The following is a 70145-nucleotide window of genomic DNA, read 5'->3' as shown; positions in this document are numbered from 1 at the left end:
ACGCCCCGTCAAAATGTTCCACATGTATCTCTTTTGTACGGCGGACCGAGGAAAACATAGTCTTCTTTTGAGCTGTTGCATGGACGAGTGAATGGTAAACAGCGCTTTAGAAACAGGACAGGGCATTACAGGCCTTTCATGCATCCCTGAGGACTGACAGCATAACCACAAGTGTCAAAAACCAGCTCCCATTTTTCAATCCATCACAGACACCAGCAGTCAAACAAAGGCTTAAATTCAGCCATAGCTGATGTGTATCTTGTTTTAGTCCATTCTCAGAGGTTTTCAGACTGGCTGGAATTTGATCTGTTGATTTCACTTGTTCTTCTGCTGAGTTCTTGTCTTTTCCTTTCCTCTGTACATGAAGAGTTTCAGTCCAACATGAGATATCCACCAGTTGAAGAAAATGATTGCTGGCATGAAAGTAGAGTATAGTAAGGGTTACTCTTAAAGTTATGAGCTATCCTGAGAGCTTTATTTTAGTTGTTTATGTCTATTGTCATGTTATAGTTATGTTTTAGGATGGATTTATCTGTGTTTTTGAAACACAGACTGATGCATTTCCAGGAGCAAAGGTTTTCCAAAATGGGTGTATAGTGTTTTGGAGTGAAACCCTTGACTTACACTCTTTTTAATTGGAATAACATGCCCAGACAGACTATTAAAAATCATGCTGTGTTTTATAATCCATACTCCACTATCAACGGGTTAAACTCATCACCTTCCCTGATCAGAGCCATACTTCAAGAGGCCTGAAACCTCTACAAACAAATCATATTTTACAAGCCATTTCCTCCTGTGAGCTTGTCGAGCAGAGACAATAAACAGCAGTAATTGCGTCTATCGTTACGGTGGTTAAACTTGGGGGGGTTTCACACCCCGATCCAGGGGAATGTCCCGCCCTCAGCCTCCACACTAACACCGCCTGGAATAGGTAAATAATGATTGTTATTCAGCTGGATCGGCATATGATTGGCTAATCATGGCCCCTTCCTGCCCCTATATCTGATGACATGGATAACTAAGCTATGTGCAAGAGTTTCAGTGTGTTCATGCGTGTGCGTGAATGTGTGTAAGTATTGTGTCTGAGCCGGTGTTATGGTATAAATATTGGCATGGAGTTATAGTCAAATTAACTTCTTCAAAGGTTGCTCTTCCTAAAAAGACCACATAGTGTCTGTCGGCGGAGGTAGTTGGCAGTTGAATGGATGTGGCCCCAGGCTGAGATTTATAGTGGTCTGACAAAGTGTTGGAAGCTCTCACTCGCTGCATAGTGATTTCTCCAGAGAAAGCATCTTACTTACATGATTTGTGAAGTGTTGTCTAGGTAGGGGGCCAACCCTCCTGCCTAAAGAATGTGAACTATTCTTATTCCATTCCATTCTGTTCCATTCTACTCTTTTCTGTTCTGTTAGGTTCTCTTCTCTTCTCTTCTCTTCTCTTCTCTTCTCTTCTCTTCTCTTCTCTTCTCTTCTCTTCTCTTCTCTTCTCTTCTCTTCTCCTGTTCTGTTTGATTCTGTTCTGTTTTGTCCTTTTCTATTTTATTCACCTTTACTGAGCGAACCTCTTCCACTCTGTCGCTTAATTGTCATTTGCCGTTCAGCTCGAACGTATTCCAACTCATTTTATCGGCTGTCTCCCTCTAACCTCCGTCTCCTCCATCCCTCCCCAGAGGTAGCAGCCATCTACCCCCAGGACCCGGCCCTGCCCATTGGCTCCAGCCTGACGGCCACCTGCCGGGTCAACCCCGACCTCGGCCTCCACGCCAGCTCTCTGTTCTGGACGCTGAACGGCCGGCGGCTCCCCAGTTCCTCCTACAGCGTGCTGAGCCCCACCGCCCTCAGCGTCACGTTGGCTAGGCTCCCTGCCTCCCGGCAACGCTCCGGTGACAACCTGGTCTGTCACAACCCCGGGGGACATGTCTTGGCTGGCTCCTGCCTCTATGTCGGCAGTAAGTTGGAGACAGTTTGTCAGTGGTGTATATTACTGTAAACACTAAGGAGAGCTTTCAGCTTGGTTTCATTCATGTCGTGGTCAGGCTTATTTATTTATATATATACATATACAGTATTTTTTATTTTTACTGTATATTCTATTGGCTATTCTCGTTACTGTGGTGCCTCTCAGAGAATAACCTTATTTTCTCAGGGGGGAGTGTGTGGTATCTGCTGTTCCCTCTCCGCTCTGCTATGAGGAAATGGTAAAATAAAAGCATGTTAGAGGAAAAGGACAGGGCAGGAGGAGAGGAGTGAGAGGAACAGAAAACAAGGGAGGTGAGAACAGAAAGGAGACGGCAAGACGGCAAGATCGCGAGAAAACAAGGAAGTGGTGGGCAGGTTTTTAAGTGTCCCTCCACGCTTGTGGCTGTATTTTATATTTAGTATTTCTGCCTTGGCCCTCAGGCCAGCGAGAGGCCTCCATGACTGTGTCACTGTGACGCTTTTACCACCTGTGTGGTCCATTACTCGCACTATCACTCATAGGGCATGGGTCTGACATGTGCCTTTTCACACACACACACACACACACGCACGCACACACACACTTTTTGCGGTCTTTGTTCCTCCTTCACTCGCAATTCAGGGTTTGAGAGCAGAAAAATATGCGGCAGTTTCGAAGACTGTGCAGGGTGATGAGATGAAAAATGACTTCTGAGGAGTAGCAAAAACGTACCCATGAAGTAACACGTGTGTGCATGCTCACGCGTGTGCACATAGGCGCGCACGCACACACACACACGCATACACACACACATACACATACACACACACACACACATACACACACAGCGAGTTAGGATCCTAATCTCTGTGTGACACTGGCGTTCAGCACCCTCTGTTCTGAGAGAGGAGGAATGTTGGCAGGGTTCCTGACTGACCAAATCAGACAGCACACACACACACACACAAAGTCAGAAAAAAACACGCCAATTTCTGAGGAACATCGCTCGTCAGTCAATTACACTCAGTAGGGGGAGGCTAAGCTAATGGCTGAAGGTAACTTTTTGCCCTGACCTAAAAGTTTGAAAGTAAGAGAGAGAAAGCAAGGTGGAGTAATGAATTACTTTCTGACCCCACATGTTCTCCTCTACACTTTCTCTCACCCTCTATCTCCCTTTCCCTCACTCTTACTTTCCCCGATATTCCTATCTCCCTTTCTCCCCCACTTCATACACCTTCCCGCTTCTCTTACTCTTCATCCCTCCATCACTCTCTCTCTCTCTATCACCCAGTGCCTCCAGAGAAGCCGGTCAATCTGACCTGTTGGTCCAGGAACACCAAGGACCTGACTTGCCGCTGGGCTCCAGGAGGACAGGGAGAGACCTTCATCAGGACAAAATACACACTCAAGTACAAACTCAGGTATATATGTTGCTACACTGCAGAACATATCCATCTAGTATGGAGTCTTAAAATCTTTATTTTTTCTTAAGATTAAAGAAAAAAGATGCCAACGTGGGGTGAGATCATTTCAATTGTTTCTGATCCAAATCAACTTGTTTTCAAGTGTCAAGTTTCAAGTTTCAGTCTTGTCTGTGGAAAATTCCTGAAGCAGACTGTAACAGAATTGGAGCTAAGTGGAAATATCTCAATCCATCAGCAGAAATTTTCCCTTGTTTTAAGAAAAATAATAATTTGACTGAATATGAGACCACATGACTTGTTAAGATGAACATTTTTGCAGTGTATACTCTTCAGTCACAGCCATAGGGTGAAAACATTAATGTCACATTTTACAGGAGTTGGTCAAAACACATTTTTAAAAATCTATGATCTATGATGATGAGGTTTTGGATGGGTTGTAATGGGTCATGGAGTACAAAACTATCCACATAATTTTTCCAATTTAAATAAGTAATTGAAAAACACCAAAATATAAAATGACTAGGTTTTCGCATGCATGCCAGCAAACTAGAACCTCAGATCCACTGCCTTCTGCAGCGCCCTCAGGTACACCATCTGCACGGAGATCCTTTATTTCGGTCAGATTTACAGTAATAAAAAATAATCCATGGGTACAAACTTAAGGCTGCTAGTGTTTCTGTAAACTTTCATATACACACAAGTCTCAGATATACTCTTAGCTCGTAACACATTATACAACAAATTCTATCACACAAAATAAATGTGTTTTTATGGGATCACAAATTAGACCTCCATAGGTATGTCAGGATTTTATGTGTCGTGTTCCTCCTAGGTGGTACGGGAAGGAGAGGGAGTGTGAGGACTACAGTCACAACCAGCCGTACTCCTGCTACATCCCGCGGGACCTGGCTCTCTTCACGCCCTACGAGATCTGGGTGGAAGCCTCCAACCAACTGGGCTCGGCAACCTCTGATGTCATCACCCTGGATATCCTAGACGTGGGTGAGTGTATGAGAGAGAGAGAGAGAGAGAGAGAGAGAGAGAGAGAAGGCAAAGGCTTGTGTATGTGTGTGAACTTTGACCCTCTTGCTTTCAGAGCCCCTCTTTTAGAGCTTAGATCCCGCTGTCAATGAACCCTCGGGCTCTGATATAGGATGACTTCACCTTCCCCTCTAATGCCAGCCTCATTTACATGGCGGGAAAAGGTTAGAGAGGGAAACCGCTCGCTGTACAAATTCATTTATTTTATTCCTTCGGTACAGGACAGCGGCTCAAGTTTCAGTTCTCTGGGTTCTGGCTTCGGGAGAGAGTTTAACACTAATAGCAACTGAGTGGTTTTCCCTTTTAAAGTTATGTTACATGGTCTTAACCTTCGGTTTGGTGGGGTTTAGGGAAATGAGAGGGCGAGTGCAGGAAGATAGAATTCTTCCCTTCTCTCATTAGCACGAATACACACACACACACACACACACACACACACACACACACACACATGCATGCACATGCACACACCTGGACAGGCGTAGGTGTGTGACGAATGTCAGGAGACAGGAAACGCCCTTTTCTTTTGATGAGCTCATTTTCTTTTTACTCATGCTCACTGGACACACATACCCACACACACACGCACACACACGCACACACACGCACACATGCTCGCTAACTTCCTTTTATGTAGTGATGGAATGTTCCAGACTGATCCTCTAACCTAATCCTGTCTCCTAGCCTGCTGTAGACCCCTGAGGCCCGAGGAGTTTGGGCTTTGAGGCTTTAAGACTTGGACCTGAAATAATACAAACTGATTAGCTTGGAACTCTTCACCTGGTTCACTCTTAACACGCTCTGGTGTCGGGGAAATGTACTGAGAGAAAACGATATAAAGTTTCAGAGGTGAAAACATCACTGGCAAGCAAACAAGTGTCCATCAAACTGTAATCCCTTCCGTTCCCCAATGTATGCGCGCATGCACGTTCACACACACACACACACACACACACACACACACGCACACCTGCCTACACACCCCGAGGACAGGGCAGGGCATGGCAACAGTATGGAAACTGAGAGGTAGAGTTGTAGTGTAGGCGGTTTCTGTGTGTTTGTTTTCCGTGTTGCACTCAGGTTGCCCTCGCCGTTCTCTCATTCAGCACTTTCCACGGCATTATCACCCACCACTAAGTCATAAAACACAGCAGCCACACCTGCGTCGAGGGCTGTGAGTGACTCATGTCTAGGGTCATGTCCAATCAGTTATGAAGGCGAGGCGGAAACACCTACAGCTCCCTACATTCCACAGTCAAGGGGAATCCTCTGAACCAGGAGACTAGAGGGAACTTGTGTCGGTGTCTTACTCTGATATGTGGATGTGCTGAAGAATTACACAACATATCTTAACAGCGATTCATCCCTAATATGTCATTTTACATCATACGCACATATAGGGATAACGCATCTTATTTCAGAGAGATATCAGAAATATCAGAGCCCAGAAACAAATTTTACTCCTCCTGTACCTCGCATGTAAACCCCTTCACTTAGTCTTTCTCATCTTCCTCTTTCCCTCCCTCTCTCTGTTCTTTCCCCCTTGGGTTATCTTGTTTGTTTATTGGTAAAGGGAGGGATGACATTATGAAATGGAATTGAGATGGATATTGAAATGATCTCAAAAGCCCAAAACAAAACGTGAAGAAAGTTAAAACATGGTCTGCCACCACATGTTTGTATGTCAAAAGGATAATTGTTGTCAGATGAAAAGCCTCCAGCTCCAACAACTCAACTTTTCAGAAACTAGAAAGCACTTGGAGAGTGCTAACCTCCGCCAACGCTGAACATTTCGCCAACTCAAAGACGTCTTTCCTATCACTTAAATTTGAAGTGAAATTGATTTCTAGACCCTGCAAACATACTCTTAGGATTTGGAATCAAGTCTCTATTGCCGTTAGTTTCGTAGACACGGCTAAAAAAAGATTAATTGTCTAATGGCCGAAATCCCAGATCCAGATCACCACCAGAATCAAATCAATTGTTCCTTGGCCTGTCTGTCCACCAAATTTCATGGAAATCCATTAATACGTTTTTGAAATATCCAGCTGGCCGACAGACTAACAAACTAACAGGAGTGAAAAATATCATCTCTGGCGGAGGTATTTAATACAAAAACAACCTTATTTTTGACATCCAGACTCATGAGCATAGTCATTCACTATCTCTAACCCTAACTTTGATGGGATGTGCCCACTTAATAACCTCCTCCTCCTCCTCCTCCTCCTCCTCCAGTGACCACGGACCCCCCGTCAGGTGTGAGTGTGAGTCGTGTCGGGGAGCTGGAGGACCAGCTGAGTGTTCGCTGGGAGGCTCCGCCCGCTCTCAAAGACTTCCTGTTTCAGGCCAAGTACCAGATCCGCTACAGACTGGAGGACAGCCAAGACTGGAAGGTAAAAGACACACAGAGACCCAAAGGCACAGACAGACAGGCGCAAGCTGGCACAGACATATAGACATACAGGCACGCTAGACACACAGCTATACAGACAAAAACACACTCTCTTTGGCGCTCTCTCACACACACAGACATATACACACTCACACACAGATACTTCACTACAGCACCGTCCCAGCTGTTTCTCATCCTTATGCTGTAATCACCTCTAATCTAGTCTGATTGAGGCCCGCTTTGCCAGATGAGTTAATCCTCTGGCCATTCAAAAACTTTCATCAATCAATCAGATGCCTAGAAGTCAGGTTTTCATGGGGCGAACAAGACAGACCAAGGCCGCTCAGACCTGGGTTACCTCTGTTCTAACTTTGGACAGGAGGACTCAAATTTATTGCATGGAAATACAATGTGAGACCTTGAGCCACGCAGATGGTGCTTCCCAGAATTCTTTTGAGTCCTCTGGGTAAGAGTGAAGATTCTTCAGTAATTAAGGGGGAATTACACAGATGTAATATAAGCAAGTCGTTGCTCGCAAATGGAAAAAGAAAAGAAGGGGAGTGGAGAGGGAGCGAAGGGATGAAGGAGGAGAATAGACTTCAATCCAAGTGGCTTTAAGGGCTTCATGGTGAAAACAAATGCCATTTCGCTCTGAACCGGCCCTAATCATGAGGTCATGCTGAGGAATGAAGGAATACATCTCAACTGTTAATGTCTTCAGCATGGCCATAAAGAAGCTCAACAGTAACTTCTGGATTTGGCTTCCCCATGTCAAATCATTAGCCCTCCGATGCCTGTAATTTCCATGCTCTGTTTTCTGTTGTAATCGTTCAGGGCAAGTGTTTACAGACAGAATGCCAGGGTGGTTATGAAAGTGGGGAACTGTGAAACAAGCTTATTAGCTTTGGTGTGTGTGTGTGTGTGTGTGTGTGTGTGTGTCTGTCCGTCCGTCCGTCCGTCTGTCTGTCTGTCTGTCTGTCGTTTGTCTGTCTGTCTGTCTGTCTGCCTGTCTGTGCTATTTATCTATTTGTCTGTGCTTGCCTGCTGTCTCTATCTGTATGTTTGCGTGCATGTGTACCTGCACATGCTTGTGTATGTGCTGTTACCTTGCTGAAATTTTGCTGACTGAAATTTGCTGAAATTTACAGTAAGTAGAAGAAAAATCATCGGTGTAAAAATACACGACTCATACAAGACTCACTCTTTTAATCTGAAAAATCTGAAAGTTACAGAATAAAGTGCACAAAATAAAGCCTGATTACTCTTCTCTTCTTTGCTGACTGATCGTTCACTGTGAATGGTTCCACAACTGGCCAATTTATATTGATTCAGACATTTACATTGCTTCTGATGCTTATAGAGAGAGAAACAAAATCTGTACTCTGTAATGGATGTGATTTAAAATGTAGTAAAGTACAAAAAGTGTAAATAAAATTACTGACTACTGACTAAAAGTAGAAGAGCACAAAAAAGCAACTCAGTTACAGTAATGGGAGTAAATGTAATCAGTTACTTCCACCCTTGGTGTGTGTGTGTGTGTGTGTGTGTGTGTGTGTGTGTGTGTGTGTGTGCGTGTGTGTAACGTGTGTCTCCACAGATCCAGATCTATAATAAGTAATAGACAGCAGATTTTTCCCAGAGGACACACTTATGTCAAAAATTGTTATAAACACGCTGATTAGCAGCTACTAAACAGTGTGGTGCGCCTGCATGTTTAGGTCTGTACATGGTTTGCGGTTGTGTTTCCTACATCTTGCTTCTGGCTCGTACTTTTTGTAGTTTTTGCCCATTGGGATTTAAGACTGTGGTCAGACCTACAGCACTCAACCTACAGTATGTGTGTTTGTGTGCGTGCGTGTCTTTTTTCCATGTAGGTGATGGATGATGTTGGTAACCAGACATCTTGTCGACTGGCTGGACTGAGACCAGGAACGGTGTATTTTGTCCAGGTATGGAATGTGCGTGTGTGTGCGTGTGTGTGTTTGTGTGTGTGTTTGTGTATGGATGTGTTCGTGTGGCTCAAAGTTTCAGTGTTTGTTTCAGTGCTTGCACGGTTTCAGTGTTTAATAGTTATAATGTATATTCTCCAGGTTCGCTGTAACCCTGTAGGCATCTACGGCTCTCGCAAAGCTGGAATCTGGAGCGAGTGGAGCCATCCCACCGCTGCATCCACACCGCTCAGTGGTGAGGACACACACACACACACACACACACACACACACACACACACACACACTCCAAGGTAAAAAAATTAACTCGGAGGGCATTTTTTGCCCAATTTATTTGTTATTTTTTCTTCTTTTGTTCTTTTGGGGTCCTTTTTTGGGGTCCTTTTTTGGGGTCCTTTTTTGGTCAATTTTATTGAACTATGAAATAATACATTTCAATTGCATATTATATTATTGCATATCGCAATGGACTCTCAGTTTTCACCACTAAGGTTTGTTTTATTTTAAATCATTATATACCACATATCCCACACTTATTTCCCACCACTGGAAACTGGCAGCAGGCCTCACAGATGAGGACAGAGGCGTTTTCCCCTCTCTCTGTTCCCAACCAGTCCATCCTCCACCCCCCGACTGTTGAGTTTTTTTTTACAATATTGTTTTATTTTTTGCTGACACAGCGGTTAGTGTGGGGTCGGTATTTTCTTACACTGCTGGCTGCGTTGTGCCTCTGGCTGTGTATACGATTGTTTTCGGATCAAAAACCGCTTCGTTTTCTGTGCCAGAATGCATTGGAAAGAATCCCCTGCTCATAGGTTCCCACGAATCCCCTACGGTGGCCCACGGGGGACAGTAGCTGCTTTCACATGTGAACATTTGGAAACCTTAGAAAATCAATTGTGACGAGGGTGAACCAAAGAAAGGGAATGCCTAATTATTGGAGGCATTTACAGCCTGAACTTTCCACAGCATTTTCGCCCCGAGCCCCTATTAATTTCTAACCTTGACGTAATACATACACACACACACACACACACACACACACACACACACACACACACACACACACACACACACACACACACACTCTCAGTCTCCCTTGTCTCTCTTTCTCCTCTCCTTTTTTTTCCTCTCTGTCCTCTAACTGCTCCGTCCTCTCTCTGTGTTGAGATGTTTCATTACAAAACACCAAAAGTCAAAGTCTCTCTCTCTCTCTCTCTCTCTCTCTCTCTCTCCCTCTCCCTCTCCCTCCCTCCCTCTCCCTCCATGTAGAGCGGTTGATGTCGGGCTCCTGTGACTCCAAGTCCAGCGGAGACTCCAACTCCACCCTGCGGAGGGAGCTGAAGCAGTTCTTCGGCTGGGTGCGGAAACACGCCTACGGCTGCAGCGGCATGTCCATGAAGCTGTACGACCAGTGGAGAGTGTTGATGCAGAAATCGCACAAAGCTCGCAACCAGGTAGGTAAGCATCACTAATGGAGGGATGAAGCAGTAAACATGTATATATCCAAATCATATGTAATCAAATCAAATCAAATAACAGACATGCACACACATATACGACACACACCCACAGCAACAGTCTATTTCCAAAAGCTCATGTCAATGATTTGTAACAGATTTTGTCTTTCATTTAGGTGCTCCAAGGGGATAAATCATAGCACACACTACCTTTTACAAGCAGCAACCAAGTCAAGAAAACAAATGAGTGAGTGTGATTTGTGTGTTTGTTAGTGTGTGTGTGAGAGAGAGAGAGAGAGCCTGCATTCGTATGTGGGAATTATAAAGACAATATGCTCTGGAAGTTTTGCGTGCATACTATTCATGGACATGAGAGGACACCCAAAGACAAACTGTGGGATTTTGGGTCTTCCTCAGTCAGTATGAGCACTATCTTGCCTGACATGGTGCAATCGGCATGGATTGAGAGGGTGTGGTAGTCCTGGACATCCTAGCATCGTGGCATGGGAAAAGAAAGAGAACAAGTGGACTACTCTGCTTTCTAAGAGGACGTTGTGACTTTCTGTCCACATTGGAATAAACAAATACCACCAAACTGTGTTACTACATCAAGGTACGCTTGACTTGCATGTATAAAGACATTGGATGCAGCTACATACCTGCTCTGAATATGCACAAAGACGATCAAGACAACAGTGTCAAACAAACTAGAAGTGTTCCTGAAGCATCTAGAAGTATTCTGTGTTCAAGAGGGACCAAGGCCATTTTGGATCTCGTCTAACCACTCGGAGGATCTCTTTAGGACTGGTGACTCAAAGCTCACCCAGTGGATCCAAAGCACCATCTAGTGGTTGTTCAGTTCACACACTTGGAGAACGTCCATGGACGGTGAATGGGTTCTCCCATCAAAGCCTAAAATTTCACTGTAGTCCTGATAAAACAAACATCATTACAGTATTTCTAATCTAAGCTTTGTTATGTAAGTGGAACATCCAGGTTCCCCGAGGATTCATCTGTTTCTGAGTGACAGTATGTGACTGATGAAATGATGGTGTTTGTGTATGGAGACATTTCACTGCCTTTATTTTTGTACTGAATTGTACCAGCATATTTAAAACTGTATAAAGTTATGTTTTATTTCTTAAGTTATGTTTAGTTAGTAAAAAAAAAAAAATATTGACTGAAGTTGTTATCAATCTCTAATGTTCTATAAAAAAGTTGTCAGAAACGCCAGGTTTGGAAATGAGTTGAACACACACTTGTATACACATTGATAAATGCACCTCTGCTCTTCCTGTGAAGGATATTCTTCTCACATCTATCGTGTTTTTGACTATTTAGGCTTCTGCATGGAGTATGACTTACTGTTTGACACAAGAGAGACATAATGTCACTATTTGATGTGGGACTTTTTATCAGATTGTCAGAATTCATATATTTTTAAATAGCGGCTGATGTGTCCAAAACCAACAATTTTGATGAGGGGGCGTTAAAACAGCATTTTCTCTCCCCCAAATACACAGAATACATGTTGTATAACATGCTGTTATAACAGGACATGTTATAACGGTTTCATAGGAATAGATAAAGCAGGGGCAGAGGGAAAACTTATTACCCACATAACAACATTGGTGTCAATTTCCTATCAAAATATTTCATTCTCTGGTCAGAGCAAATATTTCTTATTTTGCTAGTTCATTTTGGTTATTCCTCTGCGTCTGTGCTGCTCTACATTGTAGTACACACACTTTATTTGTCAAACAGCATCAGCTGGCAAAGTGAGCACAAACAATTTGGGACTAAATTGTCAGTTAACTGACATCCCAGAAGAATTTAGAGATTTCTAATATTGTCATTGCATAATCTTTTCCTTAATGAATCTGGTCATCATCTCCTCCTGGTCCCACAACAGTGAGTTACATCCTTTAACACGTCTCACACTGCTTCCTGCATTGTCTCACTGGGTATCGAGGTAACCTAAGACAGTGGATGTGTTTACAGTCAGTGCCTGTATGTGTAGTCTGTTCATCTCCTGTTGATGACACAGTAGAGTCCTGTTACTAAGCCTGTGACCGTCCAGAGTCACCGGTGCTTAATATTTAACCAGTGTTTTTTTGTTTTGTTTTGGTTATGGCTCTGCCCTAAAGACTTTAGTTACCTCTGTCTTTAGGGATAGAGTTAGTAGAATGGGCAATTAACTAATAATCATTTGGAGATGCTGTTTTGATCTAAAAATGTAGTCAGTAACTAAAATAATGCAAGTAGTTGGTTAATTTTTTAAGATTTATCAGTCCCTGTGGAGTGTGGACAACTTAAGTTTCCTTCCATGGTTGTCATTACAGCAACGCTCTGCTCAGCTTGTCTAATATCCAATAGCGTGGCACAGATGCTATTAGTTACACCATACATACTGTAGTTGAGTAGTTCAGTATGTACACCACACATTCAGCAGTTGAGCAGTAGTAACCCAAAGCCTTGGAATAGAATGACAAATGAGCTGCATTACATGCTACTCTGATGAGATTAATGTTGCAGTGATAATTTGAGAACACTGGTGTGCTTTACCACTGAAGTCCTTATTACTTCAACAAAGCACTTTCCCTCTTAGTCTATTATGCTCAATCCTTGATTAAACTTCATTGTCATCTTCAATACCAATGTCTTTATACAGGTTTGGAGGTTTTGTATCAGTCTAAGATCTCCTCTTAGCCTCAGTGACCCCCGTCTCTCCTCTTTGGAGCCTTTGCATGAAACCCACAGCCCACTTGTTTGCTACAATCTGAAGCCGTGCCTCGGGAGCGATGGTGTGAAAACCTTTTGCCCTGATGGGACCTTTAGAAGAGGAGGCGAAGAGCAGATTTGGCCGTACCCATGGGCCCTGGTCAGGATAAGGTTTCTTCACCTTGTGATCATGTATAATTCAGTCCAGGAGGCTGTGGTTCACCTGGAGAGAGCTGCACAAGAGGAAGATGTGTCTGAAGTGACAGAGGACCTGAAGAGGAAGAGAAGAGGAAGGAAAAGAAGGACGGAAAAGGTTGACAGGTTATGGAAGAGGTGGTCAAGAAACGTCCCATAATCGCTGGTAGAGAGAGAGGTTAGTTTAAGAAATCTGTGTGTGCGTGTGTGTGTGTGTGCGCGTGTGCGTGTGTGTGTGTGTGGACCCTTCCACATGTGCATAAGACTGTATTATGCCTGAATTAGCTTTGCTTCATAATCTCTAACAGCCTTATTCAGTCACGGCTCCATACCTGTTTGAATTTTTCTACTTTGTTTAGAATCCAATTCCAAACAAACAGAAGAAAAATGTTAAAATGCATAACTGTAATAAACAAGTAAGGGAACTGGAAATCATTAGAGGATATGCAGCCAAGCCAAAGAACGATGGGTGCGCTGTACTGCTTGAAACTGAATCTACTGCATCATCTTCATCTTAATCACCGTCCTCCTCCTCTCATCTCTATAGGGCCGGGTCCTGGTCGCTATGCGCTGCCCCCTACAGTTGGCTACATCAACCATGACGTCACCAAGCCCAGTAGCCCCGCCTACACCTTCCACAGCCGCATGAGCAGTGCCAGTGAGTTCAACAACATCGCATTTTATATTACGCCCGCAGGGATTAAACCAAATCAGTTAAATTCTTTCAAGCCAGTAGGTTCTTTGTGTTAGCATGACGAAGACGCTGCATATTTAATCTTCAGTATGTTGTATTTGTTGTATTTTCATGTATATCCTATACTTTGTTGCTGCAGTGGCCCAATTTCCCCACAGGAATGATGAAAGTTTCATCTTATTATCTCATCTTAGCTTAAAATATCTTATCTATTATTTTAAATATATAGGAGACAGACAGATTTGTTAAAATGACACATCCTTTGTAAGAGTGTACAATTCATTGGCTACGAGGTCAAAGTGTGTGTTGGACTGAGCCAATGTGTTTCTGGTGTGTTGTGTTTTCTGCAGTGGTCTCTGTGGACTCCAGCCCAGGACCCAGGTACCACATCGATGCCAAGGTCACCCGGTTTGGCCGGGGGGGAACCCCATCCTACTCCATGCTGGGCAGGGGGAGGCGTGCTGGTGAGACTCATCTCAGCCCAGAAGTGATCACATTCAGTAGAATAGAATAGAAAAAACATCCTTATTTCCCAACCAATGTCTATGTGTGTTCTAAGGGGAGCTGTTCCAGACTCCTGGTCCTGGTGCCTACAGCCCAGAGAAAGCTCCACCTCTCAACTCTCACCGCAGACCGCCGTCCTACACCATCGGCACCCGTACCAGATACCGCTGTGTGGATGCTGTACCAGCACCCAACAGGTGAAGGAAGTGAGGGAAACAGTTTTAGTCAGAGAGAGAGTTCTTGTGGTTTCTAAATTTCCATCAGTCATTTCCTTGAAAGGTGAAATGAAAAAATCACCCTAAATACCGTCTTTTCTCCGTCCCACCAGCTACACCCTCCCTAATCTGCTGGGCACCCAGGTTCCCAACAAGCCCTGCAGTGCCAGCTACAGTTTCTTGGGCCGGAGGAAGGTCGGGGCGCCCTCTGAGGACCTGTCCATGACCCCCGGACCGGGACAATACAACAGCACCAACCCGAACATCTACCTCCAGCGCCAGCCCTCCTTCTCCATGCAGAGCCGGACTAAGAGGCCCAGTTATTCCTCCCGTATTCCCGGGCCGGGCACCCACAGTCCAGAGAAGGTCCAGCTACACCTGCCCAGGCCCCCGTCCTTCACTCTGGGTGTCAGGCACTCTGAGTTTGTCACCCCACTGGTGGTGGATGTGATTGACTGATCGTTCTATGGATTAATATCAAAGGTCTCATTTTGTTAATGACATTTTTATTGGATTTTTCACATGATTGAAGATTGTATCAACTGAACATGTGATAGCTGTCACATAATGTGAGGTAATAAAATGTCTCTCTAAATGGGTCAAAAATGTAATAAAACCTGTTAATGTAATATGTTGATGGATAATGTGGTAACACCTTCAGACTTTAATTACATTTTGACCAGTTTTTACAATATCTGGAAGTTATTACATTATCAGTTGTTACAAGGATCAACGATTCAACCAACAAAGACCAACAGTGTTATGATAAAGAGTAAACAATAAAAAAATATCTTTATGAATGGTTCCATTCAACTTTTCATCTGTGCATTTATTCCTTTATAAATAAAATAAAATATCAATAACTCTTGCTTGCATTGTTTGTGCAGTTAAAATGACGAGAACACAACCAGAGAAAACACGGAGAAGTTGTCTGCAGTTTTTCTTCAGTCTTTCTTCGTTGTCAGTTCAAAAGGAGAGGAGAAAGTCTCTAGGGTTTTGGTAAGGTGGTTTGAACCGGTGAGCTCCAGTTGCTGCACTCTCCTAGGCCCAGCAGCTCCATAGCACACACCTGGACCAGGTAGCTGGTCCCTGGGGTCAGCCCCCGCAGGTCGATCCTGGTGCTTTCAAACGGACCCAGCTGGAGGAGGAAATGTGAAATGAGATTTTAAAAAAGGTGCACAGTAAAATCGTTCACCAGAGTTGATTTAACACACCACAGAGCCACATCAGCTCTATAACTGAACAAACAACTCTCCAATCAACACTGATCAACTGCAAACAATTGTCAACATCCTAAGGTTATGTAAAGTTCTTCAAGGTAGATCCAATCAAACACAAAGATAAAGCCGAAAGGAGGCACAAGCTCCTAATCCTTTACTTTGTCTCTTACAAAAATGTCATCCTACTTTTTTCTTTAAATTAATTTTTTGAAAACATAATTGTCAGTTGAGAAAGGAGGGGTGTCCACAGAGGGAGGGACTTTTTCAAACTTTCAAAAGAGAACCCTTACTGGATTTGGCTGCAGTTTCGATTATTTTGAACTTACACATACAGTATCTGTGTATGTTATGAAGTTTTTAGATAATGATTCTACTATATGATGAACTACGCTGTAATCCTATCTACCAGCAGATTTTATTGAAGTTAAGTTGAAGTTAACGCAGTTTATTCTTACATGGACAGACTGTGGGGTGCCCCTGTTTTCCCACTGGTACTGGATCTGGTATTTTAGGGGGAAGATGTCCAAGTTGGACCAAGTAGGGGGAGGGGACCATTCCACTGACAACTTCCTGAAACCGTTAGGGGAAACCCGCACATCTACAGGAGGATCTGGTTTCACTGCAGAGAGAGAGAGAGAGAGAGAGAGAGAGAGAGAGAGAGGGAGAAAGAGAAAGAGAAAGAAAAAGAGAGTCTTGAGAAATTGTTGTACACTAATTTGGAAAATAATAATAACAATAATAATAATAATAACTTTATTTGTGTAGCACTTTTCTAAAAACAATGTTTATTAAGTGCTTTACATACAATAAAATCCAAAAGCAGCAATAAAAGAAAATAGGCATAAAAGGTAGTATATGAGGTAGACAAGTACAACTAAAAAACACACAAACAAACAGATACAATTAAAAACAGAAGTTTACATAAAAGTGTGTGCCGAAAATAAATTATAAAAAATAGGAATAAAAGGTAATACAAGAGATGAACAGGTGCTACTAAAAATAAACAAACAGAGATACAATTAAAAACAGATCGAACGATCGAAAAGTCAAAAAGTTTACATTTTTTCAACTTTTACCAGTGTTTAGATGTCTGTATTGAATTTGTATCTATGGTTATCGATCTATAACCACTGATTAAATTCATATGATGAGTGAGCAGAGAGATACAGTATGCAGCAATGGCACTGCTGCTCAGATGCTGTGTATACATACAGTAATATCTCTAAATGATTCAAAAACAATGGGGTTCTTACAATATACACCCTATTATTTGATTAAGCCACGTTGTGAATTTGTATTTATATTGATATTCAATCACATCATACATCACTTTATATATATTTTTAGATTAGATTATCTATAATTCTAGTTCTCACCAATATCCTCCAGCATAAAACTTGCTAAATGGGAGCTGCTTCCCCCGGGCTGACTGCTGTGATGTTGATGATGTAGTCGGTGAGAAGCTTCAGGTCCTCCAGGTGGCAGTGCCAGAGCTAAAATTAACATAAGAGGCTATGTAATTCCAGGTAATACAATAATTGTATATATAGTATAACATGTAAACATAATATTTCCAGTGTATTGCAGATAATGTGTGTCTCCAATGAGAAAAACTCTCCAGCAACTGACACAAATTTGTTGATTTTTGCACTGACAACTATGTATTTCTGCAATCTTACTGACTCACATCCCAGACTCATGAAACATTTTTACTTTTAGGCAACAATGTCTGCTGTCGATTGCAGCTATAATGGGAAATTGGAGATAGCCTACAAAACATTGGTGGAAATGTAAATAGTGCTTGTACCTGCCCAGATGAGGATGAGGTTCAGTGCAGAGGATGAAGAGCCAGGAGGGATGAGATGGCATTGCTTGGTGACCAGCGGTCTATGTCTCTCACTGACAAATATGCACACACACATACACACACGTTTACACACATACCTTACACACAAATCTGTGACAGCTTGAGTCTGTATCATTAAAAGTGACCGCTGCTGCAGGTCAGTGTTTTTCCATCTCAAGTTTACCTGTAGGTGGCGATGTACTGTGTTGGTGGGTACTGTGGCGGTTCAGGCCAGGAGCAGAGAGTTTGGTTTGGATAGCCAGCGCACCAACACCGCACTGTAGGTGTCGAGGGAAGACCTGATGGGATAAATAAAACTCAGTCACATATTGTATAAATTCTCACAAACTTTAAAGGTCCCATATTATGCTCTTTTTAGCTGTTTAAAACATTTCTCAGTGCTCTTTAAAATAAGGTTATGAATTCTGTTGCAAAAAGGCATTCACAGGGTTAGGGCATTCACGTTTCACGGTTGAAGGATGACTAAAGTATATGTGCATGGGCAAGGAAAAACATGTTTTTCATAATATGGGACCTTTAACTGTCCACTGCTCTGATTATCATTACTGATTAACATAGAGCATAGAATACAGAAAAAAAGTATGTTGTTACATCAATATTGCATCAAATAATAGTCCTTATACTGATGTATGTTGGAAAAATATGACTCTACCTCCATTCAGGGTAGATAGAAAAAAACATCTAGACAGAGCTGTGAATTTCACTTTGTGAAAGTTACACCACAGGGTTAAATTCATAAATCTCATTCTTGTTTTGTTAATGACAGAACACAATTGCAGGAGAAACTGCAAACACATTTTCATTTAGATTCATACTCACTCCCTGATGCTGCATTCGCCTTCAGCAGGTTCAGTGCGTTGCTTCCAAGGAGACAACTGAGGAGAGTCACAGTGACAAACAGACTGGACCAGGCGCTGTCTGCCATCGCTGCAGTGTGTCAAAGGGTTAGGCTGCAGTCAAACTGTTAAATTATTGCTTTATTGCAGTTTGTAGATACAGCTGCAAGTTGACCCTCACTTGTCCAGTCAAGGCTCTTCTGTTTTCTTCTCTATTCTTTTTTTGTCTTCTCTTCTGTTTTCTTATGTTCTGTGTTCTATTCTTTTCATGCTATTTTTCACTACTCCATTTGTATGTGTCAAAGTTCAGAGATAGCGATCTACAATACAGCTCCTCAGACTGGCGTCTGTGCATGTCTGCGCAATGGCCGATCAACACTTTAAAAGCAATCGTAGTCAAAGTGAAAGAGGAACATGCAGCGCCATAGGAAAACCCATTCAAAAAGAACCCTCTGATTTCCTGAAACGCACATTACCTCATTGTAAATGACATGAAGAAACTTGAATTTCCATGACTCAAACACACCAATCACGACATGAATTCAAAATCCACAGCTGGGATGAAAACCCATTTATTTGTATTTACATTACAAGACACTACACATAAGAAATCAAGCAGATGGATGGATTGAGTGTACAAATGTAAGATGCACTTCATCAACAGTCAACAGTTAGAGTGAACAGAAAGTACCTGATTTCAATACAACTGAAAACAGTTTTGCATTACATTCCCCACTCCACTGTGTGTCTGCCCTCTAGTGCACAAAATAAGGAATAGCAGCTACCATATCAAATACACACAAAAACACAGTGTAAATTTATTCTCAGGCTCAGTTTATACACTCATATTTTTGTAACTTTTTTCAACACAGATCTGATCTTTTTTATAGCTTCCTTAAAAGATTAACAGTCCAGTTTTATGCAATCCCTCACTGTTGAGACAGCCACGAAACCTGTGTAAATTCAGATATCAGACATTTCCTCAACTGTCTTTGTGAGCCCACGATAGCCTCTTGGTGCTCCATCCAGAGAGGGGGCCGCTCTGGAGGGTCCATCCCACCGTGGGAGCTCCATCTCTGGGTATGCTAATACTGTGCAGGCCCCCACTGGATGTCCGCAGGGAAGTGAAGGCCTTGCTGAACCAGCTGTTCTTTGCTTCCTGGAGGTCGTTGGCCAGGATTCCCTTCTGGTGCTCCAGCTCCTGTATGTGGAGAACACGGGCATATGTGAGAAGCACGGCTGAAACAACTGTGAACTTTACTTTTGGATAGTTTAATTTGAACCCATATTTGTGCAACATTACAAATCTTAAAAGAAAATACAGGGTGTCTAGTGGTGCTCTGGGGCAGTTTCACTAAAATGATTTCTGATTTCAAAGCATTCATTCCATGACTGACCCATAATAAATTGTGATAGTTATATTTTTGTACTTGTACAATTAGTTTTGGGTGCTATGATCTGACCTGGATCTGTATGCTTGGCTTCAAAAGCGTTTGTGTGTGTATTCTTGTATTCCTATACTTTGGTGAGTACCAAATGATGAAAATAAATGATCCAAAGTGAGGACATTTTGCTAGTCCTCACTTTTTCAAAGGGCTAATTTAGGGTTGGGGTTTGGGGTTCAGGGCTAAGGTTAGAATTAGGATTAGGTTTAGGTTAGATCATGGTTAAGGTTAGGCATGCACTGAGAGAGTTAAGGTTAGAGCTAGGGGTTAGGCAATGAATATAGTCAGTTGGAAGTCTTCACAAGTATAGTAATACAAATCTGTGTGTGTGTGTGTGTGTGTGTGTGTGTGTGTGTGTGTGTGTGTGTGTGTGGTTGCTTCTATGCCTGTAGACATCCAAGAGTGTGACAAAGCAGTATTAGATGCTGGGATTTGAACTGGATATTGAACACTTGGGTTCCAAAAGTGTGTGAGTACATGTGTGTATGCTCCTGTACATGACTGAGTGTATATGTATGTGTGTGTGTGTGTGTGTGTGTGTGTGTGTGTGTGTGTGTGTGTGTGTGTGTCTGTATGTGTGATGGTCTGACCTGGATCTTGCACTTGGCCTCCACCATCTGGAGTTTGGTCTGGGCGAGTTCCCGCTCCAGTGTCCTGACCTGGGCGCCGAGGGACTCCCTCTCCTGCTCCCTCCGCCGCTCTTCCCTCCTCTGCTCCTCCTTCCGCCGCTCCTCACTCCTCTGCTCCTCCCTCCGCCGCTCCTCGCTCCTCTGCTCCTCCCTCCGCTGCTCCTCCGCCTCTCTGGGGCCTGTGGTGTCCTCATCCTGGCCTGGTTCAGCGGTCCCACAACCCTCAGTCGGTGCTGTTGCAGAGGACTGATCCACTTGACCTGAGCTGGATCGCTCCGTCGATTCCACAACGTGTCGACAGCGGGAGCAAGCCTTCACTGCACTCTGCCAGATGGAAAGAGAGAGGAATAAACAGAACATGAGGAAGAGAGACTGAATCAAGACTTTTCTGCCCAAAATAAAGAAAGGCATCACTTGAAAAACATTAACTGACACCTAGTCTAACAAATGATTACTGATGAAAAAGTAAAACTCATAGTATAATATTTGACTGACTGGCATTCAGAGGACTTTTCCTTACAAAATAGTAAAAAAAAAATTCATTCTTTTACTCTTTTCTCATTCTTTTACTCTTCTTTTACTAAATAACGTGTTTTATTCTTTTATTTTGCATCAACTATTTTACTGCTTGAATGTTAAGTATTTATCTTTAACTTTAGTTTATTACCTTTATGTGAAATACTTTGGGCTACAATTTTGTATGAAAGGTGCTATACAAATAAAGTATATTATTATTAGTATTATATATTATAGTAGACGTGAATTGTCTGTGTTTTGGTAATACAGATCAATTTCAGGTAACCTTTTCTATTTCAAATAAATATAACATAAATAGATTTTCAGAATGCGCTTTAAAATGAAACCCTGCCAAATGGTGTTTAAGATGAGGTGAAAAAGAAGTGAGAGGAAGGATGACAACAGGAGGGATGACAGGAGTGCTCCGCAGGAAGAGTGCCATTCTCACCTTGAGTGCATCCAGCTCCTCTCTGTGTGCGACCTGCTGCCTCTCCAGACGGCTCGTCAGCTGAGAGCAGATCTGGGAGAAAGAGCAATAGACTTTAACATCATTAAGCAAAAGATCACGGGAATCATTTATAAAAAGGCTCTTTGACTTTATCATAGATTCCATACATGTTTTTCATCAATACATTCAAATACGATAAAAAATGGATGAAAATAATGGCAAATGGTAATGATAGACATTATTTTTAGCTTTTATATCACATAAATTGGGGGAAATGAATGCAACCTGCTGATTTGGCATCAATTTTTCATAAATATCAACTTTGGCTTTTACTTGGTTATAAGCACAAAATTTGTACATTGGAATCTTTTATGAATGAGACCCACAAGAGAGAGTATGTTGGTGAATAACATGCAATCAAAAATATCAACAAGTATTTGGACAGTCACCTTAACTAAGGGTCTCTCTTGCTAATGCCATTACATTTCATGCGTATGCTAATAAAGACTCATGATCAAAAGCTGTTTGCTGTTTCATCTCATGTTCATCCACATTATACTATAGTTAGTGTCAACAGTGAAAAATAACAATCTTCACAATCACACAACAATCCCAACACTTATGCTTTTGACTGGACATGCAAATTGTGTTAATGAGCCATTCAACATTCAATGGCTTATATGGATTTCATTTTAAATTCTTATCTTATACACCAATAATTGTATATTTTCATTTGTAATTAATCAGTGTAACTCCTAATTTTTACAGTAAACAGTCCATTTTTCATTTGTCTGATTTCCATCACATTGTTTTTGTGGCTGAATGTGTTTGTACCTGTTTGTAGTCTGCAATGATACCTGACGACCTCTTGACGTCCTGCTCAGCTTTCTCCAACTCCCTCCGAAACACCTCCTTCAACTGCAGGACGAATAGAATAGAATAGATTAGATCCATTACTCATACCTGCTTACAATTACATGTTCACACCTATAATACAGTGATGGTGAATATCCATATTACGTTCTTACCATCGCAGCCTCCTCCTCCTTCCCGCTCTTCTCGTCCTCTGTGGCCTGTAGACGGTGTTTGGTCTGCAGAAGGTCTTTGGTCAGTTCGTCCACTCTGTCCTCTGCCTGTCAACAAACCAGCAATAACCTCAGGACAGGCAGAGCAGCAGGTGTTGGTGCATTCAGGTAATGTGCTGCAGTGTTTTGTCTTAGTGAGGTGGAAAGGCCTCTGAAACTGTTTGGATTGAGTGCCGCTAAAACTTTCCATTGAAAAGAACAGAAATGGTGTTCTTTTATGTGGCATGGCCCATTTAGGGTAGAGTACTATTTATCCAATGGTCAAAGAAAGACTGGCGTACATTTTGAGGGCGGCTTTGGGATCAAAAAATGTCAATGTGAAAATGTCTCTTAACATAATGATATCAGCATCTACTGGAAAACGATTGGGTTTATTAAGAGTTTCCATCCAACTACTGTTATAAAATGGTTGTACAAAAAAACCAAAACATTTTTAATGGATTGGATGTAACAGTCTATGGTTGTCAAAATACTTAAACCTTCTACAGATTGGATCCTCTAGATTTTAGAGGCACTGAATGATGAGCTTAAACTGATGATGCTTCGTTTTGGAAGAGAACTCCTCCCTCTTTCTGACAGGACAGTAGCTGATGATAGTACCTGGTCCAGGGCGTTCCTCAAGGCAATCTTGCTGGTGACCAGTCTGTGGGCCAGGTTGTCATTCTCCTGCTCCAGACGCAGGCTGGCCTGCTGGAGCTGATGGTTCTCCCTCTATACAGAACAAGAACAGTCTGTCAGGTTCTGCAGAACACGGCAGAACACAAACTACAGCATTCAGAAAGCTAAAGCTGGGTGCGGCAGTAGCCCAAAAGTTAAAGAAGTTGGCTTGTGAAGTTGCTGGTTTGAATTCCCTGAATGTCTTCAAAAACCTGAGTGGGGGAAGAGAACGAGAAACATTCCTTCCCTCCTCTCACAACAACCACCGCTCCAGTTGAGCTGCTCTGTGTCCATCAGTACAAGACAGCGGTTGTACTGGGCAGCTTCCAGATGTGAATATGTGTAACAGAATAATTGTGAAGTGGGATGCTGCTGAAAAAAGTGAATGTACTCAATCAACCCTCCCTACATAAATAAAGGCAAAAAAAACGCCAGTTAAACTTGGAAAGGGAGAGGATTGTGGTTAAGATAGGAGAGGAATAGATATTTGGATTGACATACAAAGAGAGAGAGTGAGCTCTGTTTTTTATCTTCTTCGTCTTAAAGGTATCAAATGTTTTTGGAGGAAGTTAAATATTTCTGACCTGGTATTTGTCTAGGGGATCCTCTTCTTCTGCCAGTACTTTAGGTTGGCTTTCCCTCAGTTTAGCTTTCTTTGTTGGAACCTGTAGGGAGAGAGTCAGGGCCAATCAATTACAGTAATATCAACAACTGTCATATTTGACTGAGCTGAAGAGAGTTATCTCCTCCCAACAGATATGGTGCCAGATATAATGTGAGCGAGACAAATCAAGAACAGACCTGGAAAGAGATCAAAATCGGGATAAGAACAAGATAAGAGAGTAGTATGAACACATGGAGAAATGCTACTTTGTGGTGCATAAAATAATGTTATTTTTTGGGCATAAAGAAATGTTTTTTAAAGCCTGAAAGAAAGACAATTCTCACAATCCAAAAATCTAAACTGAATTATCAGACTCCATTTCCCTCTATCTCATGCACAGAAATCTGTTTTGCGTTACAGTGTAAGCTCTGTTATGCTTATGCTCGTCACTGCTAAATCAGTATTGAAAATACTGTACATTGAGAATACTTCTCACATGTAAAATGACCCTGCCGCTGTTAGACTATGCCAGTCATAGCCAAGTTTATGAACCTTTGAGTCTAGTCTTATATTTCATTTCACTTGTGCTGAGCTGTCCAAGTCTCACAGTGTCGTAAGTCACTAGCAACTCCAGGGTTGATGTGCATATTTTGTTTTACATGCAATGAGAAAATGCTTGAGCTTTTGAAAGCCATGAAGCCTTGAAAGCTCAAAAATGCCAAAATGAAAATTAGTCTTTTTTTTTTTATCTATTCATGCAAATTCAAGATTGCTTTTTGGAGAAAATGTTTTTCATCTGACAGCTACTGTTGTTTTTTCTTGCTTGTTAAGGATCCCATTAGCTGACTTGTACTTTCCCCCTACTCTATGTCAGATCCCGTTGTCCCTGTATCATAGAGTATGTGTCAGTAATACTGTGGTACTGTAATACTGTCTAAGTTGTTGATATGTTTCAACACCAATGGCACCAAATCAGATAAGATAGATAAGAGATAAGATAACCTGATTCTGTTTCTGATTGTAATTCTGCAAACCTTCAAAGTACCAGAACCTTGGTGTGGATCTAGTTAATGTTTAGTTTATGTTGTAATTGTGGTTCAGCTGTTGATATTAGCTGCAGTTCTGTCATAGCAGTGGAATGTTGTATACTTAAACAAATCCATACAACAATTAGTCTTACTGTGGATTTTGGTCGTGACTCAGCCACCAGACAGGCCAGGATCTCCTCCTCGCTCATCTGGTCCACAATGTGGGCGTCATACACCATCGTGATGGACACCTCCTCCATCATCTTGCCCAGCTACACAGCCACGGGGGTTACCACTCACACACACACTCACACACACACACACACACTCACACACAGACACGCTCACACTTAAAAGCAACCTTGGTTGGTTTCCAAGTTTCCAAAGGTGAATTCCAGCCAGTTAGAGAGAATCCCTGGTAGCAGATGTGTTGACCAAATCCAATAGTCCTTCATAAAAATCCCTCAGGTATCTACTATCAGCTCTGGATGAAGACGGCTTAACTCCAGGAAGTGCAGCTGATGAAAACAAAATCTCATGAGCGGATCAGAGATGGTGAATTCAAAAAGATGGAGCAGATTTGTTTTTACTACGCAGTGATGCAGGTGAAGCTCGTAGAAACAGGAAATCCAGTATGTGAGTATAGCAGGATAAAGTCCAGTCGTCCAGACACAAGGGACCTCCGTTAAGACACAGTTATGGTCCAAAGGTAGACAGGTAAATAACACAGAGAGATACTCCAGCAGGTCCTTACACTCTCTTAACACGTAATAAGCAGCAGGCAGAGCCACATACACACACTGTCTGGGAAAGAGAGTGTGTTGCAGGTGTTTATAACCTGTAACAACAGGTTTAACAGGGTTTATATGAGACCCAAGTGTGTGCTAGAATGACAGCGACCTAGACACACCCACCATAGTGCTCGCCTTTCTTATTGTGTCACTTAATTGTCTACTTTCTATTTTCCCCCCCAACCCCTCTCTCTCTCTCACACACACAGACACACACCTCTGAAACCACATGAACAACTTAAATCATTGTTTGTGATCCCCATCTTTCAAACAAAGAGTGCAGTTTCCAAACTAGAGTGTAAAATGTTGTGTTTATATGCAACAACCTGTTCAATGACATAGTTTTGTGTCACACACTTGGATTTTCTTCCTCTCTTATCTCTTCCCGTCGCTCACCATCATACATTTACAGTAAATGATGCCCTAGTTTTCCACAGACACTGAGTAAACTTTGTAAATCTGCTGTGCAAGGCTGAGGTACACACAGTACATATTGTTGATAAGAGCTGAAAGGGGTAGAAGGATGTGGTATTTGTGATATTTCACCCTGGGGTGCTGGTGCGACAGTGTGGTGTCGGTCTATTATTGTCGCTGGCAGCGGGCGGGGCTGAGCTGCCTGACCAGAGGGCAAACCGGTCCTGCAGGTACAGCTGCAATACCTCAGCATGAATGCGGAATAACAAAGAGGGTTCAGTCGGTCTGGTAACTAACACCCTCTTTATGCCCATATTCTCACTCTCAGTACCCCAACACACACACACACACACACACACACACACACACAGTTTCTCTTTATTCTCTCTGTTTCATTCATTTTGTCCCCCAGTCTTCTTTATCCCGATGACGCTGTATCAGTTTCACGGTGTCCTTTCCTAGTTTCAGTTCCCTTGCTTTGAGTTTTCACGTCTGGCTAGTTTTCACTTCTGACTTAATTTTCATAATTTCCCAAAGTTTTTACTGGTGCACCCATGAGTCAACACTTCAACGTGTCACGTGTTTTTTTTATTTTTTATTATTAGGGATTCCTTACGAGAAAATGTGATTTCTACATCCCGTGTATTTAGCCTCTGAGTCATCATGCATTCAAGTGAAGAGAGACAAAAAAAAAATATCCAGGCAGATAGAAACGTTTATTCCTCCTCAAAAAGGAACATTTTGTGAAACATGGTGGATATTTCTCATTTGTTTAAAATACACTGCATCAGGGTATTTGAAACATATTCTATTTCAGTACAGGCTCTGAAAAATACAACTTTCAACAATCAAAAAATAGATAAATAAATAAGATGAACCTAAAACCAAAAAGGGCAAAGGTCAATTCTGATACATCTAGGTGCTCTTTGTGGTGACTTGCAAAAGACTGGTCGTCACAGAACTAGTGAGCACTAAACTAAATCCCTGCCACCAAACTATGGGGAACATATTTGATGAGTGAGAGTATATTGGCTATGTTGCAGTGAACACCAATGCTGAGTGGACATCTAAATAAACATAGGAGTAGATATACATATATGTAATTTATCACATACTTCTTAACAAAGAACCCCAGAACAAGGGGATGTGAGGTGAGGAGGATGAGATGTGAGGACGATGCTGAGTGGAAACAGTGGTGTGTGAAAATATACTGAATAAATCTCTATATAATCTTTTATCTGTCTTTTATCTATACTCTTTTATCATTAATACTCAATATCATTGTGTTAAAAACCCTTTTTCACATTTTTAGCTGAATTTAAGGACAGTGTAAGGTAATTCTTAAGTGAATTTCTAGTACCAAAGTACCATTTCCATGCTCTTCTAACTGTGTTTCTCTGTTGCACTACAGCTGGCAGAAACACACACAGGAACACAGAGAGAAATTAAGATGGAGGAAGATTGAAGAGTATGGAAAACTCACAGGCAGAAACTTTGGCAGAAACTCGCCAAAAACACACCTAAAACCCTGACGTCCCTCACTATAAACTACAATATACTCCTTAAAGATAAATAGAGTCAGGCATATACTGTGGAATAACACTGCATCATCGTAACTACACTGTACCAGATATCATGGCTTATAGATACAAAACTTGGCCTACAAGATCAATAAAGTATGGTACATGATCCCAGTTTCTTCATTTCTACCTAAGACTTATCCAAGACCAAGGCTACCCGTAGTCTGAGGATGCTTCCTTTCTTTCCATCCATCTGAATGTGTAAACATTAGAAAGTTAAGTAAATCAGACAACTTATATGGAAGACACTTAACTGCTGAACAAAACTGCTTTCAGTGGCCTAGTTCCATTCAGGTTAACCAGAAGTGAGGAGACAAGGAAACAAAATTCACACTAAATTATCGTCTAGGAGACTGAAACTAGAGTCTTTCCAGTGGTTTGCTGTAAAGCAATGCTGTTTTCTCAAGACACACATAAAATGCTTAAAAATCGGTAATTTCTCCTTCACTCTTTATCTCATTCCTCTGAAAGAGACCAATTAAGTTTGATTCAGTAGTTTCTGTAATTGGCGAACGACAACACCTAATAGAAAAACTGTTAGCCCTCATGTACAGTAAGCTGGGAGTCCCAGGCTAGCATTCAACCCTTTTCACTTCATGCTAGCAGGGAGAGAGGGGTGAACAATGCAGGAGAGAATAACAGAAACTAAAGGGGTGGGGGGATGGTGGGGGTGTGTGAGTGAAACTGAGGTTGCATACCATATCCCTGCCTGATCTAACACTGCTCTACCCCCTTCTGACTACAGCTCCCAAGGGGCAGGTCCATGGATTTGTTCCCCACATGGAGGCTCTATCAGTGGGCTCGATTTCTGGGTCACTCCCTTGGATGTGCGGGTCTGGATAACTGTGCAGCATCATAACGCACCAACTGAATGCAAATAATGTTCATGTTCAAAATTCAGTCACAAGCAAAAGGGCATGTGCCAGATGTGTATATATGTCAGGTGTGTGTAACTATAGGTCAGGTGTGTTCATGTATGTATCGTCACTATGCATCGAGGGGCGGGGGGGTCAGACCTGGGTGCTGTAGGGGCGCGGCGGGGGAGGGAACATGTCCGTGGGACTGTAGTAACTCAGAGGGGAGGGGCCCGGTGGGTTGACAGACAGGGGGAGGGACACAGACGGGTTCTCGTAGTAGGTGTGGAAGCCCAGCCGCTCCCCTCCGTTACGCATGTCGTCTGTGAGTCCAGAGCGGAGGTAGTACGGCGAGCAGGTGGGGCAGTGGTTGTGAAGGGGAGCCGCGTCCAGCTGGTCCAGGGAGACGGGCGTGACGGGCGCGCCGTCCATGGCGAGGGCGCTGCACGCATTGCAGGCGAAGTGAGAGTGGGAGTCCCCTCCCACCACGGAGCCCACGTCCACCTCAGAGTCATTCTTCTTACAGCAGTAGTACTGAGGAATGAGGAAGAGACACGGGGAGAGAAAGCGAGAGAGAGGTTGGGGTTTCAGGTTTTGATCGTGTCTTCAGGTTTCTGAAGTCTTGACAAAAGATCTTGTGTAAATGACTTAGATTGAAAGTGATGAGATTTGTTCCACCAGACGACTTAATTTAAATTCTGTTTTCTGAATTTTGATGGAATTATTATAATATTAATTTACTGAAGTTAAAACTGATTATAGAAATCAAACTCATGAGGCACTTATCAAGTTTTTGTCCTATTACAATTATATTGCATTGAAAGTCCTAGATATTTTGTTTTCTTTAAGATATTAAATTGATACTGGTCTGTTGATTTGTTCTAACTTGACGCATTAATCTACATGGGACTTGACTTGAGACTTGTGCCTCAAGACTTAAGACCAACTTGGGACTCAAGCAAAGTTGACCTGGTCACACCTCTGGTGCCCATCCAAGTTGTTAAACTAAAATTAAAACTAAGATGAAAACAAGCAAATAGTAAACATGTTGTCCCCCACCAGTGATGTAGTTCCACCCTTGGGTCAGTCAGTGATTGCTGAGTGTATTTGAAATATGAGTGAAATTGTATAAGCATTTTCGTATGGGACAATGAAAGGACAGATTGACCATATATTTCTGTTGCCTACTCTCCTCAGAATTAGGCTTACAAGTTATATCTTGAAATGCAGTAACTGTAATTGTCCTGTTTTTACTCAATACAGTACAAAATATAAGAACTGCAATACCCAATAAATACAATCCGTACATTACACAATGTACACTACAATACAATTTATAATACAATATAACGTACAACACCAGGAGCGTGAGTGTTATGAATAATATAAATGCTAAATGATAAGTGATATATGGTATTGCACAGTAGGTACGTGGTAATATGATATAAGTAGTCAACACTGACGGCACAGTGGTAGTGCAGTGATGAGTGCAATAACAGTACAACAGTCCACAACAACTGTACAATAACTACAGTGTTTTGTGGTTAGAGGTTTGCCCAAAATTTCTCCATTGACTCTCACTTCAACACATCAACCCAGTCTGATGTCTCCAAGTGTGTAGCGTGTGTAGACTATTATGTTACCTATGATAACTTTAACTGTATTGCTTTACCACTGAGTCCCCATTCATTGTCCCCCACATTGTATGATAACTTTAACTGTATGACCTGCTTTACCACTGAGTCCCCATTCATTGTCAATGCCGCCCCCTAGCGGCACAAAGTCAACGTTACAGTGTGACTAACGAACAAACGAACGAACGAATGGAAACTGATCCATAGTCCCCCCTTTGGTGGGGGACAATTAGAAGTTAAAAAACATTGTTGGAAACTGAAATAAAAAGAAAACAGAAGAAATTGAGAAAAAACTAAAACTGTCCTGTCTACTTGTAAAACTACTTCCTGTCTACTTGTAAAACTAACTAACTTTTTTTTTTTTAGTTTTACCTGGAGTCTACAGTAACAGAGCACTGCTACAATGCACAGCAGTATCACCCCGGCGAGAATTCCTCCGGTTATAACAACAGTTCCCGCTGACATTCGACCAGCTCTCCATCAAACCCTTCAGAGGGAGCAAGAGAGAGAGGGAAAGATGGAAGAAGACAGAGAGAGAGAGAGAGAGAGAGAGAGAGAGAGAGAGAGAGAGAGAGAGAGAGAGAGAGAGAGAAGAAGAAGAAGAAGAGGGAGAAAAGGGGAGAATATTTGTTTGACTGACAGACTGACAGACATCTAGCTCATGGCAGCAATGGAGATGAAGGTAAAATTTGTTATAGATCATTCAGTGTACTTACGTTCAACAAAGGTTTCTATGATACCTGCAAAGATAACCGATTTGACCTGAATTAGTTGGATTATTTGCCATTGTGATGCATGATACAGAAAGACATAGAAAGACAGAGTTTTTTTTCAGTTTTGGGTGTAGGAGTATGAAAGATTATAGCCTCTGAAGGCTATGAGGCACTAAATGGGTCATATGTGCCTGTCAAGTAAGTTGAAGTATTTTCTTGATGCTCATTGTCTCTGTCCATTAACAGAGACAAGAGACAAGAGGACATGTGTGAAATAGAAATCACCAGTTCTCCAAAGTTGTGCTTTTGTACAGCTCAATATATTAAAAAGTTATCAATGACTTTTGGTCATTAAGGATTCAACTCTTGTCTTGAAACAGGTTTTAGTGATAAAACCCTAATAATTGAGCTAGTAACTGATTGCTGCAATAATATACATTATTATGCAGCTGTTTTACAGTGTCAGAGAACTGGAGGGGATTTATGTCTCACAGTTAAATTCTTGTGGCGAATGTTATGTTATTGCCAGATGCTATGAGCTTAGAGAAAATACTTCCATAACCTAAGGGGGCAGCAACATCTGAGATCTACAGCAGAGACGAAGACTTACGTTAGAAGACAGCGGGAGATGGAGAGATGGAGGAGTGTGACAAGGTGGAGGATCATGACAGTCTGTGGGGCGCTGCTCTCAAAACCTCCGCTCACTGGAACTCCTGCAGGAAGAGAAACGGGACAGGACTTATGTCAAGAGGAAAGGCTTAGCATGAAAGAAATATTATCAGCTGATCGCACCTGCTCACTCACATGTAATGGAATCTGTAATGGAATCTGCTCTGAACGATGAGGAGTCACTTTACACATTTAGAATAAGATGTGCTGTGATTTTAGAAGGGACAATTGTGGAGTAGCACTGAATTCCAACAAGCCCACTCTGAATGGGAAACAGGATGCCTCACTGACAGGATGTAGTTGGTGATGAATTAGCATGCTGAACACAGCAATACCTGCTGTGTGCACTAACCATATGGTCAGTATGCTATGCATATATATGCAGAAGGCCTACAATTTCAGCATACTAAATTCAATGCGTACGTGCATCTAGTGTCATATTGCTTTTCAATGACTGATTTAGAGCTGCAACGATTAATCGATTAATCAATTAGTTGTCAACTATTAAATTAATCGCCAACTATTTTGATAATTGATTAATCGGTTTGAGTAATTTTTTAAGAAAAATAAGTCAAAATTCTCTGATTCCAGCTTCTTAAATGTGAATATTTTCTGGTTTCTTTACTCCTCTATGACAGTAAACTGAATATCTTTGGGTTGTGGACAAAACAAGACATTTGAGGATGTCATCTTGGGCTTTGGGAAACACTGATCGACATTTTTCACCATTTTCTGACATTTTATAGACCAAACAACTAATCGATTAATCGAGAAAATAATCGACAGATTAATCAACAATGAAAATAATTGTTAGTTGCAGCCCTAGACTGATTAATTTTATCATCACTCAGTGTTGCATGGATAATTTATCATCATATGAACTCCTGGATAGCATTTTGCTGTTTACTGACAATTCAGCAACATAAGCAAAGATTTGTTTACTAAACCAACAAAAATCCATGCACCTTAATGTACTGATGGTGTAATGGGAACTGGACAATCACACATAGACACATGAGACATCCAATATAGATTCTCTGCCAGGAAATCAAGAAATTCTCTGAAATCACTGCCTGCCTTTTCCTTGAAGGCAGATTACAGTGTGCAGTGCAAATCCTGTCAGCATTTGCACTGCACTGCAGGTACATGATGTGGATGAGGTTAAGGCCTGGATAAAACAGTGTTTGCAAAACATTTTCTGCGTTTGGTTTAACTTAGTTGCAGTTGGTGAGGTTTACATAATCAGGTCAATTCAGATAGTGTCTGATAATTTGTCAGTCACAGAAAAGTAATTTATATTCTTAAACAAATAGTTCTGGGCACCTGATTGGTCACATTCAAATACCCAATAAACACACACCTGTGAACACATAACAGTTGATTTAAATATTAATGAAAACTGAAAATTACCACTCATACAAGTATAGAAAATGGATGATTTTGACATAAATTTTGGACTTAATTAGGGTTGACAATGGAGGTTCAGTCTACGGCAGAATAATTCATTTTAGGCCAAATATTAATATTGTAGTAATTAGCTATAACTGTTTATCTGTTAACTGACCTATTGTTTAATTAAATGGTTTAAACTTTCTGGCACTCATTGCATTACCATATGTGGCAAATTCCAGCCATCTGGTGCACCAAGAAGGTTAAAAGTAATGCTAAGAAACACACACATTAGCAAACACATGCCCAGAGATAGTTGAGTGATTAAGTCCGCTGGAGTCCAATGTTTTTGCAAATACTCTTTGACGCAGGTATGCCAAGCACTATACTAGCCATGACCACAAGGGCCAAGAACTGACCCTAATTCATGGTTAAGTAAGTAGTACTACTATACCACCTACTCACATAGGATGAGAAAACTAGACAGCTGAATGCACCTGAATCTCTGCCGATTCTAAATCTGTACCACAATCGCCAAGGAGAGAGAGAGAGTAAAGGAGGGAGAGTGAGAGAGTGAGGTAGAAAGAGAAAGATGTGTGTGTGTGTGTGTGTGTGTGCAAGAGTGTGTGTGTTCAGATGTGCATGTGAGCCTCCCTACCAGGCGGCTCCCTCTGTGCAGTATCTCCATTGCGTCATGGCACTAAATTATATACACCACGGGCCAGGATAATGCCGTTAAAAGCAATGTGAAGTCTCTCTCGCTCCATCTCTTCTCTATCTCTCTCTCTCTCTTCTCTGTTCTCTACTCCTGTTCTCCCTCTCTACTCCTCCTTATGCTTCGTGCCTCTGCCATCCTCCCTTTGTCTCCCATTCACTCTTTCCCTGTCCTACTCCCTCGCCACACAAAGCATCTTTCCCCTCTTCCCTTCTACTCTCGGTCTATCAATTCAATTCTTTAAACGCTTGCACATTTGCTCAGAAATGCTGAAATCATGACCTGGACTGAAGTATGTCAACATAGGCAAAGAAATACAATCTGTCTGGAACTAAAAATAAACGTGACTTTGAGTAAAGTGTGACCAAATTATACAAGGAAGTTGGGGTGAGGTAATACATCAGGTTAGGGAGTTTCCAACAGACCAGAGAGACAAAGACGCCAAGTGACAGAAGCTGGGAGACTCAACCCTAATGTTGTCAGAATACCTTAACAAACACAGTTCATGTATGACTCTCAGTGGTTCAGAGCTGTCTGATTCAACTGGGAAACACACAAACCCATGCATGCACAGGCACACACACATACACAAGGAGGGATGCAAGCAGGCACAAACACACACACACACACACATCAACCCTTAGATTTAACTGTGGCCTAAAAGGAACCTTTATTCCTACACAAGGGATCTGCCAAAAATCCCATCAATTATTTACTTGGAGAAGTGACGGAGACCAAGAGGGATGAGTCAGTCTCGGGGGAGCCAACAGGCATCTGATTTACACATTAGAAAACCTCCTTCAAGGCATTAAGCGTTGAATTCCCAGCTGACTAGTTGACTCCAGTGTGTCAGGTGAGCTTCAGTGATCGTAAGCCAAGGATCCAGTTCTTCACTTTACAAGAGATGATGGGCTAAAGAAAAATGTCTATCCCTAAGATTTGCAGGATTTTTTAAGGTAGCACAAAGACATTTTGATGGGGGTTGCACGCGTGTGCGTGCGTGTGCGTGTGCGTGCGTGTGCGTGTGTGTGTGTGAGTGTGTGTGTGTGTGTCCTAAGCTTATAAAAGAAAGCTGGCTTTAGCTGGGCTCTGTCAGCAACACTGTCTATCACTCTCACTTACAGCACTGAGTGTGCAGATCAATGCATGTGTTCTCTCTCTCTCTCTCTCTCTCTCACACACACACACACACACACACACACACACACACACACACATAACGTTGTGCAGCCACTAAATTAACGCTGGTAGTTACAAGACGTGCCTGAGTTTAAAGAAACTGTGCTCAGGCTTTCTCGCTGCAAGCTGCCAGCTGCCGTGACACACACACAAACACACACACTCACAAACAAACACACACACACACAAACAAACAGGCAGAGTGGTCGGGCAGTAAACCTCCATTCGGACATCTTCATGCTACCACAAGAGCATCTTTTTTGACCTTCATAAAGTCTGTGAGGAATGTTCGCAGAAAGCTTTATTGGCTCTACTTGGAGAACTATATTTAGTAGTTTGTCTTCTCTTCACCCAGTGAAAAGCAGGGGATGAGAAGCAGCTGAGAGAGAGGTGTCACATTTTAATTTGCTTTCTCTGTGGGAAATGAAACAAACCTAACACTTGGGTACACATGTGACTGCACACAAACGTGCACGTGCAACTTGCGTGGGCATGTGCACCCAGCGCATAGACGCATACATATACACACATTCACCATGCATACAGTGTACATCCACACACCCACACACCCATTCCCATAAATTGAAAGGAAAAATGGGGAAAATGTTGTTTTCTGAATAAGTCCTTCCTACACCCTAAAATACACCATAAAACCATAAAGCCCATGACTACATGGTAAACATCAAGTCTGAATGATATATAACACAAAATATCATGGTGGTGGTGAAGCAATTTGGCTCAAATTAAATGGTTGTGTGTGGGTTTTGCAAATGGGATTTTTTTCTATCATTTCAAATAACTAATAATTGGTGGTGTCTACCAATGTGTCTTCATATTTTTAAACAGTTTTATAGGTTTTTTTTGTTGTTTTTTTTATATTTCTCCATGTGTCATTGTTGAGTGAATGTGTGGCCTGTGTGTATTGAAATGTGTTTCCTTCTATGTTGGTCTGCACAAAGCAAAGTTCCATTCGTAGACAGTACAATCTTTTGTTCTATTCTATCTATTCAATTTTATTCTATTCCACATATCCAGAACTTATTTTAGAATTTCTCCTAGACCTTGGGAGAAATATTCTCATCATTTTTCGAATCTATTCTCATCATCCGGTGTCATCACAGATGCTGGACAGACTCTCTCTCTCTCATTTGTGGTTAAAAACACAATTTTAGCTAGCTTTCCATTCCATTAGCATTCCATTTTAAGTTCTTCTTCTAAAATATGATATTGATAAAATAAGTTATTACTGGTATAAAGTGGAATTCCTCTGAAGAGAAGTGAAGTGAAAAAAACAAGCGAAAAGAAGAGAAAAGTAAAGAAATCAAATGAAAAGAGAAAAGATGAGATGAGAGAATATTACATAATAGGATAGTCGATGGAAAAACGAGATAAAGGAGGATGTTATAGGGAAAGAGAGAGAGAGAGAGAAAGAGAGAGGGAGAGAGAGAGAGGGAGAGAGAGAGAGGGAGAGAGAGAGAGAGGGTGGCAGTACCTGAGTGGCTCCCTCCATTCTTAAATAATGATATGAATATTTCGGTGAGGTGGCCTCTAACTTTGCACTGGAAATCACGGTGAGCCCTGCAATTTTAAAGCCCAGGGGCTTCAATTATTCAAATATCATTCCTTTAACAATATTTTTCCATCACGGGGCAATTTAGCCAGGTAGTAAAATCGGGACTTTCTCCCTCCTCCGCCTCTGAAAGCACTCATCTCGGCGTGTGAGAAGAGGAACACATCCACATCTAGGACAGAGACGCTGCCGGAGCAGGAGGGAACAATGGCAGCGAGGAGCAGAAAAGGGAGGAAAAGTGGATGATTTCATTTTCAAATCGTTAAACGGAATTCAGTCAAGCCTTTTTTCCATATGACTGACATCGCGTATACTTACTCCAGTCACTTTTGTGTTGTTTGGAGTGGGTACCATGTGTAATAATTACCTCAATTACTTTTCTTTTTTCTTTTTGGATCATTTATAGTTGAACACAGGAGATGGAGGGATGTTAAATGAAAGACCGAAAAAAGAATTACTTCTTTCTGGATAATGGCAAAAGGAAATCAATAAAATCCAAATAACTTGTAAAGAACCCAATTGAAGACATGAGCGATAAAACTGAATTTAACGCTCTCAGTTGTGTCGGTTCTTTCCACCAATGCAATTCGCCTTGAGCAGGATCCCTAAGGTGCAGAACAGAGATCAGCTATACCACATAAACAACATGTCCTCACCTTTTGTACAACAATGGTTTATAGTTGACACCCTTCTGACCTGTACTGGGGCAAAAAGATGTGTGTATATGAGAGAGAGAGAGAGAGAGAGAGAGAGAGAGAGAGAGAGAGAGAGAGAGAGCACAAGCATTGATCTGCACACTCAGTGCTGTAAGAGAGAGAGAGAGGTGGAAGATGTGTGTGTGTGTGTGTGTGTGTGTGTGTATTTGTGTGTGTATTTGTGTGGTAGGGCAGTGGGACCACCACACACACACAAAAACCTGCCCACAGATATTGTGAATAAAGGCACACACAGCCTACACACACATACACAAGCACACATACACACACACCTTACCTGTGGAAGTCACCATCTGGGGGTTAGCATCCTGGACCGCGCTGCAAAGCCCCCTGGGAAGGAAGACAGGACATCAATTATTGCCATGATGTCAGGAGAAGCCTCAGGGCCGAGTGTGATGTGGTCAGCACAACAGCTGCAGTGAATGAGTCTGTTTGTCTGCCAGGACAGAGGCAGAAAGTGGGCAGAAACTCACCAAATGAGTCAGATCCATTTTCATTCACATCACACGTTCATTCACTCATTCATTCATTCATTCACTGACCTATTCACTCAGTCACTCATACATTTGTTCACCCCCTCACTTACTCACTTGCAGAGAGAATGAGTTAGGCTATTACAAACATGTCTACATATTTTTTAGGATCTCTTCTCTTGTGAATTAATAAATCATCTCGTTCTCATTTCCTTTCTCAGCATATTGCAAAATATATTGAACCTTCATAAAATCAAAAAATCATCTATGTTATAAATTCAGTGTATAGGCTAAATTATAGTAAGTAATATACAACTACTTCGTACGAGGATATCTTTGAAGTAACAAAAAAAGTAAATACTTGTCTGAAAATATAGATATTTTGGTTTGTAGTAGTGGTTGCCTTATGAGGATCACTGGAGGTCACAGTTTCCCCACCTTTTTAATTCACGACTACATCACTATCAGTCCCTCATAGGCGCGTTTTTACTCAATTAAGCGGCTAAATTGACGAGGTGAAGTGGCGGATGCGCACACGAAAGCTTAAACCCATGATGCCTGAAAATGATTAAATTCCCTAAAATGAAGCTTACCTCTTGGACTGAAGGAAATCTCGACAGCCTGTTTGAGAAACCGTGTTTGTAACTGTGGTCAGTCCGGTAGCGTACGTGGCTCCACTATAAAGCGTAAAGTCCGGTGCGGAAATAATTTCTTCCCCCCCTGGTCATTAAAGACGCCCGGAGCCCCGCTCTGCTCGCGCTACAACGGGAACCATCATGTCATTATCCGCTGTCGGTTACCCCCTCTTTCCCCCCGTTCACTTACAACCAGGTGCCAAAGGCCTATGGGAAATCTCATGGCATCGTCCTCTGTGAAGCGCTGGAGACGGAGAGGCGGCGGTCCGGCTGAGAGTCATCGCTCGGCATGGCTCCGTCCTCAGTGCGGCTCCTGGAGGGGGTTTGGCTGCCGCTTCTGCTGGTCCCGGCGGGGCGGGGACGGGGTTGGGGTGGGTGGGTGATATCACCTACCTGGAGGATGGGAGGTGGTAGAGGAGAGGGAGGGGAGGGCGTTACCGTTCAGACATGAAAGCGTTAAGCCGGTGGCATAACGTCACTGAGTTAGGTGTAAAACACTTTTGAACAGTTTTTTACTAAAAGGACAAATGCTCCGACAGGGTAGAGGGCGGGAAGCGCAAACCTCCGCCAACGCTTAACACTTCTCCAACTTGCTGTTTCACCCAAAGACCTCTTTCCTATCACTTCACTTAAAGTTGAAGTTAAACTAATTTAATTAAACATGCCCTCAGGATCTGGAGTGATTTCTGTTAGTGTCATAGCCTAATTATGGCAGAAAAACGATAATCGCCTAAAGGTGGGAATCTCCCGGATCACCACCAACATTTAATCAATTGTTCCTTGGCTCAAGGCATAGGCTATTTGTCCGCCGAGTTTTAGAAATATGTCCATAGGTTTTTTTCTAACAAACTAACGGAGGCGAAATCATAACCTCCTTGGTGGAGGAAAAAAATACTAGTCTTTGCTTCAGTAGAAATAAGGAATACTTACTGTACTTAAAAGTATTAAAAGGCAGCTGTAGAACAAAAAGTAGGCTACACCCATCTCTTTAAATAATTAAATCCTTGGTCCTACTGTAAATCGAGGGTGCTGGCCTCATGGGGATAATCATGGACACCTGGTGAGGAATCCTAAATCAGCAATCATGCGTCCTTCAGGGGGATCCAGGGGGTCCACAGCAAAATAAGAAATAGTTTAATTTCACTAGAAGCTAGAGAATGAACAATAAGAATGAGAGAATGAATAAAACTGTACGCTCTGATCAGAGCTTTCACTCTGCCCACCTGCAGTCTAGACAGAAAACAACGGGGGTCTGTGATCTAGACTGTCTCAGCTTAGGGGTCCTTGACATAAAAAAAGAAAAGTTTGGGACCCCCTGGTGTATTAAGGAAACGAGGCCAGCAGAGTTTTGGATGTTTCGAGTTTTGGATTGCTGTAACTGACCATGAGTGAAAGCCGCTGTCCTTGGTGCTGAAGCTCAGTGTGGCATTACAGTAATTGGGGTCCCTCCTCTGGAAAAAAAATAAACAAGCTGCTTTAGCCACAAAAGAAATAATCTTTTTACCTCATATAAATGTGACAAAAGGATTTTACATAAAATTTTGTTATAGGTCTACTATATTCCCCCTTTCAATCAGCAAACAAGGTCCATCTTGACCCTAATACCATTATAATGATGAGATTTAGCCTGGTTATGGTTCTTTAAGTATTATCTTGATCCAAAAAAATGACGTTTCTCTAGCTTTATGGCGGGGGGCTGATGAAGACGGGCCAGCGGGGAGCAGTAAGATTACTGCTCAAATTGAATAAAGGAGTCGACACTTTACAGCGGCTTAGACGATACACTCCGCTGCACTGATTAATTTAAAACCAGCACAATGCTTTACACTGCACTGAACACACATATAATCACACATACTCACACAGATACACACACAAGCACACAAACCACCGGCGTAAACATGCCCAACCCCTCCATTTAACACCGTCTTTACCTCTCCTTCTCTGTCTCTCCTATGCACACACATACACACAGACACATAGACACACACACACACACACAACACACACACACACACACACGTATACATGTACAAGGATGCACAGCCACCCAGCATGGCCCCTGCCTCATGACTTGAGTTCATTATTGTCTTGGCAGGGTTCCTGAGATGAAATTAGAATGACAACAGGAATGACACAGAGTGTAGGAGTGGAAAGTTTACACAGGGTGAAGTCAAGTGTGTGTGTGTGTGTGCGTGTGTGCGCGTTGAACAAATCTAATCTTCTCTGATTCATGGGCAAGCTTGTCTGTATGCATTTGTGATGCACTTTCTCTTTGCGTATGTACTTGTTCTAAGAAATGGAGATAGAGAACGAATGAGACAGAATGGCTCTGACAGTAGAACACAACATGGCCACAACTGTCTGGGACAAAGTCACAAAGCCTTTTTTACAAGAACCACCAGTTGGTGTTGACAGTGCGGGGAGGCGTCCTATGAGAACTCACATACTGGCAATTTCGACACCAGCTACGCACCCCTAAGGCAGAATTATGAACCGCTAGGCTCCCTGGTCCAAAGAGGTGCTGAGATACTGAATTCTATTGTAGAGACAGGCAGTGGGTGATTAGTTCAAAGTACAAGAGCACATTTTCATTTTCCCTAAAAATACAGATAGCAAAATTAATGTATGGCCTAGATGAGCCATGAAGGGATTCTGTTGTGTTGTGATTTAAAGTGGCTTTGCTCTAAGACCATGTGGTTTGTTGCGTCATCTTTGCATCTTTTTTTAACTGCACTTCACTTTTTTATACTTATTACTGTCCATTTTCAATACAGCAAAAAAATATGTATATATCTCTATGTTGAGAGCAGTTGAGGTCAGTGAAAGTATCATGTCCATTAGTGCTAATCAAAATAAGAGAAAAAGAACATTTCATGTGTAATAAAAAAAAAAAATCAGAATACAGAAAAAGAAAACAGAGGCAGCACAGTTTTTGGCAGCAAAAACTGCAACTGCACTTTGTTTTAATCTTGTATAAAATAAATTAAACTAATTAATGCAAAAAAAAGTACAGGATGCATTATCTGCACACTTTCTCTTCTCTAATTTTACTATTCAAGTCAATGAAGAAATTGGAAAGAAAAAGCTATTAAAAAGTACATTCTCTGTACTTTACAGTGATGGAGGGATTTTGCCAGTGACTGACAAAAATGGACTGCTGCGATACAGTGATGTATAGCACGGTATGGTGCCACACATGGTGGTATGGTGTATATAGCTACAGTAAATCTTGTATGCTTGTAAGGCAATACATACATTTTATAATAAGTCACTTTTATAAACAGTGCTTCTACAGAGGGTGGAAAAAATAATGGAAACACCACATGAAAAAGGACTGTAAATTTGACGTAACCGAATCAAAGGCAGCTACACAAGCACTCCTATTCACTTGAATGCCAATTATCAGTATGTGTTGTCAGGTTTAAAAAAGGTGTGACAGTCACCACTTTTATATGGAAGTTTTCAAAGCAAAAAGGGGAAACTAATACTGTTCCAAAGAGGCAAAATAATGAGTCATTCTTCACCATTTTTCATTTATCTGGACAGGTTTACATTTGGAGAAAGCCCAAGGATGCCTTACACCTAAATGTCTATTGTCAACTGTTAAAAACTGTGTTGGTTCTGCAATGTATGAGCAGCCATCATGTGGGAGTCATTCTGTCCGATAATTACGCTCTATTGTCGTATAACAGCCAAGGAATATGAGGCGATTTTACAGGGCCAGGTGCACCCTAAGGTGCAAACACTGCTCCTTCATGATGTTTGCATATTATAGGGTAATAATCTGCCCCCCCCACCCAGAGTGCAGAGTGTGAAGCAGATTTCCAACTCCTTCATCCTTCAAAGAACTGGCGGCTTTCCTTCTTGAAGAATGGTCCAATATCCCACAACACAGTTCAGGATTTGTATGATAGAACTTCAAGGAGGATTGAATTTGTTCTGAAGGCGAATGGTGACTTTACTCTTTAGTAGGTGCTTGATATTCATATATTGTTAGGTGTCTTTTATTTTGTATGTATGTATGTATTTATCTATGTAATATCTGCATAAGATATGTTTGCTTAGAGTTTAGTTGCTTTTGATGTTTTTTTTCTCTGTAGAAGAGATTAAGGCAGCTGAGAGACCCAGAGAGCTGAGATCACATTAAAATAAACTGAAAGTTAATTAGGTCTGTTTGTCATCACCATGAATGCACCGTGGGATTGTATGGTAGGTGTACTTTTATGGCCTCTGTATACCCAAAACATGTCAAGTAAATTCCAGATTGTATCTTTAAGGAGGGTAGCATGCCAGCTCTCCTTTTATAAAGAGAGGACAAGCTATTTTGCAGTCCATCCCACAGGCAACAGAGGTATCATTATGTGTGAGAGTTAAGCTACTGCAGGTGAACAGTTTGCTATGAGACTTCCCTGCGGGCATGTTAGTCAATTCTGTTAACACGCTCTGCTGTGCAGGGCTCTGGATTAGTTTTTAATTACATTCAATAGTGCGGGGTGTCACCAGCCCTGAGCCCAGTGTAATACTGCCTCCAAAAACACTCACTCACTCACTCACACACACACACACATACACAACTTACTTTACTGTTTCCTCAGGAATGGTGTAAGCACAAGTAGTGATAATGTTTTTGAGTATGCGAGTAATGCACAAAATTGCACATAAATTAAACCTGTATAAATTTTGGGGAAACGCATTCGCTCTCCAATGACGCCACAGTCTGAGTCAACAGCATGATAACAGTTCCGACTTGGAAGTGACTTAGTTTATAAGTCTCAGTACTCTGTGCATCCTAGTGACACTTTGGACTCTATGCTATGTTACTCTTGTTTAATGTGATTTGTACATTGTTTGCACATTGTCTGTTTGATGCTTGTACAAAACAGACCAATAAATGGACATATATTAGCAAGCCTGGGTCAGGTAGTATTGGCAAATAATCACTGCTGTTTGTTTTAATCTGCTTGGAGTGCCATGTGGGTGGGGTTTACTGTAACAAGAAAATTCAGATCATGTCAGTTAAGTTGCCAATCTCAGAAAAGTATCCTGAAAAGTAAACCTTCTGCCACTGATTGCGTCTCCCTATGTGCAAAACCCATCCATTCATCTATTACTACGAGCAGTTAAAACAAATGCTAAAAATAACTTTCAAAACTTTCAAAAAAAGTTTTGGCCCCAGTATTTCAATGCATTTCAGTCTTCATTTCACTAGTTCGAATGAATTCCATCTCCAAGGGATTTGGATCAGAGATTTTACTGTACTGAGAACCTAGAACTTCACCTGTGTGTTTTCTAGTTAGTATATTCATTCATTGACTCATCACTCATTGATTTATTTCTTTGCACAGTTTCATACCACGGCATGATCGAGTCAGCTAGTAACAACACTGCACAGTAGAGCTTGAAATCCTGCACACAAACACACACACTTCTGGAGTTTAAAGGACTCAGCTGAGAGGAGGGAGGGCGTTTCCACAGCTTATTTTCACAGTAGTTTTGTGTTATTGAAAGCTACTAAAAGTCAGGCTCCAATGCACATATTGGAATAGACAATTAATTATTTGAGTTTTACTTAGTAACAGTGGCACATCTCATAGAACCAAATGAATCTGAGTTTGATTCAAATATTCCATTCAATTTGGGATATAAGAAAAACGCTCCCACACTCCCAGTGTCCGAGGATATAAAAGAAGTGAGTGTGAGAAAGTAGAATAGATATCAATTAGCCATAAGTACACTACGAGTCAAAAGTCTGGACACACCTGATTATGTTTTTCTATGTTTTTCATAATCTTTTCATTTTGATCTAAAGGCTTAAGCTTGAATGCTTGAAATTTGTTGCTTAGTTTCTTAAATAGTGAAGTTAATGCCTATGTATGAATTTCTTTCCAAAGCCTTTGCCTTCCCATCAAGGCAAGTGGCGGCTACTTTAAAGAATCTAAAATATAAGATAGTTTTGATTTGGTTTTTTTGGTCACTGCATAATTCATTTGTGTTATCTTATAGTTTTGATGTTATTTTTCTAAAATGTGGAAAATAGTAAAAATAAAGAAAAATGTGTCCAAACATTTGACTGGTAGTGTATGCTTTATCAATTCTAGGCTGCCCAGTCCTTTTTGCTTACTTCACATTGTATTGGTAAGATCTACAGTAGGGCCCCAGGGACAAAATACAGGGCCAGACAGGAGCTGAAGCCATTCCAACCATCTTTCATCACCACTTAATGTGCTGGAGTCCCCAAACATGCCTCAATAAAAGAGGCAAAGCACTGCCGTGTGCCTGTCTCTCAGTCTGAGCATGGGTTTATTTGAGTATCTTATGGAAGGGGAAGAGGGGCAGGCCTTGGGTGAAAGCAGGAATGGCCATGATGGCTGTGGCGTCCGCTATCTTGGGTGAGGCAGGGAGGAAGGTGAGCTTGGACACCTCGCCGTAGGCAGAGCTGCTGCAATCTTCCTCTTTGCCCTCCTCTCCTTCTCTTTTTTTACCACCGCCCTCCTCATCATTCTCCTCAGCACCGAATCCCACCACCTTAGGGAGACAGAGAAAAATATTTTTAGAAGTTCAAGGCATAATATCCCTCTCTGTCAAACACACACATATATACACACTTGATAACATGAAGGGATAACTTACGTGGACGCTGAGTTTGCGGCTGTTCTGTCCTCGATGTTCTTGGAACCAAGTGACCAGCTCAGCCTTGGTCATCTGCTTCAGAGCCTCGATCTAAACACACATATCCACAGAGGCCATTTAATGAAAGTTTAGCTCTCATTCAAGGCAAAGTTTAGTTCTGTAGCAGTGTGAGGAGCGAGATTTGGTGTAAGCCGTTGTCAAGAAGGGGGTTTGTATGTATTCAACCAGTCAGAATAAACCGGTCAAACCACTTAAAACTAGGGGTGATGTTTGTTTTGTTGTTGTTTTGTCTGATGTTCCACATGAGTGGAACGCAGAAAGTTGTGGATGTGGCAAATGGATGGTGTACAGAATATCCCCATATACAATATCCCCATATGAAAGTTGCAGTTAGCCTGTGGTAAGGTCAATGGTGAGGATTGAGGTTAGGGTTGGGTGAGTGAATTGTAAGTCAAGAGAATGTCCCCAAAAGCAAAAAGAGGATATGTGTGTGTATGTGTGTTTCTATGTGCCTGTAGACATCCAAGTATGTTTGTATTTACTTGTTGTAGACATCCCAGAGTTTGTGTGTGTGTGTGTGTGTGTGTGTGTGTGTGTGTGTGTGTGTGTGTGTATGTGCGTGTGTGTTGTGCTCACCTCTCTGTTGAGCCGGTCAAAGACATACTGCTGTGTAACCACCTCTTCCCAGTTCCTGTCCACCTCCTCTCCAAGGTGTGTGTCCTCGCACTCCTTCAGCTTCACTAGGGCATTCACCTGCAGGAGAGACAGACAATGGATCGGTCATACAAAACACACACATACACAGGGTTCCTACACATTCAAAACCCTACCACTATCATTTTGGACTTATGTAGTTTGTTATTTTGTTATTAATCCTCCAAAGTAACCCGACTGGTTTGACATTAACACTGGACCAGTGGAAAAGAAGAGCAAGATTCCAAGACGTTTCCAAAACCTTTTGGATATGTATGATGGGGAAATCATACACAAACACACACATACATATACAGTATAAAAACATATACAACACTTTAACAGACCTGTGTATTAAAGGCCTCCACAGTAAACGAACTGAGCTTCTCCCCGAAAGAAACCAAGAACTCTTCAATCTTCAACTCTACCAGCTCCGTACTGAGAGAGAGAGAGGAGAGATATATTATACAAGACAACTTTGATTCCTTTAGTCATTTATCAGTTCTGTTTCCAAGAAGAGATGGACAAATTGTAGCTTGGGTTTGGGTGAACAGTAAGATAAATTATACCTTGGTTTTGGGTGAGCAGTTAGACAAATTGTTCCTTGGTTTTGGGCAAATGAAAGGTTAAGATGGTGTTTCAGACTCACTTGAACTTGGTGGCCTGCGTTTCCACGGTGACAGAGAAGCCCAGAACTCCTGAGGTGTTTCTGCAGGTGGGGTAGACATGGTACCTGCAGAGGCAGACAGAGAGAGACAGACAGACAGACAGACAGACAGACAGACAGACAAAAAGACAGAGAGGTAGAGAAAAGATAGTCAGAAAAGATAGTCAGTCAGAGTCTTACAGCGTTCTGTAGACTAAAGTACATGACATTTGTTGCTTAGCATCTGGTACATGTCATTTAATGTCACTGTCCCACCCTGTCCTGACTTTCTTTACTTTGCGCCATCTAATAAAAACAGATATCCCCAAAAAAACAGGTGAAAACTAGACTACAACTTCACTACCATTACTGCTAACATCTGTGGTTTTGGCTTCTCTCTGGGGCGGGAGAGTGAGCAGGGGCTCTGATGGCACTGGGGCACAGCTGCAAGGAGTTAGTAATCAACTCTAACCTCTATTTTACATCTCTTGCAGTGAGGCTGGGACGGAAGGCCCTGGAAAGCACACCGGCCACGTCTGAGCTGAAAAGCCTGTGTTATTGAGTTAGTTGATCTGAGCTTACGAGCCTTTTGAGTTGTTCTTTTGTTACTGGTGGCCTGCAATCAGGAAATAAAAGAGCCAGTGTGCTACACCTTCCCATCCCTGTGTGTGTGTGTGTGTCTCTACAGCCACTCAGCAACTTACCCGTGTTACAACATCAATTTAGCAAGACCTACTACGGTGACATTGCATCCTCAAGAAACGATCAAGGCCACTTAGAATGAAGGAGTCCAACAGACAGTATGCAAAATCTAAATCAAACAATCTAATGATGTAAAATGACACGACATACCTTCTCAGGAACCAGGGAAGTGGAAGTGATTCATCTACTAGCTAGCAAAATGCATCCAGTGGCCAATTTAAATTGTAGATAAATGGAAATGGAAAAAGCAAATTTTCAATAGCTGCAGCTGGCCTATAAAGGTTACTACAACAGGCATTTTAACAAGAACATAATGAAAATACTACAGTCTTTTAGGGACATTAGCACATTTAGATGCTTGTCCTTCTGGCAAGTGAAATAGAATTTAACATAAAGAAAGACTGACACAGAGACAGAGACAGATGGACAGAGACTCTCACCCCAGAGTCTCTTTGGTCCTGAGGAAGTCAAAGCACGGCTCCTCCATGTGCATCTGTAAGACAACAACGCTTCAGTCAGGGATGGAGGGATGACCGACTGGACTGACAGGATGAACGGAAAGACGGGTGGAGGAGACGAAGGCGCGAATTTCAGTACTCACCACCAGCAGCTCCATCAGTGTGTGTTCCCTCACGTTCTTGGGACCAGACTAGAAAAAGAAGCAGAGAGAGAAAGAAAAACAGGGTTTGAGACAATTGGAGATAAATAGTTTGTAAAGAAAGAAAGGATGCTGCTAAATAAGTAGATGTTAAATCATTTTCTCAAAGATTTCAAAGATTTTATGTTATTTCAGAGATCTGACATTGTAATAGACTTATGTGTGTGTGTTTGTGTACCTGGTAGTAAACTGTGACCTCGGAGTTGGCGTCTCCCTTATTGAGTGACTTGACCTTACAGATGTGGTGTTTCGCAGGGAGCTCCACCACTCTGAACATCACCGGCACCTCTGCTGGCAGCTTGGAGAACTGCAACTTACTGCCAGAGGAGTGGAGAAAAAAGGAAGGAAGGAGGGAAGGGAGGAAGGAAGGGTGGAAGGAAGGAAAGACGGAAGGAAGGAAGGAAGGACACAAGGAAGGAAGGAAAGAAAGAGTCGAGGAGGTGAGGAGGGAAGGTGGACAGGAAGAAGAAAGGGAGGTATCAAAAGGAAAATGAAGCATTAGAAAGGGAGATGGTGGGAGGGGAATAATGGCTCGAATAATTGAGGCTAATTCTAATTAGTTCAACAATTCCAGCTGATTGTATATCTAGGACTGGAGTTCTCATTAGGGAGCGCAGAGTACATTCAGAGGGACTGTTGACTTACTCTGTGACATACTGCAGGAACTGCTCCGACTCCTGTGGAGAAAATACAGGAAAGGATAATGAACAGGCAGAGATAAAGGGGTGTGTGTGTGTGTGTGTGTGTGTGTGGGAGGGTGTGTGTGTGTGTGTGTGTGTGTGTGTGGGAGGGTGTGTGTGTGTGTGTGGGAGTGTGTAAGACAGGGAGATAAAGAATAAAAGAGAAAGAGAAAGAGAGAGAGGAGAGGGAATCAGTAACAGAGAGGGACAATCTATAGTACACTCAATAAAACGACGCAAGTACAGACCTGAACATTAATTGATTCATTAACTAATTGACTAATTCATTGTTCATTCATCCGTTTGTCCATGTATGAGTGCCATCCACTCACAGCGCTGGTGAAGTTGCCCTGCACCAGTCCCTCGGCGTACAGCTGGGCCTTGAAGGTCCTGCTGAACTCCATCAGTTCATCCACGGTCAGACCTGCTGTCAGAGTCTGGTACTTCTCCACCATGGACCAGCGAGAGTGCTCCAGGATCAACAGACGCACGTCCCTGAGAGACAAGCAGGGAGGGGGGGGGGGAAGGAGAAGGGGGGAGAAAAACAAGTGTAGGAGCCATTTATTATGTCTGTTTGTATTCTGGGCTGTCACACGTTTCACCACTAGAAGGCATTGTGCTCTTGGTGATGGGTGAGATGATCAGGTGTTTTAAGGTCACAGATGATGGGAAGTTTATCAGTCAGGGTTGGCTGGAGGGAAGAGACAGTTTGTACCGTATACTCGACAAAAACATAACTAGAGGGCTACCAAGCAAGTTTCAATACACTGGGATCACACTTCACCTCTTTCACTTTCACCTCACCACAGTAATCAATTCCATTGTAAATACTGCAAATAATCAAACGCTGCAATAAATGGGAACATCAAGAACATTTTTTCACCTAGGCAAGTAGCTAATTAGAATATTGTTTTTAATTGCGAACATCACTACAACAGGCACGTCACTTTGATCACATTTGCCGCACATTACTAAACGTCAAAACAAAACATTTAAGAAGACAAACGACTCACTTGCCAAGTTTCTCGGGTTTAATGAGGATGTTGTAGTAGGTTTTCTTCAGCTGCTCTGAGAACATGCTAAAGACATCGGGGGAGGCAGAGAACTCCGCCAGGTAGTCAACGATCAGGTGGAGCAGCAACTAGAGAAGGATAAGCGAGATAGATAGAGACACACCATCGTCATCATCTCTGCAATCAATGCAAACACATCTGAGTGTGTATTTGTGTCTACAGTATATTATGTGACTTATCATATGCATGTATCTGTATCTGCAGGCGACTTTAAAGACGCATGCCTGTATTAATACGTGTGCGATTGTGTGTATGCAGTTGTATCCATATCTGTGTGTTAGGGCTGAACAATTAATCAAAATTTTATTGAAATCGCATATTTTCAAATTGCAGGAGGCACAATATTTGTTAAAGGCGAAATGTGTGTCAAAATACCATTTTAAATTAAATATTGTCGTGCTGCAGAGATGTCCTGGCCTACACATCATATTCTACAGACTTAAGAAAACATCTTTGTTTGGTACAGATCCCCGCAAAAATCACACCATAATCATTTTAATACGTTTTTCAATGAAAATTAGAATAATGATGTAAAAAATATAATTCCCACTAATATTGCAAATCATATCGCAATTGCAATATCAGTCAAAATAATCGCAATTAGATATTTTTTCAAAATCGTTCAGCCCTACTGAGTGTGTGTCTGTGGTTTGAGCCCAATTTCACTCACAGGTAGCTTGTGGTTGAATCCTTTAATCTTGATGACCAGGCCATGCTCGCCGGCCACCAGTTTATAGTCCAGCTGGGCCACGTCGGCCTCGTAGGCCGGCTCTGCTAGGTTGTGGCCCAGGATGTTCACCAGCAGGTCAAACAGCACCACACTAGAGGGGAGAGAGAGAGAGAGAGAGAGAGAGAGAGAGAGAGAGAGAGAGAGAGAGAGAGAGAGAGAGAGAGAGAGAGAGAGAGAGAGAGGGAGGGAGGGAGGGAAGGAAGGAAGTAGGGAGAGAGGAGTGGGGTAAAGAAAGGGGAGAGAGAAGAGGGGAAGGGGTAGAGGCAGAGGAATGAGCGAGAGTGGGAGGGGAGCAGGGAAGGAGAAAGGATGAGAAGGAAAGACAAGGAAAGATGGGAGGTGAAAAGGAGTAAGAGAGGCCAGGAGGAAGGGAGAGAGAGGAAAGAGTAGGGGAGGCAGAAAAGGAGAGAGGGACCGAAAGGGAGAGAGAAGACAGAAAGGGAAGGAGAGGGGGATGGATCGGAGCAAGAGGGAGAAGGAGAGAAGGACGGTAGGGAGGGGGAAGGAGAAATGGAAGCAGGGAGGGAAAGAGGGAGGGTGAGAGGAGAGAGGGAGGAGTGGAGCGATGAGAGGGAAAGGGGGGATGGGATGGGAGAGGGTCGACAAGCAGACAAGAGTGAGCGATGGCAGAATGATGAGTGTCACAGCGGAAAATAAATGCTTTTTCACAAAGTAATGCTCGAGCCTGGACTTACTTCTTGGCAGACTGCTGGATTACCGGAGAGATTATGTGGAATCTGACGTAGGCTGCCGCAGGGAGGAGCACAAACAGGTGTCAACACCTCGCTAATGAAGGTGAGTGTCTGTTTTAGAAACATCTTGCATGCAGAAATGATGCACACAGTACAAGCGCGCGCACACACACACACACACACACACAAATCCCACCTTTAGGGATTTTGAACTTGTTGTCCTTTCTGTACCAGAGGCAGCCCCTGTCGCTGGTGGCTATCCTGACAGGGAACTCAGTGTCTGGGCAGTCAGAAGGCTTCAGGGTGAAGTCAGTAGCTGAATAAATGCACAGGAATAACAGGAAAACCTCATCACTCTATTTGGTACATTCTTATAAATAATGTGCCATTTTCAGCACCTCTGTATGTCTAGTTTTGAACAACATGTAGTTACTTCAACTAGAGCTGAACAACAATTACAACAACAACAATTAATCGAAAAAACTTGTATATGGACTAATGCAATTTCCAAATGGTGTTTTAGTGCTGCAGGTAATCTTTGGTCCATGAATCAAGTACAATAGTGGTAAAAACCTTTCATCATACTCAAACATAGTAATTTAAAATTTTAAAGTTCTAAAAAATGTTTAAGTTCTAAAGAAAATGTATGACAAGAAAAACTTTAAATCACATTTCAATATTCTGTCAAATAAGCAATTACATTTGTTGTCAATATCATTCAGCCCTATTGTCAACACAGTATGTTAACAAGTGACACATGTCCCCACCTCCACTAATGATGCTGGCACCCTTTGGGCCAATAAGTACCAACAAGCATCATCCCTCCAAGCTTCATCAAAATCGGACTAGTGTTGAAGCAGTTATGGCTTTTAAAAGTTTTAATTGTTGAACTTAAATTATAGCGCCCTCATCAGGCCAAACGTGTACTCTGTAAGGACAGCTGGATTTGTGTAGCATTAAGGAAGTTTTGTGTCTATGGTTTTGTGTCAATCAGACTTATGCTAGGAGAATTTAAACTAATTACAGCACCTCCATCAGGCCAATCAGTGTAACGTTTTAAACGTGGTGCCAAAATATGTCATCCCTGTTTTAAACACTGTGCCAAAATGCAGCATCCCTCCAAATTTAATCAACATCGCACCAGTGGTGTCTGAGATATCACATATGAGTTTCAAATTTTGATCTTTAATTACGCCGAACGCAGCATGCCAATCATTGTAATTGTTTAAATGCTGGAACACAGTGCGAAGACGCATCATCCCTCCAAGTTTCAAAAAGCAGACTCCACTAGTCTAATTTTAATTTGTGATATCAAGTTTGACGTTTAGACAAACAAATGTGTTGAAGACGCTATCAGCCATTTTTCATATACACGAGCACCTGCAGCAGTTTAGGCCCAAGCAACACAGTTTACACCCACAGCAGATAAGGACGGTTATTCACTCACCGATGAACTTGTTCTCAGCAGGGAGGTGCAGGTCATTGTTGGGCTCCAGATTCCCTGTCCAGCGCTCCCTCCACTCCTGCTCAATGTCTGTGTGAGGAGGAAAACAACTCTCACCACACACCAGTGTTTCTCCTAGTTATGAACAGGTAGAGGAGCTGCTACACCACTAGACTGGCCAATAGACTTCACAATAAAATGGTAAATATGTTTCCATGACAAGGTTCTAATATCCAGTGTGAAAGAAAAAAGTGGTTGAGAATGATTGATTTATCATTATTATGTGATTTGGTTTTCTATTTTGAACTGAGTGAATGGAAGGTGAATTGACCCAATCCCTGCACCCTACTAAAATAATTATATTCTACTCTATTCTATTCTATTCTATTGGTTTGAATGCTGTTCTGCCCCATCTAAAATACAGGAATAAATGCTGGTATCTCTACAGCTGGATGTCTGCATTATAGGAGGATAACTATCAGCACACAAGGAGAAAAAGACAATGTATTCATTGAATGTCTGCACTGGGGGAGGGACACTGCTGTTACACACACACACACACACACAAAACAAACACACACAGACACACACACACACACCCTCCATGCTGTATTGTGTGCCAAACCACTTCTCCCGGAGGGGACAGTGGCCCTCATGTTCTGGTGACAGCAGCATCAGGTTGGCTTTCTCCGGGGTGAGGAGGGACAGAGCTGCACTGATCACCTGCGCATACACACACACACACACACACACACACACAGGGAGAAGAGACAAGGTTACTGCACACACACACACACAAACACACTTATATGCAAACAAACATGCCAAATAAAGTCACATTTTCAGCAGCTGAGAAAAGGCCCATGCAGTTTTAGCATTGTACATTGCATTTTCCAGAATTATGAATTTCTTGCACATGTGAGTGCAATGTTAGCCGGTCAGCTCCCTGAGCTCCTTTACCTCTGGTCTGAACTCAAACATCAGCTGATCTCCTGTCAGGAAGTCTTCTTTAGGGAACAGCTGCATGTTCTCACAAATGTCCTCTACGTACTCTATAGGGTCAGTCTGACAGGGAGGAACACACACACACACACACACAGACACACACACACAGACAGACAGAGGTTATCTCCACAGTTTCACTTGCAATAATACAACATTATAATCATCTAACTGAAACACAGCTGCATATAAATGTATGGATTCTCACCTGCTCCTGATAATGAAACTCGTTGGCCTCAATCTTCTGAATCTCTTCATATATTCTGGATGGATAGATAGATAGATTGACAGATAAATAGACAGACACACTGTTAAAATCTGCCTGCTTATGCCAGAGGGAAGCTCAGTTGTCACAGCAGCAACACCCACTTGTCACAACATGACAAAACTCATATGACACAATGACAAAAATCATAAAGCTAACTTTTGCTATATCAACACAAATCTCCATCAGAGGGTTTTCTTGTTGATCCTAGGATGGAGAGGAATTATCAATTTGAGTGCTATATTTTAATTTTAAAAAAATCAAGGACTTTGAAGGCCATCCACTCATTTTCAAAAACCTTTAAGGCCTTATTTTATTTTTCTCAAACCCACAAGCTTTCAAGGATTTTCAAGGCCCATGGGAAATTTGCCACCGCCGTCCCTCACACAATCAACCAATGTATAACCATATCAACATATGACAAAGTAGTTACTACCAGTACCGTGCCCATTCAAAATCAACATTTAACACAGAAGGCGGTAAATGACAGAAATTCCATGTCCTGCCCTGTATACAACATATACTAGAATTATACAGACAGAATATGGAGGTTGGATTTAGTTATGAACGGATTATGTCTTTGTGACTAAATCTGCCTCTGATGTGTTGTGCGACTGTGTGTGTGTGTGTGTGTGTGTGTGTGTGTGACAGTGCCTTTGATCTGGTCCCAGGGTCTGCAGCATCTTGAGGTACTGGAACACCAGGTGAGCCACCTGTAGAGGGCAACAAACACACAGAGATCAGACCTCAAAACTTAAAAGGGGCTATATATCGCATTTTATCATCAATAAATGACATCATTACCACACTCATTTTTTGACATTATCGTTATTACCGTAAATACATGAGACTATCGCCAAGAAGATTGTCAGCCTCTATCTTCCTCTACACTGCATTTTACATTGTGTGCGATCGGGTCGGATTTCAAGGGAAATCTGCTGGATTGTTTTACAGCACAAAACAGGAAGAAGGTGCTGTTCTTCCAGTGCAAACTGAACAAGTAGCAACATCTTCATTGTGACAGGAAGTTACAGGGTTTATTGGAAGTGTGGTCTTAATTTTGAGAAACATGAGCATTAACAATACCACTGGCGTGAGACAGAGGCACAACAATTGTCTTGACCATGGTAATTTGTTTACAGTAACTATACCAAAGTATCACAATTAATTTGGCAATGATATTGTTTAAATTGTGACACATTGAACCTTTAGAGACTTGAAAAAGGGAGTGTGTGTGTGTGTGTGTGTGTGTGTGTTTGGGGGGAGGTGTGTTGGTAAGATAGAGAATACCCGAACAGAGCAAAGGAAAAAGTTAAAGGCCTTTAAATCAGAGTACAAGCAACCTGTATGGGGTCTGGTCTGATTCATTCAACTCCAGGTTCATCCTCTCTCAGCATATACAAAATGGATATGCCTTAGTACAGTAAAGTCTAATCACAGTAAAGAATGGCCTCAAGGTTATTATGGCATTTATGCAACAGCTACCAGTGCATGTGTCTTGACTGAACAGTTTTCTACAAAGTAGTATAGATACATACATACAAGAATAAAAAACAGTTCTGCTGTTGAATGATCGCTAACTTTATCCCTGGTTAACACAAGAGTTGTCATAGCAACCGATAATCCATGGCTAGCTGTGATTTATTGGATTTATCAGCATGGATAGAACTCGTCATTGACCAAACAGATTGCTTGCATAGACCTGTTGTATAATGGAAAATAGATACACACAGGCCATCTGGGTACTTGTGGGGTACAGCTAACTCGCAATGCTACCAAGTGATGAATTCTTATCATTTCACAAGCAGCCAAGAATGTAAATATTGACATGGCTATACCATCACAGACTAAGAAAATACAAAATAGATGTGGCTCTGCATGATCTGTAACAACAAATGGTTTGGATGCTAAACTGTGAACTGGAGATGGATATGTAACCAACTGGCACATTTTTCTCCACTCGGCCCGCCTCCCAGTGTTTATCTGTGCCCGGAATAAGATAGAATGAAAGAAAGAGTAACAGGCAAAAGTAAAAAGTGTTTTCTCTACCTGGTAGAAGTTCTGGAAACCTTCACCAGTGAGAGTGATGGAGATGGAGAAGATGGAGTAGGTGGTGTTCTGGTCAAAGCCGGTCTCACTGTTCCCTCCAAACAGAGCCAGGGCCCAGCACCTTCAGACACACACATACAAAAACACACACACACACACCAATTAACACCGCTTTAAAAGCTGGACTGCTGGTAAAGGTTCACTTATTGCCAGCATGAAAGTGTTGAAATATACACAAACAAAGGTTGAATCTCAAACCAGCGCCATGGCCCTTAACTCATACTCATTACAAACCAGCCACTCAACCGCAGTTCAAATGAGAATTGAGACTGCACACACTCAAATTTGACTGTTGTCATTCATCAATGATCGAAAACAGCACGCACAGTAAATGGGAATAGTCTACCAAACGTCCAAGTGGAGTTGCTGGGAGGTAAGGGGACTATCTAATGGGCTCTTGGTATTGTGGGAATGTAGAGGGTTTGGCAAATCACTTTGCCACTTAGCAACAAGAGGCTGAAATGGTCTTGTAAATTCATATCCAGAGACGAGAATGTGCGAATCACACCATCGAGTGGGCAGACAAAGTGTATGGGTTTGAAGATTGGGCCAAACACTCAGGGCTTATAAAAGCTCATGTATAACCAGCAAAATGAAGACCTTTTAATTGGGTTTTGGAGTGCCCTCTCGAATCATAAAAACAAAATAGACAGAGCCGAGAACACTCACTTCTTCCTGAGCATTGAGAGGATGCTTCCTGTGCCTTCATGGCCAATCAACCACGAGATGTAGTGGAGAGGCTTCACTCTGAAAGGAGGAGAGAGAGAGGCATGCAAAGAGAGTGACAGAAAAAAAACATGATGCAATTTCTCTACAGTCGGGAGGGAAAGCACGGCCTGTTCTGTTATGGGTGGTCTAATTCTGCGTTTATGTGGAGAGGCTTCACTCTGAAAAGAGGAGAGAGGGACGTGAAAAAAAGAGAAACAAAAGAAAATTGATGCAATCCCTCTACAGTCAGGGGAAAGCATGGTGTGTGATGGGTGGTCTGATTCTGCATTTATATGAAGAGGCTTCACTCTGAAAAGAGGAGACAGGGACGGGGAAAAAGAGAAACAAATAAACTTGATGCAATTCCTCTACTGTCAGGGGAAAGCATGGTGTGTGATGGGTGGACTGATTCTGTGTTTATGTGCTCTCTACCATCTGTATCTATGCAGTTCACCTGTAGTGTTTCTCCTGAGGGGGAAGGGCCCAGGTGATGGTCAAGGCATGAACTTTCCTCACCGGGATGACTGCAAACACACACACAGATGGAGAGAGACAGAGACACAGAGATAGATAGAAAGACAGATAGATAACTGAACCGCTGCTTATGGATGGCATCATCTCAACTTAACCAGAGTATACCAGATCCTGCTAAGAAGCAACAGGGTGTGTACAGTATTTTCAGAGACAGGCAGACAGCGAGAATGGAGCCGTACCTCTGTACAGCTTGTTGAAGGCTGCTGTGTCAAAGGGATCCGGCATGTCAGAGAAGTCCGGCTTGGGCTGCGCACTGCAACCACAGAGAGGGAGGATTACAAGAAGCTACCGATCCCAGTGATGACATCATATGATAATAGCATTGATAAAATGTACTAACATTTTATCAGTGTATTTGCAGTGCCCATTAGGGCTGTAACTAACAATTGTTTTCATTGTCGATTAAATGAATCATTTAGTCTAGAAAAAGTAAAAAATAATGACAAATGCCCAAAGTGATTCTTAAAATTGCTTAATTAGTCTGAACAGCAGCCGAAAACCCCCCAAAGTATTCATTTTATAATGATATGAAATGGAGAAAAGCAGCAAATCCTAACATTTGTGAAGCTGTAACTAGCAAATATTTGGTATTTTTACTTGATAAATGACTAAAATGATTAATTATCAAAATTATATATAAAAATCTAATTTCCCATGTTTCTGTGTTTACAACAGAGATACAACAGAGAAAAAATTCTGCTGTGATCGCACTGGAGAGCACATTGACTATTTTTCAACAAGGGATGGTTATAAAGTTGCTAGTAGAAAGTTGAGGATGACCATCTTTTTGTTTACATTTCACAGAAGTAACATATTTGTGCTGGCTGGTAAAACCTTGTATGTTTGAAAAGTTTTTTATAAATCCAAGGATAATACAATTTTCTCAAGGGGTTACAAGGTTTTGTTGAAGGTTTTCACATGACAGCGATATGCAAGTTCATTCTGTGTAAAACCTAGTGGAATGATTCATGAGCCAATGTAATGGAGCTCATTAAGGAAACACTAATGGGAATTTGACTACGGGAGAAATTAGCCATTTCAGGTGTATGGCGTTGAGCCAAAGGAGTTAAGATGACAAGAGGCACAACGATGGAAGAAAGTGGGAGACTGAGGAAGGTTTGACATTTACATTAGAGCAAAATCTCAAGCATATTCAGACTCATCGTATAACACACCAGTGTGCCTAATCACACAGACTGAGGAGCGCTCTTCTCCACTACTCACTTGTTGGGCACCTTACTGAAGATCTCTCTCACCCACTCCTCCAGAGTGTCCAGCTTTTCTAAAGGGCAGAGGGAGTGAAGGGTGAAAAATTAGTATTCCAGTGTGACTCATTAATCCTGAGTGAAAAGTCATAATTCTGGGTTATTCTGTGCAATGCAGAATTCTTGCTTTAAAACTCTAGTGTGGACTACGACTGTAGCTTTGACTACATTTAGCCCTTAAGGGGAGTTTCCATAAAAATGTAGAAGATCAAGGTAAAATCCCATGTCTGAAGACTTCTTCAAAACTCGATCAATTTCCACCTTTGCTCTTTCATCAATGTTTACACGGCATCTCATCTTTCCACAATGTGTTCAGCGATTACCATGACATTTGAACAATCAATACATTTGCTTTACTTCACTGTTTTTCCAAGTGAAGACAGTCTGTTATACTAGGTAAAAAGATGGGTAGCCGCAGGGAAAATGAGGAGACTTTTTGGAAGGCTCATAATCATTCAACAGAAATTTCAGCAGTATCATATGCACATTTCTCAGTGTGAGTTGATTACTAGTTGTCTATCTGCAGTCTACGCATGCATTAGCTGAACATGGATGCAGTGAATAAGGCACAGACTGAGGGGCCTTGTTGTACAATACATGAGATTGATTTCTCTGACCTTTGGATTGCACAGCCAGAGTCATGTAGTGGGCAGAGTAGTGTCTCTTCCAGAAGGCGCGTAGCCGCTTGTAGACATTGATCTTCTTCTTCCTTGGCTCCTGCTTCAGTGTCTGGGCATTCCCTGGTGTTGTCACAAGTGTGCAATCAATTTAGCAGAGCCAAAAAAAGACTGTAGAAAAACTGTTTACAAATGTAAGGATATCAACAAGAAACGAAACTTGGCTTCGGCCTCAGTGCTACGATTTGTTGCTGCTGAACATACCCCAAGGAGGCCCTGCGTGTGTTGTCTGTCCCAGTGCTAGTGTTTACCCACTCACCCCAGCAGAACTTGCCCATAGGGTGTCCAGGTTTGGCCAGACTGCCAAACAGCATCTCCTTCCTGTGGGAGTCTGACGGCTTAGCCAGCTGGTACTCTGACAGAGAGAAGGAGAAACAGAGGAAAGTATAAAAGTATAGAGAAATACAGCAAGCGATGCCTTGTTAAAAAAACAAAAAAACAAAAGCTGTGTGAGGCAAACATAGCAATGTGGCTGATAAAGTCTGAGTCTGAGTCCAAGTACAGGTCAAGGGGTTCAACTTGAACTTCTCAGGGGAGAGGACTGATGCACAGACACGATTTATCCCCCCTGTAACGCCCGGCCAAAACTCACCGCTGTCAACGGCCTCCACCTCCCTATCGATGGCGTCTCGGATCATCAGGGGGCAGATGAAGAACTGAGCCCACCTGGGAAGGGAAACAGCAGCAGAAGGGCCATAATCAGGGGCCACATACCAGCCGGATAGACAGGAGAGGTCAGACAGAACCAAACGGCGTCAAAATCAGATGCAGACTGGCGCACAGCACAGACAGCGGGAGACCGGTGACTGATTCAGCCTGTACTGTCCGTATATTGTATATCTATGCCCGTGTGTACAAATCCGACCTGCCGATCTCCCACAGAGTAACGGCTAATGAGAGGCTAGTTTGTGATTAGTGTGTCCTCTGTGTGATTGGTGTTAAGCCTCACAAAGCGACTTTCAGCGACCAACACAAGAGCGGGATGCGACAGAAGAATACTTCAGTGGATGGGACTTTAAGTGCCACAGGTATTCAAAAGAGCCATCAGTAGAAACTGTTGCTTGGTGTGTAATGACTGTTTAAGCGTATGGGTCGAGCAGGGAACAAGCGAGTACACAGCCGGAGTGTTCTTTGCTGTTTTTTCTCCCCCCGCTGTCTCTCTGTGTGTATCTAGTGAGTCTCTAAAGCCTAAGCACACTCCTTGAGAATGACTGCTTCTGAAACAAAAATCTCTGATCCTTCCTCACCTGTCAAGAGCCGCTTTGAAGCATTTCCTCAGGACGTCAAACTGGAAGATGGTCCTCTCGCAGTCTGTGGAGGCATTGTCACTCCCTCCGTGCTTCTTTAGGAAAGCATCAAAGCCATTCTCTGAGGGGTACTTCTCACTGCCCATGAATACCACTGGGAAACAACAAAACAACAGCAGTGAGAAAAAAGGAGGAGGAAAGCAAAGCAAAGCGAAGTGAAGTGAAGCGAAAAGAAAGAGGAGAGGAGAGGAGAGGAGAGGAGAGGAGAGGAGAGAAGAGAAGAGAAGAGAAGAGAAGAGAAGAGAAGAGAAGAGAAGAGAAGAGAAGAGAAGAGAAGAGAAGAGAAGAGAAAGGGAGGGGACCAGTTGTAAATGGAGCATTAAAGGAAATTAAAGGAAAAGTCCACCCTAAAACACTTTAATACTGTAATGTACCTTGCATTTGTTGGGTTGGTGACAGCACATCAGAATGCATTTTAACATCACAAATGAATGATATATAATATTGTATCTGAGGGTGGATTGTTCCTTAAACAAAAAAAAACATGTGCCATATGAGAAAAGAATGACTTGGTTCTTGTGGGTTCAGGCTCCTACTCACTGTGTTCCAGGAAGTGTGCGAGGCCGGGGAGGTCGCTGGGGTCACTGAAGCTGCCCACCCCAACACACAGCGCTGCTGCAGACTGGCACACAGAGAGGATATCAAGTCAAGTCTCAGACAAGCTATGCACCTGGGTAGCTCAAGTTCAAGTATGCATGAAGTTTTTAGGAACAGGAGCACGGGTCAAGGATCATGGATCGAAGAGTTCAATTCCAAAAAGCTATACATCCATTTTTAAAAAGGAAAATCATTACCTGAAGTTTATCAATCAATATCTCTAAAATATACATGCTCCATTCTATTCATATTTAGTCAACAAAGGAATTCCGTTATGTCCTATAATTTTAAAAGTACCATGAATTGTTTCCGATTTCTGCTATCAATCATGTTTTAAGAGTAGTAGTGTCTCGTTTTGCAAATGGTGGACATCTGACTTCAGCACAAATTTCTTCAGTTTTCATACAACTCACGTGTCTGACCGGACTGAGATCTGCTTTCCTTTTCTGAGACACTTACACAGACGCTGGTTTCCTTTCGGTTAGCAAAATGAATGGACCTCTGCATCAAGACTTATCAAGCGTACCTGTTTTTCAGCATTTCCTTTCTTCTTCTTCCCCTCGTCCTCATCGTCGTCTTCAAAGTCACTGTCCTTTCCGTCCTCGTCCTCCTCAGACTCCTCCTCCGATCCTCCCTCAGAATCGACGTCCTCTTCCTCTTCTTCGCCCTCCTCACACTCATCTTCTCCGTCTGAATCCTCATCCTCTGATGCTGCTGGACCACTGTAGTCTGAGATGAGCAGAGCTCGCAGTCCGTTGTCCAGCTCAATGTACCTGAGGGAGAAAGTCCCAGGTGAGACAGAGAGACGGCACAGAGAGCTCCGGGCAAAAGTGTCAACATAATGTGCTGTATCATAACGTCTTGTTGCTTTCGGATTTTTAACCTGTTTTGAAAAGATTGTGGGGTCAAACTAGGGCTGGCTGATATAGACAAAATCAAATATCACAATACTGTAGACCGAATATCTTGATATCGATAATGTGACGATATTTTGGGGATGAGTATTCGTGCTTTCATAAGATATTTACACAGAAAGATTTTTACATTAGTAATGATCATTAGTAATCAGTAATGTGTAATCAGTAATAAGTAATATGGATATGATGAGCAGGTAAAGCCAATCATTGTTCATTTTACTCAGCTAGAACAGGCTAATAAGTTCAGAAAATTGTATCAGCCTTTAAGACCAGGAAGAAGTAACCTTTAAGTTATTTCACAATATTACAATAACATAACGATATCTAGTCTCATATCACAATATCGATATTATACGATATATTACAATATATCGCCCAGCTCCAGACTAGTTTGTTCTATGTTTCTTCACAACAAATGTCCAGTGCATGCCCTGGAAGAGGCCTGATGCATCAGTGGTGCTTAAAACATTAAATCCTCTCCTCCTGCAACACTGAACTGATCAAGGAGAGGTTCATTTTTTTTTGGTGCAGCCGAGGGCATCAGGGGCCAAATTCAGGTCAGGCAGTCAGACACATCTGTCGCTTCATGAGATGATGCACTTCGTCAGATGGCCTCTAGTCTATGACTGTGAGATGCCCAAGTTGATCAGTGTATAGAAATGGATCTAAATCGATCTCTGATGCGCGCATGACGTCATTCTGTCATGTACAGACAGCAGACCAGCAGCAATGCACTCATCCAACAGTCTCCGCCTTCAAAACAAATGTGAAACTTAACATTCCACAATCTGGTCCAACTCGCCTGGGATTTGTAGACCGTCTTTTGCTGCCCTACAAAATTTAACGGTAGGTAATGTTATTATATGGTATTTAAGTAACTTAGTGGAATTAGGTAATTTAAGAGTGCTGCAGTGTTTCAGTTGAGCACACTCGCCGTGGGCCTGTACAGGATCTGAGCTTGTTGGATCTGGGTTACCCCTTTTCCCCAGCAAAATTGTCCTCCTAACCTCTATACTCTTGCAAAGTAAATTATATATATATATAACAATGATTGAAAAGAAACTACAGAACAGAAAAATACATGATGTAATTGGGCTACAGCCCATAATTCAGTAGCCTAGAAATGTCTTGTCTGAAAACTTGAGTATGGATGTTAAGTTTATAACTGTAACAAAAGTTTGTGGAGTGGAAGTGCCCTTTACCTGTACTGTTTGGGGTCACTGGGGGACTTGATGATCTCGCTGTCTCCAACATTGCCCTCTCCTGCTGCTGCTCCGTCCCCTACCGCCTGGCTCTCCCCCAAGGCCGCCGGGTCGGGATCTTCTGACGCCCCTCCTGAACAATTAGACGCCAGGGCGGGTCTGGATTTGTTCGTTTGCGGCATCCTCAGCAGAGACGAGGCTTTGGCACTGCGGGTTGACAGCAAGGCGCGACCATAAACAACAGGACAGCTCGCTGTCACCGGTAATTTACTCCTCAGCACGGTAACACACCGTGTCAGGCTGAGCAGAGCTATGATGATGACCCTCTCTGACAGACGGTTATGGCAAAATGAAAGCCCAGAAACTTGCGATTAGTGTGACCAAAACAACACGGCACAGATGAAGCGGATCTCTTACAGCAGAGGCCTATAGCTGATCAGTCTGATCATGAACTGTCATAGCAGCCAGCGCCCACAATGACAGACCAGTCTAGGCGGCGAGAGCTGCGATGGACCGACAATACAGCTATTCATACAGGCTGTCTGGTGGTTTCGCCCTATTCAGCTGCATGTCAGCTAAAATCCGACCCGTCCACTGCACCCCAACCAAACATGCGCCTTTTATCTCCACAATACGGCTGTAGCACAGCAAGACAGATTGTCAAGAATCAATATGAAAACAGCAACAATAAATGAAATGGTTGCAGCCTTTTGCGTAGACAGAATAAAGAGAAAAGGCTGCTAGGTGCTACCACAAGGATTCACTGTCAACATGTTAAACTATTCTTATAGGCTACATCGGTTTTATTTAGGGGTCTGTTTGAAGGCAAAGCTAAAACTGTCGACGTTTTAAATATGTAGCTCTTGAAGCCGGTACGGCAACAATGTATCCATACCTTCTCCTTCCTGACACAAGGGCCTCAACATATGGTAAGACGGCTGTATGCCAAGAAGCGGCGCTGTGATTCGCTGAGAAGTTGCAGCGTCTCAATATAGCAGCCTCTGATTGGTTTGCTAGACGAGAGGGCGTGATTTGTGTTTTAAACACGTGTGCACTGTAGTAACTGCGGGAGTTGGACGGCAGCGCTAAATTGCCACCTGTTTATGAATGCGTTATGACTGCCGGACACCGGCTCGTGATGTGCCACAGCCGATGAAAGACAAAATTGCTCGTTTTGCATCTTCCAGATTCAATGTGTGAAATAACCAATCACAGCTCAGAGAAAGCGTGCACCTGCTGAAAGGTATATAGCCTAGTATATAAATATAATATATATATAATATTGCCTTTTTGTTGATTTGAAAGATATGAATTGTGTCTTGTAGGCTACTGTTAGCCACATTGCAAACATCATGAAAATCTTCTACCCCTCTGCATCTGTCAGTTCACCTGTACAAGCCTCCAAAGCGGATGATTGGCTGGCTGCCGCTAGGTGGCAGGAATAAGCCACGAAACACACGGATGTTGGGTAAATTTTACACTTGATTTTTGAGGGTGGTGTAACTTCACGAAGTTATTTATACTCCCATAGCGGAGTTATTTAAAGGCTACAGATTTGCATGTAGGCTACATAGAAACGTTAAACGTTTACAAATAATTATAAGAACAACAATAATAATTATAATAATACTTGATTCTGAGTAATAATAATATTTTAATTTCTGTAGCACTGTAGAACAAAACAATTTTACCAAGTGCTTCACAGAGAAGGAAGTAAAACAGTGAATAAAATCAGACAAAAGCACAGGGCAGAAAATAATAATTATAAATGAATAAAACATAACAATAAAAGCCAAAGAATGTTATAACAAGGCATGATAAAAGGAGAGCCAAAACCAGTGAAATAAGAGCAATGAAAACCACAACAGGTGAATGAAATAAACCAATTATAAAATAGTGCTTTCTAGGGGAATGTTGACTCACTGATGACAATGATGACACTCTCTCAAAGCAATAATGTGGGCCCAAATATACCTCAAAGCCTACTGTGAAAAGTCTAATCACAGGCAAATGGTTAAAAACAAAATTCTTATCATGAATAAGCCACGTTGACATTTGTCCAGTGCCCTTCCTCAGCCTCCCCTCTGCAGCGTGTTGGCATTTCACCCCTCCTCTATGCCAATATGTCCTCCCCCTCACTCACCAACTCTCTCTCTCTCTGTCTCTCTTCTCTGAAGCCAATCTGATTTGCCCCTGGGCTTCTGTCGGCAGAAAGAGGTGATAAACACTGCAACCATGACAACCAGCGAGGCAGACACATGCCTGAGTTGCCGTATCCTAATGGCTTTACTTGGCATCCTCGCCCCCCTTCATCAAGTCTATTCTTCCACCTGCACTGATATTAAGACACTCCGGATAGATGAAAGCAGTGTGATTCCACCACAGTATAAGAGCTACGCTTCGCCCATCCAGGTCTTATATAAGACAAGCTGGCAGTAGGTCTATCACCATGTGAGTCGAAACAGTGTTAACACTAAGATCTCCACATTGTTTAATTGATATGATGTGGATGATACAGCTCCATAAATCTGTCACTGATGAATAAATATCGATTGATAGTAAAGTTAAGCATATTGATGTTAGGGTTGCCCTTCGCTCTCAAGCAACCAGGTTTAGAAGAAAGCACTTTACTATGGGATTTTTACAAGCATGTCCTATTGATCACTAACCAAGCCCTTTTGCAAACAGCATGAAATATGTTTTCATATCAAAGTTTTGGTTGCAGAGACAGAGGCACCAGGCTTCTGTTAGCAGTGCCAGAGGAAGTACAAACCCATTGCTCTCAAAATTGCATGTGAGCAATTGCAGGGCTGCGGTGATACTGACAGTAAGTAGCTGAACTGTGTGAAAGGGCTTTTATGTGATTCGTGATGTGAAAACTTTTTTTGAATGAAATAACAGGGAGCTTGTGTAGTGATCAATTGGATGGGGCTCTAAAAACCCTGAACATTTCCTTTAATGCCAGCTTTTATAGCCTTTCATGGTAAGGCATTGTATTAGCACAGCTGCAATGTGAGTGGTAATAATTTCAGATTTTTACAGTTACGTGCCCCTCTATAACTGAGTCCAAATTGAAGTTCAGATCGGGCACCTCAGGCCTCCCCAGAAAAATGTGTCTGTGTGAAAATGCAATGTAGAATGCAGCCAGCTGAATCATTGTAGGTATTATGAATTTGTCCCCCTCGGTCAGCTTCCTGTAGAGACATCGGAGGCAGCAGCAGCTAGGAAACTCTGTCTTTACCTTAAGATTCCAAGGGGGCAAGGTTCCCATAGCAACTGATTTAAATCCTAATTAAAGCAGGAGATTTGATTAATTAGCTCAACGATGTGTGTGTATGTGTGTGTTGCGTGTCTCTCTGTGTATGTGGCATGTGTGTGGGAGTCTGCAGCATGTTCTCGTGAGTCACTGTGTATCTTGTGGAGCTTGTGCATTTGTGTGTAGATATGTTGAATGAGTAGGGGGAGTTATATGCCTGTGTGTGTGTGTGTGTGTGTGTGTGTGTGTTTGTGTGTTAGTGTGTGTCTTCAGATGCATGTGAGCCTGTGGGTAATCCTGTGAATCACTGTGTCTTCAGCATGTGTGCTTATGTGTGCGTGTGTGTGTGTGTGTGTGTGTGTGTGTGTGTGTGTATGTGTGTATGTGTGTTTGTGTGTGCACATCCATGCATGTGTGTGTGTGTTTCATGTCTCCCGGGAGGCTTGTCCTTGCCTGCAGTACTAGTGTGTGAATCAGAGGTGAGTCCTCTGGAGTTGCCCTCTGCTTTAATCTGGAGCTAATGACAGAACCACCTGCGCTCCTGGCCATCTCCCCCCCTCCTCCCCTCCCTCTCTCCCCTCTCTCTCCCGCTCTATCTATCCCCCTATCTATTGGCTCCTCTCCCCTTCTCCCTTCCCCTCTCTCTTCACCCCACGTCTCCGCCAGCTCACGCTCCCCGAATTCCCTTTGCTCATTGTCTCCCTTTCACTCTCTCCCATAACCAGCCTTCCCTTGTGCTCCCTCCCTCCCTCCTTCTCTCCTCCCTTCCTCTCCTTTCCACTGGGTACAGGGTGCCCTTGCCTCGCTGATTGCCTCATCCCAGTGAGTAATGAGAGACTGGGGGCAATGTAGGCCCAAAAGAAACCAAAACACGTGTTAAGGGACAGTGCCACAGCATGTGAACAACATGTAGCTTTAAGCACATTTCCTGACCCATGGATTGCCAGGGGACAGGAATGTGTGTGAACCATGTTTTTCCTCTGGGACAAGTGTGTGTGTGTTTATGTGTGCACTCGCATTTGTGTGTGTGTGTGTGTGTGCACTTCAGTGTGCACTCACACACTAGTGTCTGTCCCAATGGACAATATCTTGTGAACAAGAACATATTACACACCGTAGGCAAGCGTTAGGTTAGTTAGAGAGCTACAGTTTGGGATGACCACTCCTTTACTGTGTGACCAAGCAAGAAACTGACAAACTGACTAACGGAACAAGCCTAAGGGTGAAAGGAAAGAAGGAAACAAAGAAAGAATGACACGAGAGGCAGTCTGAATTGACAGAGCCCACAAGAGAATCAAAGGAAGAAAGTAAAGAATGAAGGAAGAAAGGACGAGAGGAAGGAAGGAGGAAAGGCTGAATGAAATAGAAGAAATCAAAGTATGATCTGACAGAAATAATTCACAGGGGGATCGAAAGGAAAGGCTTTGGAGGAGGAGAAAGCGGAGGAGGAAGAAAGAGAAGTGGCTGAAATGAAACAGAATGAATCCCCATCCATTTCAGCACTGGACAGCTCCACAGACAGCACTAGGCCAGTATAAATAGATCCCCTACTTTAGAGGCCCCTTCAACGCTCTAAAAAAGTACTTTATGTGCTCAGAGCGGCTCCTGCCCCAGGAGAACAGACACACAGGTATCTGATGGTGCCTGATAACCATCTTCTCTCAGTTCCTCTCCGTTTGTTTTCTTAATTTAGGGAGCCTCCACGGTTCACCGACAACACTGCTGTGAGGAAAGTGGGTGTTTTCCTCCTAGACTCTCTGGCATGGACGTTGTTACAGTCTGAGCTAGTGCTAGACTATATAACCTCAGGTCTGGGATCACATTACCCCTGCCACAGTTCTGACATTAACAATTAGAGAGCTGGAAATAATATCTCACCCAGGGTCAGTAGTTGGCAACACCTAGGCTATGCATTGTCTTGTTGGATCTTATTAATGTACATCTGCTGCAACTCTATATGTGACTAAAGTGACTTGTGTGTACGCATAAGTGCATACGTCTGCAATGTTCACAAATGCATGTGTTCATGTGCCTGTGCGTACATGTCCTGCATCCGCCAGCCTGTTTCCATTGCAGCGAGCGTTAAGTAGCCTTGTGGGGAAGCTGTAATACAGCCTAATGCACCTGAGAGCCCTGAAATCTATAACCATCATCTACATCTTCCTGATATTACTGGAACCATCTCTGTTACTGTTTCTGATAGGAATCTCCAGGGAGAGCTTTCCCCTCCATTGCTGTGGGGAGAGTTACAGAGAGGGGGAGAGAGAGAGAGAGAGAGAGAGAGAGAAAGAGAGAGAGAAAGAGAAAGAGAGAGAGAAATGCACCTCTCCATTACCTCAAGGTGATTCGCCTTAATGCACGCTGAAATCAATGTGAAATTGAACTGAAAATTGAACTTTCAGCTCAGTAATGTGGAAGACATGTTGTTATTAAATCTTTTCCTATGGCCATGCAACCGGCTGACTGATATTTGAACGGTTTTTCAATGCCTGTTTCAGCACCGTGGTACCACAGTGTCCTTGATGGAGACCCTGACATTTACCCGCTCGGGACCCCGGGCCGTGGGCCTACAGGCCGCTTAATGGCAGTATTGATGGAGCAGCTGAACACCTAGCAGGCTGCCATTAGCCGGCGTAGGAAGCCCGCTCAGGCTAAATTCAGTGTTGGTGGGGGGCTTCATTCCTTTCAGTCTCCGTGGCATCTGTTGCGCCCACCACCTCCATTTGGCATGACAGGTGTTTTGATGTAGGCCATACAGACTTCCAGGCCTCCCCGTAATCCGCGCCGTTCTCCCCATAAAAGTCACCACAGTTTTTCCCAACTGATGCTGCGTGTGTGTGGTGTGTGTGTGTGTGTGTGTGTGTGTGTGTGTGTGCATGCGCGCGCGCGATGATGCCAGCTGGCACGGGTCGCCATGGTAACACACACCGGTTTCACGAAATCCGTCGGTGCTTAAGGGCAAGAGGAGAGATGAATAAACTAATGAGATTATAAATTATTGTCGGTATAGCTGAACAGTCGGGGTATTTTTTACCAGACTGCGTACGGGGGCAACGTGAGGAGAAAGTTTATGGGGCCCATTGTCTGTGACTCTGTTGTGTCTTCAGTAATCTGTTTATTATGAGGAACTGAACTGGCTCCTTTGGTGAGGAGGAACCCACCCTGCGCGTTATATGCCTAATTTACAAACTAACAGTTGTGCGCCACCTTATTGCATGATTAATTCCGGCGCCTCCGTTCCCCTTTTCTCTATGAATTACCCAGTTGTTTGAGACGAAGAGAGGATTCTCCATCATTAAGCCTGCCACAACTCCACGCATCGCACGCCTGTCCAGCGGTCCAGTGCCGCAGCTCCCACGGGCTGCACTGTGGAGAAGCGGACCTGCATCCTAAAGCCAATCGTTTTTCTCTCCCGTTTTTTATCCTCCACCTCATTGCAGTCTTATCACGTCCCCCCCTGCTCCCCCCATCCGCCTCAGCCGCTACAGGAGAGGAGAGAGAGGCAAGAGAGAGAGGGAGAAGAGTGCGGCTGAACGTGAACGACATGTCGACAGTCAGCCTCTAAAGTGTTTTCTCGGTCGTTCCCTAATTCTTTGGCGGCGGACTGAGTGAGTATTACCCGCATCCCTGCTCTGCTAAGCGTCGCTGTGTGGATCAGAGGGGCTGGTGGGGAGACAGACAATGGGGAATGCAATTGGATTGCGTTACTCTGCCAAGGATTTTCATACATAGCCTGGTAAACGTCTTAATAGGTTCTGTTAATGACTAGGCTATTTAATTGGTCATGCTTTAATTCTGCTCACTATTACAATTTGTGTGCAGTAATGTTAAGGCTAATTGATTTTCTTGGAGGGCTGTGGGCTATCCAGGCTGATAGCCCATACACTTGATCATTGATGCTGCTGCTTGTGCCTGATAGTGCGGGTCTGTGCTGGGAGCAGGGGCCCATGTAAAGCCGTGTGAAGCTTGGCTTGGCTCTGTATAGCCTGACGGACAGAGAGGACGGAGAGGTAGACACTGGAATTATGTGACATGAATAATATGGCGAAGAATAAGCGGTGACGGTCATCTCTGGTTCGCTTGCGTCAGTGTGCAGGTCTAGGGAAGAAAAAGTCGGAGTCAGAGAGACTCAAAGAAAGACAGGGAGAAAAG

The 70145-nt window shown here is 42.6% G+C and overlaps 6 protein-coding genes across 8 annotated transcripts in view; 2 read left to right on the top strand and 4 right to left on the bottom strand.

Moving 5' to 3' along the window:
• Positions 1-11405, top strand: part of crlf1a (cytokine receptor-like factor 1a) — a 13730-nt gene extending 2325 nt beyond the window's left edge. Inside the window, exons 2-9 of one of the 2 annotated variants that reach the window (XM_071534149.1) lie at positions 1673-1951; positions 3233-3362; positions 4198-4367; positions 6642-6799; positions 8673-8747; positions 8889-8982; positions 10020-10204; positions 10384-11405. In XM_071534149.1, the coding sequence (XP_071390250.1) occupies positions 1673-1951; positions 3233-3362; positions 4198-4367; positions 6642-6799; positions 8673-8747; positions 8889-8982; positions 10020-10204; positions 10384-10407 (1115 nt within the window). In that variant the 3' untranslated portion in view covers positions 10408-11405. Of the gene's footprint in view, positions 1-1672; positions 1952-3232; positions 3363-4197; positions 4368-6641; positions 6800-8672; positions 8748-8888; positions 8983-10019; positions 10209-10383 lie in introns of both variants that reach the window. The other variant, XM_071534150.1, reaches the window with a different exon arrangement.
• A 1847-nt stretch (positions 11406-13252) lies between these two features.
• On the top strand, positions 13253-15105 carry odf3l2a (outer dense fiber of sperm tails 3-like 2a). The gene is made up of 5 exons (XM_071534152.1): positions 13253-13301; positions 13671-13781; positions 14168-14281; positions 14377-14518; positions 14650-15105. Exons 1-5 carry the CDS (start codon positions 13253-13255, stop codon positions 14993-14995), a joined length of 762 nt encoding a protein of 253 aa, XP_071390253.1. The 3' UTR covers positions 14996-15105.
• An 8-nt stretch (positions 15106-15113) lies between these two features.
• On the bottom strand, positions 15114-18698 carry ebi3 (Epstein-Barr virus induced 3). Its single transcript, XM_071534151.1, is given in 8 exon segments — positions 15114-15674; positions 16212-16375; positions 17133-17174; positions 17177-17249; positions 17564-17585; positions 17587-17655; positions 17787-17901; positions 18443-18698. Coding segments are annotated over 8 exon segments (741 nt in total). The 5' UTR covers positions 18549-18698; the 3' UTR covers positions 15114-15524.
• Positions 18699-19031: 333 nt separating this feature from the next.
• On the bottom strand, positions 19032-25660 carry LOC139656547 (rab GTPase-activating protein 1-like). Of its 2 annotated transcripts, XM_071534166.1 has the most exons (8): positions 25024-25660; positions 23824-23904; positions 23183-23293; positions 22526-22630; positions 22332-22415; positions 21498-21569; positions 20495-20857; positions 19032-19660 (listed from the first exon to the last, which is right to left on the bottom strand). In XM_071534166.1, the coding sequence occupies exons 1-8, from the start codon at positions 25132-25134 to the stop codon at positions 19442-19444; spliced, it is 1146 nt and encodes a 381-aa protein (XP_071390267.1). In that variant the 5' UTR covers positions 25135-25660; the 3' UTR covers positions 19032-19441. The 2 variants fall into 2 exon arrangements, with proteins under 2 accessions (XP_071390267.1, XP_071390268.1); XM_071534167.1 differs by lacking the exon at positions 20495-20857.
• Positions 25661-28666: 3006 nt separating this feature from the next.
• On the bottom strand, positions 28667-30609 carry LOC139656558 (protein FAM163A-like). Its single transcript, XM_071534203.1, has 2 exons — positions 30517-30609; positions 28667-29044 (listed from the first exon to the last, which is right to left on the bottom strand). Exons 1-2 carry the CDS (start codon positions 30607-30609, stop codon positions 28667-28669), a joined length of 471 nt encoding a protein of 156 aa, XP_071390304.1.
• Positions 30610-43523: 12914 nt separating this feature from the next.
• Positions 43524-63084, bottom strand: LOC139656533 (nardilysin-like). The gene is made up of 31 exons (XM_071534145.1): positions 62738-63084; positions 61145-61391; positions 60562-60643; positions 59962-60115; positions 59307-59380; positions 58974-59069; positions 58655-58777; positions 57997-58054; positions 56952-57025; positions 56693-56762; positions 56200-56277; positions 55471-55591; positions 54076-54134; positions 53365-53419; positions 53115-53219; positions 52754-52877; positions 52158-52244; positions 50907-51026; positions 50714-50765; positions 49959-50109; positions 49229-49356; positions 48548-48710; positions 48181-48212; positions 47714-47852; positions 47479-47526; positions 47318-47370; positions 46179-46262; positions 45877-45967; positions 45473-45589; positions 44837-44926; positions 43524-44731 (listed from the first exon to the last, which is right to left on the bottom strand). The coding sequence occupies exons 1-31, from the start codon at positions 62917-62919 to the stop codon at positions 44507-44509; spliced, it is 3282 nt and encodes a 1093-aa protein (XP_071390246.1). The 5' UTR covers positions 62920-63084; the 3' UTR covers positions 43524-44506.
• Between the last annotated feature and the right edge of the window lie 7061 nt (positions 63085-70145).

This window comes from Centroberyx affinis, unplaced genomic scaffold, assembly GCF_046629955.1.
Source record: "Centroberyx affinis isolate AG114_WGS23_722 - 3 ecotype Tasmania unplaced genomic scaffold, CSIRO-AGI_Caff_v1 ptg002495l_1, whole genome shotgun sequence".
In the NCBI taxonomy this organism is placed as follows: Eukaryota; Metazoa; Chordata; class Actinopteri; order Beryciformes; family Berycidae; genus Centroberyx; species Centroberyx affinis.
Note: the sequence above shows the minus strand (reverse complement) of the source record. Positions and strands in the feature narration are given on the sequence as shown.

What these genes read in the sequence shown, in the direction of transcription:
- odf3l2a (XM_071534152.1), top strand. Translation starts at nt 13,253, where the DNA reads ATGGAAGAGGTGGTCAAGAAACGTCCCATAATCGCTGGTAGAGAGAGA. An exon ending in AATCGCTGGTAGAGAGAGAG is followed by an intron (nt 13,302 to 13,670) that starts GTTAGTTTAAGA and finishes TCATCTCTATAG; the next exon opens with GGCCGGGTCCTGGTCGCTAT. An exon ending in GGGCAGGGGGAGGCGTGCTG is followed by an intron (nt 14,282 to 14,376) that starts GTGAGACTCATC and finishes GTGTGTTCTAAG; the next exon opens with GGGAGCTGTTCCAGACTCCT.
- LOC139656547 (XM_071534166.1), bottom strand. Translation starts at nt 25,134, where the DNA reads ATGATGGAGGAGGTGTCCATCACGATGGTGTATGACGCCCACATTGTG. An exon ending in ATCCCCTAGACAAATACCAG is followed by an intron (nt 23,294 to 23,823) that starts GTCAGAAATATT and finishes TGTTCTGTATAG; the next exon opens with AGGGAGAACCATCAGCTCCA. An exon ending in TGAGGAACGCCCTGGACCAG is followed by an intron (nt 22,631 to 23,182) that starts GTACTATCATCA and finishes GTTTGTTGACAG; the next exon opens with GCAGAGGACAGAGTGGACGA.
- LOC139656533 (XM_071534145.1), bottom strand. Translation starts at nt 62,919, where the DNA reads ATGCCGCAAACGAACAAATCCAGACCCGCCCTGGCGTCTAATTGTTCA. An exon ending in CAAGTTCAAAATCCCTAAAG is followed by an intron (nt 50,766 to 50,906) that starts GTGGGATTTGTG and finishes TCCCTGCGGCAG; the next exon opens with CCTACGTCAGATTCCACATA. An exon ending in AGGACCAAAGAGACTCTGGG is followed by an intron (nt 46,263 to 47,317) that starts GTGAGAGTCTCT and finishes CTGCCTCTGCAG; the next exon opens with GTACCATGTCTACCCCACCT.
- LOC139656558 (XM_071534203.1), bottom strand. Translation starts at nt 30,609, where the DNA reads ATGTCAGCGGGAACTGTTGTTATAACCGGAGGAATTCTCGCCGGGGTG. An exon ending in TCTGTTACTGTAGACTCCAG is followed by an intron (nt 29,045 to 30,516) that starts GTAAAACTAAAA and finishes CTCATTCCTCAG; the next exon opens with TACTACTGCTGTAAGAAGAA.